The 72,089-nt window shown below is 39.6% G+C and overlaps 1 non-coding gene across 1 annotated transcript; it reads left to right on the top strand.

Moving 5' to 3' along the window:
- Window positions 1-35,017: 35,017 nt before the first annotated feature.
- On the top strand, window positions 35,018-35,123 carry LOC128862648 (U6 spliceosomal RNA). Its single transcript, XR_008454530.1, has one exon. It is a non-coding gene; the product is annotated as a U6 spliceosomal RNA (small nuclear RNA).
- The last annotated feature ends 36,966 nt before the right edge of the window (window positions 35,124-72,089 follow it).

The raw sequence follows: 72,089 nt of genomic DNA, 5'->3' as shown, positions 1-72,089 counted from the left end.
GGGATAGTCGCGCAAAAAATGAACATTGGACTAGAAAGGTGTGGCCTTTGAGAGAAAATATGGAAGTAGGAAAAGCAAATGTGGTTCATGAACCACTGATAAGCCGAGAAAATATTCTTCTTCCACCACTTCACATCAAGCTTGGGCTAATGAAACAATTTATCAAAGCCCACTTATAAGACCGCTGACTGTTTTAAATATGAGTGTCAAAAATTTCCGTCTTTAAGTACGGAAAAATTAAAAGCAGGTGTCTTTGATGGGCCGCAGATCCGTACTCTTATAAAAGACATTGAATTTATAAACCGTATGTCACAAATTGAATCTAAAGCATGGCTAAGCTTTGTCTTAGTAGTCAAAATTTTTTTGGGGAATCATAAGGCACCAGATTACCAAAAACTAGTTGATGAAATGCTTCGAAATTTCTGCAGTTTAGGAGCTAATATGAGCATTAAATTGCATTTTCTTCATAGCCTTTTGGACAAATTCCCGAAAACCTTGGGCGATTATAGTGAGGAACAGGGAGAACGGTTCCACCAGGATATAAAAATAATGGAAGAAAGGTACCAAGGTCGATGGGACTGCCACATGATGGCAGACTACTGCTGGACCTTATTAAGGGATTGTCCTAAGCAAAACCATAACAGAAAAGCCAACAGAAAAACTTTTTTGTAATGTTTTTAAATTATTTAAGTTAACTGCAAATATATATCTTTGTTTTTGTATAATTTTTAATGAAATATATTAATAAAAATATTTTTTTAGTGCATATTGGTATTTTAATACTGTTTTTTTCAATGAAATAGATAATAGTCTTTATCTCAAAAACTAGAGTCAATTTGAGAAATCTAAAATTTTTCTAGTATTCAGCACACTAGTCTCACACAGAATTGACTTAAACCAACCCTGCCGCAAAATGACTGTTCCCCAGTGTTATTTAATGAAACTTTCGTCATCTACAATAGCCTGCTCCAGCGCCTATAAACACGAGTCAACTCTTATTTGTCTTTGCTTTGCTGAAGCGCGTGTCAGCTATGCCTCATAGACAATAATTAACAAGCTTACAGAAAAAAGCACGCTATTTATGAAATGAGAGCTTTCATTACTGCCACTGCTCCAAGCTTCCCTCAATATTTTCCTGATTTATCTTGGCGGTCCTGTATACATACATACACACTCGTGTTTAATGTGCATGCATATGTATAGGTATATAAACATTTTAACTTAAGCTGTCGGCAAAATGGATTAGCTAAAGGCGTAATGTATGGAAAACATACGCAAATGCTTGTGTAAACATGCGTACGCTTCTTACATACCCTGCAGGGAAAAGCAGCCAAAATAGTGTGCAAATATTGTAGTTAATGAACTGGCATATCATAGCAGAAATCATGCGAGCTCATCATTGACTAGAGTAATACCAGTCGTTAAATGATAAGTTTTTCTGCAAATTAGTTGACTTTTTTTTTTGGATAAGAAAATTTATGACTCGTCTATAGAAGCACAAATGCAATGCAATAATTATTTCTTTACTTCTTTTTTAATTCAATGGTAACAACCTTACCGACTAGATTTACAGGATTACTTAACAATAACTTTATGTTCTTAATTAAATAGATAATATAGTTTATTGGATAAATAACAAAACTCAACAATTACTTGAACAGAGACCTTGGCAACGCAAAAGCAAGATCAAGACTTCTAGAAAGCCGATTAAACTGTCAAGTTATATTCTATGAAGCGAGAAATTGAGATAATTAGATCTGAGCACTTCAACATAAAATGAATCATAAGAGTGAAGTACTCTATTAAGAGCACGGAATCTTAGTTAGTCGAGAACAGTCAATGGTACCGGATATTATATCGTATATAATCACGAAGTTTTTAGCGAGTCGTTGGATATAAGTAATAACTTTAATCGTAAGATTAAGCCATGGCAAGAGACTATCAAAGTGCAGACGTTGATGAGCAAAACGCATAAACTTGCGTTTGAACTCCTTCAATTCAAAGATTATGTGAGGAATACATTGGATGCCAGATGACGGAGACATTCCCCAACTTCGAAAGGATGAAAGCATTACATAAAGCAAATATCACAAATTTCATTTACTGAGGCAAGAGTTACATTTGAAACATAAGTTGAAGAAAGGGGATTAGGGGATTCACGTACTTATACTTGGAAAACGTCATGTGAGAACACTTAATTCTTCTTCTGCTTGATTGGCGCGGTAACCGCTTAAGCCATCTTGACCGAGTCTAACAAAGCGCGCCAGTCGTTTTTTTTGCTCTGCTTACCGGCGCCAGCTGGAAACACCAAGTGAAACCAAGTGCTGCTGCGCCTAAGCTCTCCAGCGCAGAGGAGGCCATGGAGGATAGTTACATGTGTAGAAGTCCACCCAAGTGAGGAAAGCCCCTGACTGCTATTCAGGTGGCCAGGACGAGTCTTCTACATATGGTCCAAGCAGCTCACAACTTCCGGGTTTCGCCCAAGTATACTTTGGGTAGCTCCCAAACATCCGTTTAAGATCGAGCTAATGTGAGAAGACTATCTGGTTGTGCGCTGAGTTTGGGACCCGTCACGTTAAAATCCCACTCAATGAAAACGAAGCCATGGATGAGATGTTCCTAGACTGCTGACTACTGCTATAAAGATACTAAGGTTTACGATTTGAGGGCATGAATCTGGAAAGTCCGATCCCTTTAAAAGGAAGGTGCCTCTGGCTGGGTAGTTGAAGCTCTCGTGAGAGTAAGAGCTGACATCACTGTCATTCAAGAGATGGACTAGGCAAGGCAAAAAAAAAAACATGGTACCTTGCGATGTGCTGTAGGCGCTGGCATATAAACGAGCGCAAATTCGGTGTTGGATTTGTTTTGAGCGAGAGACTTCCTCGTCAAGTACTGTCATTCACTCCGGTCGACGAGTGTCTCGCAATAATCCTTCCTATAGGCAAAGGCAACAATCTCTTATAGATGTGAGTATATCGGCTCTTGTTGGTTGGTTGACTTCAATATTCCCAGGGATAATAAGCGGTTTGTTGAAAAATGATTGCATAGCCAATTAGCAGTGAACTCAGAAATAATGGCTGGATTATTCATACGACTTAAAAAAGGTGTCCAACGGAGAGTTAATTAATGTAGCTTATTTCGGATTCCAAAAAATAAGCTTTACTAGCGCCAATAAACCAGAAATGCAATTAAGAAAGCACTTCAATTCAACAAAAAGCGGTTTTTGCCAAAACGAGCCATCACAGAAGAATCCTCGCAGCAACCGGATACATAAAATATGACTTCGAAATTCAGCTAGGATTCATTTTATTTCGGCTTCTAAAGAGCATACCATGAACTTTGTATATTTATTATTTGAAATCCCGCTCCTAACGGCATACAGGGAAACTGCTGGGCTGATGAGATGGTTAAACAGGGACTCTGGAGACGGTTTCATCGCAAAACGAGAGGATTGGGTTTCTCTTGAGAACCTGTGGTCTACTCCTGGAAAGATGGATCTTACGTTAACTCAGTGAGCACTGGCCTAATGCAGAATAGTACAGTCCTTCTGGCCACGAGTAGATCAGATATTCTCAAGACAACTCCTAGGGCTAATACAGCCGCAGCTCTCAAATTTGGTAGGTATTCTTACTGGACATTATCCATTAGGTGTTTATGTGGCGAAACTTGGGATTACTTCAAGTCCTTTCTGCAGCAGCTGTCTGCAGGATAAGGGGGAATCATTTTAGCACCTTCTACTCAGCTGCCCTGATCTCGTCGGGCAAAGATATACACATCTGAGCTCAACTGATGAATTTTATTAGTAGCTTGAAGCGATTCATTCAAATGAAGTTAGTCGCAGTTGGTCGCTATCTTCTAATTCAAAGCCTTTTCTTCCTTTTTTCGCCTGTTGGGTTCTTTCCTTTTGGTTTTCCTCGCTGGTATTAAAATGGACGAATTTTAATTCTTTGTTCAAGTGGAATTTCCTTAGTTTGAAACAATTTTGTGAATGTTTAACCAATTTTGTACTTCAGGTACTTCAGTTCATATAATTCCAATTTAAATAAAATTCTAATTCTGTATACACTTTTAATAAGAAAAAGAACCTTTCAAAGCGTTGGAATGGAACGTTTAACTGGTCCAAAGCTGGTTGTTTTAGGAACATATGGGTCCGGATTTTTTTAGCTAATATGACACATCGCCGGACAATTGACATTCATAGGTCTTCGGTACTCGCAAAAATGGAAAAAGATAGAACAGGAACTGGTTGAGCTGAAAAGTGAACTGGCAGTGGGCTGATTCGCAACTAATACTTTTCCCTGCAGGTTACGTCCATTCTTACTACTGAAGTAAATTTTTGCTTGTAAGGGAAGAATAAACAGATCCATTAGAAAATGGCGGCAGACAAGAAAACACATTTAAGCATAGGAGCCGTTTGATGAAGTTTAATTTTACCAAACTTATGTTATGAACGAAATTACTTTAATAACAGTTAAGTGCCTTGGTTTTTCTGTTAAGCTTTTTCCCATTTCCACTCTTCGCTTGTTTGACAACCAATTAGTATAGAGTGCAGCTAAATAAGTCACGAAAAAATTTAATATTCAAGTACACAAATGTATTTATGTATGTAGTTGTGTATGGTAAATACTGTGGCAATATGCAAAAAACTTGCAGTCATCAACAAAAAATTCTCAACAAATCAAAGCTCAATACGGTAAAGAATATTTTCAAAGTAGCTTCTAGACGCGTCTAAGCCGCTTTTGTAAGCAAATTTTATGTGAAGTAAAACATAAGTGGCAATTGTTGGTGATGGTGAATGGAGAACTCGCAACTGGCCGAAAGCAAAGAATAGAAGTCCAGCGACTTTGCCTGCCTTCTTGTTTTGGCTCTGCTTTTTTTTTTTTTTTTTGTTGTTTCCTTTCCGCCAGAGAGACCTCTGGGATCACTTGTATTGTAATCAATTCGGGTTCGCACAAACCCACATACTAATCGTTAACAAAAGTATGTAGGTATCTTAAATTTCATTTCTATGTATGCGTACGCATGTGTATTTAACATATAACGGTAACACACACACACACACAACAGTGTCATTGAGGCCTTCTTATGGCCAGTGTTTGAATAAATAAGGATTTCAAACAGTGTCGTAGTGATGGTTGTTTAGGAGAGGTAGCAGGACGCGTGGCAGATGCAGGCGTAAAAACACCAGTGCGCCAAATGGCAAAGGTGGTTGTATAGTAAAAAATTCAAGAGCTATATAAACGAGCAGGAGCTCTGTTCCTCTTTCGAATACCTTTCACTTACACCCGTTATTTGGTATTTGGGGCAGGAGGCCCCAATTTATGGCGTGCGCGTTGAAGTTTTTGAACAAATGGAGGGGTCCCTCCAGTTTCACGCCGATCTCGAACGCCAGATGGTTAGGTTAGGTAGTGCTGGCTGATCTGTAAAAAGATGCCACTTAGACCACTAGAGTCTATTGTGTTGCCAGTGCTGTGAATCTGGAGCCGAAGATATCATTTTATATAATTTATAATGTACGTCACTGCGAGTTTTAACAAACCATTCAGCCTTTTGTCAGCAATATCCTTCAAGCATGAGAAACATGTTGACCCTAGGCACATTTGTCAAGTCCTACAAAGAGCAGGGCTGTGGCAAAGTGTTTCAAAGATGTTCCAAAGTACCCATAGCTTCCGATTCGTTGCATGTGTTCGGTCTGGATTAATACCATTTCGGCTGCTCAATGTGGGTTGAAGCAGTGTCCCAACCAAGTGTCAGTACTCCAACCAATATTTACCAATATTTTGTAGTCTTTTGTAGATAGAGATAAAATAAGATTTGCAGATTTGGCATTTCAAGTCCTTTGCGTAATTTTGGCAGCTTTGTACGAGGTTGAGTGTTCCCATATCGAGTGCGTTTCCAGAGCTAGTTCCTTATTTAGTTCTGTTTTCAGAAAGGAGAGTGATGGGTATATGTCTGAAGTGCTCATCCTCAGCAAGCGAGTACCTGCTTTAGCGAGCTCATCGGCTCTCTCATTTCCTTCCATTCCTTTGAGTCCTGCTATCCAGTAAATTGTGACCTGTCCATTTCCGTAGAGTTCACCCATTTTGCATCTGCATTCCGAGTTAGTGCAAGGAGCCATAAATCCTTTAATAGCTGCTTGGGTATGAATGAAAAAATGATATTTTATGAAAAGCTCCTTCATAGCACCAATACACTCGGAGGTTGCCATTGCCTGCCTAAGGCCGACCGCTATTAGGTAATACTTTTTCTGTCACGTGGTCGTTCCAATAGTGGAAATATATAAAATACATGAGTGGTAAAATTTGTGTGAAAAATTGTCACATTAAGCAGCATAGAAGTCGGGATCGGTTTATTTTAAAAATATCGGTTTTAACAAAATGCAAGTAACCAAACAGATGGAAAAATGAAGAAGGGGCTTTAGATTAGAAGATGACGACCACCTTTACCTAATTATGTTTATATTAATCGGTTCGAGCTACTAGAGAAATTCCACAGGTGTGTGATATTTAAACCCGAAATATCCGCCGGTGTAGCAAAAAGGTGCGAACGCAGATGTCTAAAGCGCGACGAGAGCAGCGCAGCTGAGAGAAAGGTGCTGAGAGGATTCTCAGACAGCTCATCCGCCACACAGCTTCTGCAGAAAGAACTTAAAGCAATTCCAAGCCTCACCGCATGGGCACTTAACGTACAATGTCCGGTAAGATACCTACAAAATTCGAGAGCTGCGGCTTTGTTCGCCTTAGGAGTTCCCTCGAATCCCGCCGATCGGCTCGTGTCCAGATTAGTCTCGTGACTTTGCACTTTTGCACACTAGCCCAACGCTCGCTGAGTTGACGCGAGACCCATATTTCCAGCAGTAGACCACAAGTTCGCATGGGAAAGCCATTTCTCTCGTTTTGCGATGTAACCGTCTCCTGAGTGCTTAGCCAACTCTTCAGCCCAGCAGTTTCCCTCTATGCCGCTTTGGCCGGGAACCCAGATGAGTCTAATATCAAAGTATTTGGATGCAGTCGAGAGAGAAGTCCGGCGTTCCCCAACTAATGTCGAAGTCACAAATATGGGGATCAGGGCCCTAATTGCCGCTTGACAGTCCGAGTAAATAAATATTTAGGTATTTTACAGTAGTTGCAGAAATAAGCAACCTACACAAATCCACTAAAATTTTTCTAAGGCAAGACATTCATTTGTTGGAGGACAAATTGTGGATCTTACTTCTTCATTAGATTTTTGAAAAATTTATTTTTTGGCACCAAAAATGCCACTGTGCAACGTGACTACAGAAATTCCAAATTATAGAGTTTTATGCAGATTTTTTTATGTGGTTTTATTTTTATTTCTTTTTTTTTAGTGAAAAAGAATACACCGTTGCGGTCAATGGTTCGCGATAAATAACCAGCGTTGTTGACCGACTTTTCGTGGATACAGTGCCAGAACATCGATATATTCGAGCTGTGGTTCCAGCAAGACAGCACTGCATGCCATACAAGCGACGCATTTCACGAATTTGTGAAGAAATAATTTGACAACCGGATCATGTCACGGTGAGCGCTCATCAATTGGCCGGCGCATTTATGCGACTTCAGCCCAATCGATTATTTTCTTTGAGAATGTGTCTGGACCTTCGTCTACGCTAATAAGCCAACCGGTTTTGACGAGCTGTAGTCCAACGCTACTGCTGCAATAATGCCGCAAATATTGGAGCGCGTCTTCGAAAATTGGATGGGCCGCTTGAAAATTGGGCAGGATGGTCGGGCAGTCATTTGAATGAAATGCTATACCTTACAGTTACAGTTACAGCAGCTTAAAATAAAGTCAAAATTAATTGAATATGCCTTACCGTTGTTATTTTAATTAAACTCTCTTTCTTAACTATTTCATCTGGTCACCGATATCACCTTCAGGTGCGATTCGGTAGTGCCTGCGTTTGAAACTTCGCTCATGAAACACCAAATGATAGAAAAAGTTGTTTCTAAAACGGCGGCCACTCGGCGACCAACGTCAAACTCTCGATGAAGAAACTGCTGTCACGAAGAAACTCCTCATTTAAAAACTCATCTGCCGTTCGGAGGCGACATTAAACTGTAAGTCGCTGCATTTGTGGAAAACATCAAAACGTACACCACAAATGGTGAATTAAATTTACTTTTAAATAAACAAAAAATTGTTTTAAATAAATTTAATCACTACGTACAAACACACATACATACACACATTCTTGGAAAAACTCTTATATGCAAGCGCTTTGGGTATAAGAAATTCAATTGTGCCCGAGCTTGAAGTCTTTACGCGTTTGTTTTTGTTTTTCCTCTTATTTTATGGCAAAACTTTATAGTCTACACAATTTGCATTTTAAATTAATTCTTTACTCAATTTTATTATGTGGGCTTAAAAATAATTTAATAAAAATAATTGACTGCCGTTTTGCTGCTGCCGCGCTTACACGCACACAGGCGTTGTTTCAAAGTCATGGTCATACATGATTGCGTATGTATTATATGTGTGTGTGTGTATGTGTGTGTGTGTGTGTGTGCGTGTGTGTGCGTGTGTGTGTAGCAATACTACTAAAATGTTGACTGCATATACATTTTGAGCGTAAAAAGGCGACAGAGGTTATCAATTACAGATTATAGTGAGTGCATTTAGTTATGGCCAGCACTTTGGAGTTACTGTTAACAACAGACTATCAAAGTTTATACATCGCACTAAAAATGTAGCGCTTTATTTGAATAATAAAAAAAATATTCGCAGCAACTTCTTTGTAATTCATTATTATTTTTTTTTTCTTATGTTTCATTCCATTTATGAAACTTATTTCTTTTTTTTTTGATTGATTTTTTGTTTTTGTTTTTGTGTTTTTGTATGGTGTTTCTGCTTGCCTACACTTTCTGTAACATAATCGTATTTATTAATACAGTCTTAAATAACTTACAGTCTGTCTAATGGAAATGTCAACGGCGAAATTCAAACTTAGCGTTCCGTTATAACAAAATCATAAACGCTGTGGGCAAAAAGTAGAGTGAATTTATTTGTCAAACTTCGCGACATTAAAATTTCGCTCTAGTTATTTTTTTCATGAGTTGGCAGCACTGTTAATAACATCTGGGCCAACTTTCATGTGATGATGACTTGGAGCGCTCCGGACGACCATCGACGTCAACAGATGACCAACACGTCAATAAAGTGAAGGAGTTAGTGCTCAAAAATCGTCGGTTGACTGTTAAAGACCTTACTGATATGATCGGAATATCCGAAGGATCTGTGAAAACCAAAAACCTACAAAAAGTCAAATCCCGTTTGGTACCGAAAACTCTCAATTTCTTGGAAACAAGTCGTCGCGTTGATGTGTGTGAAACAATGCTTTCAGACTATCAGGACTAGCTCAAATGCATCATTACGGAAGATGAAACTTGGATTTGTGCTTACGACCCTGAAACAACCGATCAATCAAGCGAATATCGTGGTAAAGGCGAGGCCAGACCGAAAGGAGCACGTCAAAGTCCTTCCACCTGGCCAAACTGTTAATAAGGAGTATTATTTGAGCGTTATGCGTCGCTTACGTGAAGCAATTCGTCTAAAAAGACCAGAATTATGGGCCAACAACTCTTGGTTTTTGCATCACGACAATGCACCGTCTCACACTGCACTCGTTCTTCGTGACCATTTTGCCAAAATTTCCGCGCATATCGTTCCGTAACCACCGTATTCGCCTGATTTGGCTCCGTGTGACTTCTGACTATTCCCAAAACTCAAGAGACCACTCCGGGGAACGCGTTTCGAGTCGATTGAGGAGATAAAAGCTGAATCGAAAAAGGTGCTGATGGCTATACCGGAAATGGACTATTTGGCATGTTTCGGGGATTGGAAAAATCGTTGGCAATGGTGTATTTCATCGAGAGGGGATTATTTTGAAGGGGTGAAATTGATTTACAAGAATAAATAAAGATTTTTCATTTTACAACCAAATTCACCTAATTTTTGCCCCTTTACGCAATACGCGTTGTGCAATTTGCTCGTTTTGCGCAAAATTCAGAAAGCAGGCGTTGTTTTTACAAAATAATTTCCGCGTATGCGAAGCGATTTGAAGCAGTGTTCCTATGTACACTAGAGTGGGCCGAAAAAAAAAAATTGTTTAGGATCGAATTCTACTAGTGCGGAAAAGTTGCACTGTTAGACTAATAAAATGTGTGCCAAATTTCAGCCCAATCGAACAATATCTTCTTTCGCCAGCAGGGGCCTCAAATATTGAAATTTCAGTTGATATTCTGAAAAATTGTATTTTTTCAGGATATTTTTTTTTCTCTATGCATACATTCCGGAGCACATTTTATAGCAAAACTAAGGACTACAAACTAATTAGACATAAATTTATTCAAGATTAAGCACCTGTACACTTTAAAATAATAATAAAACATTATTGATTGCGCAGCTTTTTGCCTATTTTTTATAGCAAAAATACGAGTACATAAATATTTTTGTTCCTATTTTCATATTTTTTTTTGTTTTTTTTTCTTCTGTTTTGTTTTTTTTATTTTATTTTTATTAATTTTTTAATTTTTACTATTTTTTATTTTATTTTATTTTTTTAACTGATTTTGTTTTTTTTCGCATGTTTTGTAATATTGTATAGTTCATTCATATTTATCAAATCAGAGGGGGTATAGCGCTTTGTTGTCAAACTGAGTCATAGTTTGACGGGAAAGTACACCGAATTTATCCATCCCGAGCGTCACTTCCGCATACTTGAAGCGATGCTTCAGTAACGAGTTTCACCATTCGCTCCACCGCAAGTGTGTGGCATGGATATACGAGCACCTCTTTGGTCTGACAGAAAACGTTGCTCTTTTTGAGGAACTTTTTTTTTTCTCTTGGACATGACTTGTTTCCTCCTGATTCCAATCCCAGTTCCCGTCCTTGAAAAAAACAACATCTCATTACATCTTCATAACTTGGTAGTTGATGATCTGGCAAATCTTTAGAACTTCCGAAAAATATTAAACGTTTGTCTTAGGGAAAATTTGGTTAATGCCATTGTCGTCATATAAACTTTTAATAAAAGATTATAATTGACTAGAAGCAATATCTTTCGAATAAAGCGGAAGAAAAAATAGATAAAGGAATTGCTATAACTTCAATTCAACTCGCAGTACAAGGACGAGCTACTGGGAGCTCCATAAACGTATTGCTTGATCAAACAAGCAGAGTGGAGTGAAGTGAATTACATTGTCTCGGGGGGCCTTCTCATATAAAATTTGTATTTAACATATACCGGTATGATAACAAATAGTATTTTCAAAAAAGTTAAAACTGTTCAGAATTTGGCACACATTTTATTAGTCTACCAGTGTCACTTCTCCGCGCTATTAGAGTTCGATCCTAAAAAAAAATTTTTTCAGCCCACCCCATAAAAGTCCAAAAATGTGACGTTCGTCCGCAGCCAAATATTTGCTAAAGTCGCAGACGTTCATACAGGGTCCGGCACTCGAAGTATAACCAATTAAAAAGTCCATAAATTTGGTTTGGAAAATTACTTTTATTCAATTCAGTGACATGCAGGTATTTAGGCCCACTCGCGGGCAATGGCTTTTTTCAGCGCCTCGAGACTGGTGTATCTTTTAGTTCGGCATTTGCTCTCCAAAATGGCTCAAAGAGAATAGTCCATTGAATTCGCGTCTGGTGAATTTGAGAGCCATTGAGTGGACGTTATGAAGTTTGGAACGTTGTTTTTTGGCCATTTGTGAAACGATGCCGAGTCCTGTTGAAAAATTCATGGTTTGCCACCGAAATGTTTATCTGTCCCCAGCTTCAAAGCAACTTCCAGAATACTTACTGGAAACGGTTGGAGAGCGTCCATCTGCGTTTACAGCGGCCCAAGCCATTATCTGCGCCGGGAGCTGCCACCTGGTGGCCAATCGACGACTCAAATTCTCTTATGAACGGTCAGTCAAATAAACCCTATCGTTTTGAGAGTTTACGAGTTGCTCAATTTGAAAAATTTTCTCTTTCTCGTCAGAAAACACAATGTTCGGAAACTGACCGCTTTCGGACACTCGAAGCAACTCCTTCCTTCTCTCAAGTCTGACTTGTTGCTGCTTTGTTGTCAGACCATTCGCCTTTTGGCTCTTATAAGGCTTGACTTTGAGATCATTTTTCAGTATGTGGCGGATGCTACGGTCAGATATTTTCAATTCTTTCGCCATTTGTCTGGTACGCAATCGGTTATTTCGCTCAAATCGCTTCTTCACTTTTTGAACCATTTCACGTTACATTGCAGTCTTTTGATGACCACCTCCATGACGTTTCGCGATGCTACCAGCATCATTGTAACGAGTAATGGTGCGATAAGCAAAAGCTTTATTAACTTCAAGGTGCTCGAACTCACGAACAGTCGCTGGTTGTGATTTTCCAGCCAAATATAATGCAGTCACACTTTTACGCTTGAAATCCATCACTGATTTTCTTTTTGCGTTTTTACTCTCCGCAAAATACCAACTAACAGACAGCTGATGCCCATGAAGTTGGTTACACTTCGAGTGCCGGACCATGTAGATAAATGGGTGCAACTGGTTACCGAAGTTAAAAACCTTAACGACTTACTCGTACAACTCCCAAACGGAGTTGCATCGGAGCAACGGAGCACAGATCAGAAGATCATTCAGTTTTTTGTGACAAAGTTGAACTTATTGTTGTGTCAAGCTAAAGCAGAACTAAGGAAACAATCGTATTAATGCATTCAAAGGCAGGATTCGAGGACGTTTACAGTGCAGAAGGCCTCAAATTCCGGAACACATTGAAAAAACCGCTGCCATCATAACCACACACTGACTTGCATAGGCTAAGGCAAACGTAATGTTCACGAGTGAACCTTCTTTTTGGGCTAACAGTCGCATAAGCCATCCCAGTGTACTGCTAATAATCGACAACTTCAACGAACTGTTACGCATCCAATTAAAGTTTATGTTTCCGGCTGCTTCTCCGAAAAAGGACTGGGTCGTTTGTTTCTGTTTACCGCCAATTTGAATGCAATTTTGATGAATAAAATGAGTAAACAAAAAGCAGCTGCGTCAGCTGCAAAGTTGTTTGGAAGAACTAGTCAACCTTGGATTGTACAAGAAGACAGCGAACCCAGGCATCGAAGCCGAAGGTGTGTTCAATCCTAAATGGGATTTCATTGTTTGATTGACCGTCAGAGTCGCCTGATACCAGCTCCGTTGAAAATGGTTGGGCAATAGTTAACCAAAAACTCAAAGCAGAACAAATCTGGATAATCAAACAGTTACCAAGGCAAACTCGGCTTATCTGGAGCCGATTAACTCCACAACTAGCACAGAAATCCACACAAATTATGACTCGAAGATATGAAGCCGTTGTAGCTAATGGTGGTGACTATTGATTTTATTGATAGGATTTTATTGATGATAGCGTACGGTACATTTTAAAACCTCATATAATACAGTTTGTTGAAGTCGAATTGGTCAAATAGTTTTTAAGTTATGGCGGTCACGCTTCCATTAGACAGACTGCATCTTTTGGCAATGTTAATGCGCTTGTGAAACCTTGCACAAATTTAACCAAAACCGTTTTTTCTATACTTTAATGGCCTACTGTTGTTTGTGTATTAAAAAAAAACAAAGAAATGTTTATATTTTGATAAAATTATTAATCCAACTATCCATTAATTATACACCAAATTAACGAAAAAAAACTTAAGTGTATTGAATATTCAAATTTTGCTGTGGGCGCTTAGCAAAACAAACGAAATTAGAGACTCTGAAACATTTTTTCCGCTTCTTAATTGCTGCTTAATTCGAAGTTTCATTGATGTTATTATTAAAAATTGCTACTGAAACGTTTGCAAAGGAGAATATTTTATAAAAAATGTATTCATATTAATTTTGATTAAGCGAATGTGATTTTTGCTTCCAACCGGCAAAACAAGTTGTTTACGCACGCAACTGCCAACTTAGACTGAAACTAGAAGGTCTAAACAATCACCTATTACCGAAAATAGTTTGAACTTTTTTCTTATCTAACCAATAAAATGCAGCCCTTTAACTCTTTTCACTTTCGCTTCTGCCTAAGAAAAACAAAGATGACGTTATAGCGCCATGATAAACGATTTTTGATGCCTAAAATTTAAGCCCCTGATCTCCACAACATTTAGTGCCAGCAAGACGGCGCTACTTGCCAAGCAGCAGTGGATTTACTGCGGCATCGTTTTGGTGAACAATTTATCTCTCGTCTCGGACCAGTGGATTCGCCACCAGGATCCAAGGTCGTGTGATATCACACCTTCGAACTATTATTTGTGGTGGTATGTAAAGTCTAAAAGCTTTGTGGATACACCCGCTTCGATAGAGGTATCTGACGAGCGAAGTCCGCCAGCGAGTCGCGAGTCATTCAAAATTGGTATCTATGGATGGCCGAGTTACGGCGCAGTTGCGGTCAACATTTGAAAGGGATTATCTTCAGAAAATAAATGTCATAATTAGTTCTACACAAAAATAATAAAGATTGCCCAATCCTTTTGAATTTCCGTTGTTTTATTCCAATTCAAAATCCGATAACTTTAAATTGATCACCGCTTATTTAGTTATTGTTAAGTGGTGGACATTATCTCTGCACATTAACAGGCGATTGCCAGTTATAACTTTCACTACTCAGGTGGATTTACCTATGTAGCTTCTTCGCAGTTTATAAATGGTAAAAAAAACCACCGGAATTTTGAATGAAATGCATTGCTTTGGGGAATCGTTGTCGGATATACAAGCAATTAGTAATTAGTAACAGATTTGTTTCGGTCTGTTTAACAGCTCACTGACATTTACAGGTTTCCAGCTCTCATTTAAGGATGTTGCGTGACTACCGTTCGGAATTCAGAGAGAAGGCAGGGTCGAATCTTGGTGAGACACCAAAATGAAGAAAAAGTTTTTTCTAATAGCGGTCGCCCCTCGGCAGGCAATGGCAAACCTCCAAGTGTATTTCTACCATTAAAAAGCTCCTCATACTCGTAAAAAATGTCTGCCGTTCGGAGTCGGCTTGCAATTGAAGGTCCCTCCTCCCTCCACGAAGCAGCATCAAGACGCACACCACAAATAGGAGGAGGAGCTCGGCCAAATACCTGAAAAAGGGTGTACGCGCCAATTATACATATATACATATATATAGGAGGCCTTTCGGCTTTAACAAATTGCTCAACTCCTGGAGAAGATGGCATCTCTCCTATATTATTAAAAAACTGTGCTACATCGTTAGCCCAACCGTTAATAATCATCTTTAATAAATCACTAGCTTCTGGTAAATATTTACATAATTGGAAAAAATCTTTTATCCAACCGATGCATAAGTCTGGAAGCAAGTCAGATGCCCAAAATCTCCCTACTTGCAAAATCTCTAGTATACCTTAGTTATTTGAAAAAGCAGTTCATTATTTGATTTACTTCCAAATTTCAGATCTCATATCGCCTTGTCGGCATTGTTAAGGGTAGATCTACTGTTACGAATTTAGGTTTATTCGCAAATTTTGTCTTCAAAAAATTTGAAACTGGCCAACAAGGTGATGTCGTATTTATCGACTTTTCGAAAGTGTTCGATAGAGTCAGCCATAGTATTCTATGCTGGGTTCAATCGGTCTACGTCCTAGCTTACATGAGTGGCTTCCAACTTAGCTCACAGATAGAACTCAATTTGTTCATATAAACAATATAAAATCTGATGCCATCAAAGTTACCTCAGGTGCGCCTCAAGGCAACCATCTTGGGCTACTTCTTCTTCTTCTTCTTAATTGGCGCGATAACCGCTTACGCGATTTTGACCGAGTTTAACAAAGCGCTCCAGTCGTTTCTTTCTCGTACTAACCGGCGCCAACTGGGCACACCAACTCTAGCCAAGTCCTTCTCCACCTGATCTTTTCAACGCAGAGGTAGCCTTCCTCTTCATATGCCACCACCAGCTGATACCGCATCGAATACTTTTAGAGCTGGAGCGCTTGTTTCCACTCGGTAGACATAAGCCAGCCAACGATCTGGATCTTTATTCGCTGCGCTATGTCTACATATGTCATCGTAAAGCTCATACAGCTCATTGTTCTAGCGCCTGCGATATTCGCCGTGGCCAATCTGCAAAGGTTCAAAAACCTTACGCAGAATCTTTCTCTCAAACACTCCAAGCGTCGCTTCATCGGATGTTGAATCGTCCAAGCTTTTGCGCCACACGTTAGGACGGGCAAGATGAGAGTCTTGTAGATTGTTAGTTTTGTTCGTCGAAAGAGGACTTTATTACTCAATTGCCTACTTAGTCCAAAGTAGCACTTGTTGGCAAGAGAGATTTTCCGTTGGACTGCAAAGCTGACAGTGTTATCTATGTTAATGCTGGTTCCTAAATAAACGAAGTCTTTTACAACCTCCAATTCATACCTCTCAACAATGACGTGTCCGGCCACTATTGTTCTTAATATTTGTTAATGATATTCCAGACGTTTTTGTGGCATCGCGTTTTCTGATGTATGCAGATGACTTGAAGATTTACAGTCCAATAGAGGACGCAGCTGGCTGCATAAGACCGCAAGAAGACTTAACACGATAGAAAGCTTGATGTGATGATAACTCCTTACCTCCTGATGCTGGTAAATACCTTTTCTTAAACTTGTCCTTCAGTACTCGCAGGCTCGATTGCAAGTTGGACGCTACCACCCGCACAAAAATGTATGCAAAGAAAGACTTGGGGGTCATATTTACATCGAAAATTTCGTCTTAGAAACATATAAACTTTATAATTGCCAAGTCTACATCTCTGTTTGACTTTGTAATAAGGAATTCAAAGTAATTTCACGATATTTCTACGCTGAAGAATTTGTATTTTTCTCCTGTTAAATCAAAGTTCGAATATTGCAGCATTATCTGAGATCCATTCTATATGGGATCATCTTTAAGAATTGAGAAGGTTCAGAAGCGTTTCACTAGATTTGCCTTCATTCCCTTCGTTGGCCTTGTAGTTTGCCTGCATATAAAAAGTAGATGCCTTTAGTTAGCATTGCTAGCTCTAGAAATGCGGAGAAAAAATTCATCGGTAATGTTTATAAGGGACATAGCCACGAGTCATCTCAAATGCCATTACATACTGGGGCTAATATTATCCTACTAGTAACCAGGATAAAAGTTCTACATAAAAGTGTTGCTACTGAAAGGGCATCTAAAAAGTTTTACATGTCTGTAGTACTCAAGTATTTCTTACTCCACAGAATCTTACTCCTTATTAATCAAAATATCAAAAGCATAGATAGGCAATCGCATACTTCCTGATGTATTTCAGCCTCAAAAACTAGCCCCTATAAACCCCATTGTAGGCTGAGCTCTCTTTATGGCGTAAAGGCTTAAATAAATCACCACTCTTTTGGTAGCACTTGGAACTTTTATCAAGAAATTTGAATAGCTTAAAATTACGAAATTTTTCTATGAAGCTCGCATTAAAATATAATATTAAATTGATGTAGTAATTAAATTAAATCAATGAACTGCATTTATTTGAGAAGATGCGGAAGAAAATATTTTGTTGCTATTGAATTGATAAGAATTTCGTTCTGTGATTCTTTTTTCTTTCAAGGTAATAAGATTAAAACTAATTCAAGCTGGTTAAATATTAAAAAGCAATAAATGTAAACTAATTGAACACTCTAGCAACATATTTCTATGCTCATCGTAGGCATACACTATGTACGTGTGTGTGTGTGTGGGTGTAAATATTAATAGACAAAAATACAGTTTCTGACTATAAGTTAATTAACTGCCGGGGCCAGCACTCAAAAACCGGTTACTTGGAATTGCTAGTCAAATTTAAATGCCAACCAAAACAAACAAATGCCAGATTCATGCAATAAAAAATTTGAAATTCAAATTTCTTTGAAGTCGTATAGTTTAGGAACTAAAAATAATTTCCGTTTTTTTTTTTATGCAAATCGATAATATGTATTTATGAATTTTCTGCTTTGCATTTCTAAATTTTTTTTCCTTTTTTTGTTAGATGCCTTTATTTAATTTTTTTTTACACGCACATAGTTTTTAGTTAATATATCGCCCCATAATGCTCGTGTCCGGATTAATCGCATTTAAATTGAAGCGAACTCACAAAGGCTGACGATAAATGCAATATTTTTATACCCCTTTGTTAGTGGTGAGAAAAAAAGCCTTTTAGCACGAGTAGTTTACAGCTTAAGATACCTCAAGAAGTTGGATATTTGTAGAATGTTTGCCGTTAGCTTTCTGGTATTGAAAACAGGAAAAATTTGGATTATACAATAACTAAGACCATATTCTATAGACTTATAGTGAAATCTGTATGTTGGGTGGATAATAAAGGGTGGTTAAACTTTAAGGGCCGATGTTGAATATAAACCACACATAAACGTCAAGCTCTTTTCTGCATTTCATTTGACGTTTTTCACTTTCAGACTAACTCAATTTAAGCCATGGAAAAATACACAATCAAGCAACGCGTTAAAGTTATTCAGGCTTATTATGAAAACGGGCGTTCAAATCAAAATGCATATCTCGCAATTCATCTTCAGTGATGAGACACATTTTCATCTCAGTGGATTCGTCAATAAGCAGAATTGTCGCATTTGGGCGAATGATAATCCAAGAGTGATTACCGAAAAACCAATGCACCCACAAAGAATGACTGTTTGGTGCGGTTTATGGGCCGGCGGCATCATTGGGCCGTATTTTTTCCAAAATGAGGCCGGTCAGGCAGTTACTGTGAATAGTGTTCGCTATCGTGAGATGATAACGAACTTTTTATGGCCCGAATTGGAAGATATGGATGTGGACGATAAGTGGTTTGAACAGAATGGTGCCACTTGTCACGCAGCTAACGAAACAATGGCTCTTTTGCGCGAAAAATTTGATGGCCGAATAATCTCACGTCGCGGCGATGTCAATTGGCCGCCAAGATCATGAGATTTGACACGGTTGTACTTCTTTCTTTGGGGTAATTTGAAAGAAAAGGTGTAGGTCGATAAGCAACAATTCAAGAGCTAAAGGTATCTCATCCTTTCCATTCGGCCCACTAACGGCATAGAACCTCAATTATGCCTCAGCGTCATCGAAAGTTTGGACCATCGGATGAAGGTGTGCCGCCGAGGCCGCGCCCGCTATTTGGCCAATATTTTGGTCCATACGTAATTGAACCATACAAGTATTATCATAATAAAGAGAAATGGCACTAATTTCTTAAAAAAATCGCATTTCATTCAAAGTCAATACCGGCCCTTAAAACTTAACCGCTCTTTACATAAAGAACGGTTAACAACCACGCCTACCTTCCATATGGCGGTAACTTTCGAACATTTGAAGCATGTGACAATTTCTTACGTTTATTTTTTTATATAGAAATTATCGAAGTTGAAGAGTGAAATATTATATAAAATAATAATGATTGAGGCATTTAAACTCAGAAATTTCCATGAGTCTGTACTCTACATTTTGTGCAATTTACTTAACATTCACGTTATCAATACGCCGCGTTTTGAAAAAGACCCATGAAAGGAGAATCGATACACACCATCTTTTCCTAAACTTCACAGCTGCATTCGACAGTACGAAAAGGAGTTACCAATATGCTGCAATGTCTGAATTTGGTATACCCGCAAAACTAATACGGCTTTGCAAGATGACGTTGCTCAATACCATCAGCGCCTTCAGAATTGGTAAGGACCGCTCCGAGCCGTTTAGTACCAAACGAGGTTTCAGACAGGGTGACTCGCTGTTGAGTGACTTCTTTAACCTAATGTTGGATAGGATCGTACGAGCCGCAGAACTTAATCGCTCAGGCACAATTTTCTATAAGAGCGTACAATTGTTGGCGTATGCCGATGATATTGACATCACCGGCCTATTAGTTCTGCCTTTTCCAAACTGGATAAAGAAGCAAAGCGAATAGGTCTTGTTGTGACATGGACAAAATGTAGTACCTCTTGTCATCAAGCAAACAATCGGCGCTCTCGCGTATCGGCACTCACTGTTGACAGTTGTGCTTTCGAGGTTGTAAAAGACTTAATTTATCTAAGAACGAGAATTAACATTGACAACAATGGCAACCTTGAAATCCAACGAAGAATCTCCCTTGACACCAAGTGCTACTTTGGACTAAGTAGGCAACTGAGTAGTACATTGCTCTCTCGGTGAACCAAACTAACACTCTACAAATCTCTCAGCATGGCGCAGAAGCTTGGACGATGAAAATATGCAATGAGGCGTCGCTTGGAGTGTTTGAGAGAAAGATTCTGCGGAAGATTTTTGACTTTTGCACGTTGGTCATGGCGAATATCGGCGGCCTCGTGGACTGGGTTATGTTGTCCAAATGGATACAAACGCTCGGGCTCTGAAAGTCTTCGATGCGGTATCAGCTGGTGAAAGCAGAGGAAGAGGAAGGCCTTCTCTACGTTGGAGAGATCAGGTGGAGAAGGACTTGAAAGGCACGAGAAAGAAACGACTGGGGCGCATTCCTAAATGCGGCCAAAATCGCGTAAGCGGTTATCGCGCCAAAGAGAAGAAGAGAAGCAATCGAAAGCCTTAGTCCTAAAAACTTCTCAAGTCTTACGTTCTTTAACGAAACTAAAAACTTCCCAAGTCAGACGGTTCATCCTATTGGGATACCGATTTGGTCATTACGTCTGGAGGCCGTGTCGCGTTCGTCTAGCATAATTCCTTCGACCCCAATTAATGTGCTAACTTCGTGTTGCAAAATCTTGCTCCGTGCTCCACTTTTCATCCAACTCAACCATTTCTGGGACTAGATTATTGACCTTTAGAACCGCACCAGTTTTGTTTGCTAGGCCGTCGCGAAACTAGCGCCCTTAGCAAGCCTACTTCAATAAGGGACACATTTTCGGCAGTCTCTGCTTCGTTCAAGCAATCTGGGCAGTAAGGACTAACAGCGAAGTCTAGGCGATGCATGAATGTGTCTGTGACTTCGACTAAGACTATGATTGTGGTGACTTAGTTGACAGCTGACTAAAAACATGCCGATTTAAGTATTTAACCGTGAAACGCAATAATATTGTCACCAGATATACACTAGTAACCCTTCCATATAACTTAAATGAGGCTGCAGTAAATGAGATTTGCACATTCATCTCTCTCTTCCGGCCCTCAATACATCGTGAAACGTAACGCTTCGGTGGGGTATAAATCCTACTATCTGCCTCTTAGAAGCGCTTACACGCCTAGCGCGGGCAAACACCGAGCAATGCAGCGAATGATGAACGATATTGTATTATGCGAGAGCAGGTAGAGGTATATAGTTTTAGATTACTTGTAGCTGAAGAGAGACGTACAGAGGAGTTGTGATAATGCTGCTGAACCGAACGGCGAGGCCAGCGTTAGCTCAGAGGGTAAAACGGAAGTTGGAAGCTGGTGAGGACCAGCTTTCTTTTTTCTAATTCTGAGTTTCTTTAACATACTTCAAGTCGACGTTGGGATAGGTACTGAGGGCTACACCAGGGCATATGGAAATGGCGGCGGATGAGGCCCATGTGGGTCAACGGTGGCGTTGCAAGCCCTAGAAGAGGGTTACTGGCAAGATAAGGTTGTCTGGAATCTATAAGGGCGACGAGTTCTGCCAGTAGTAGAATAAAAGTAAAAGCTGTTTTTCTACAAGTTATTGATTGATCCACAAAACATCAACTAAGCCTCGAATAAAATCAGTATCATCGACGAATTTTGACTATCGTAGAGTATTAAGAGGTAATCTTCTAAAGATATCAGTACAATGAAATTCTCTTGTTTGCACATTTAGTATGAAGGCACACACCAAAAGTGTTCTTGTACTGCGGAGTGACGGTCAATTCAAAAGCTGACATCGGGAATCATATGAAGAAAAAATGGGCTTTGAAAAATTCAACGCAAATTTCATAAAAAACACGATTTTTCGAATGATATCATTTTGATTTTTGTAAGAAGAAATACTTTATCTGAAATAATGAAATGTATCAATTCATAAAAAATGAAGCTTAGGAAATGACAGCGATGAATAAAAATAAGTTCTTAATTTATGTAAAAATACAATAAATTTATTGAGGAAAATGCTTTTACTAACCTTTTTAATTTCAACCGCTTCAAAAGTTTAAATTTCCAATCATCACTGAAAAACTAATTAATCGTAAGCCAAAAACACTAGAAAATTTATATTTGTTTCTTACTAAACCACGCATTGGAACAAGCGATTAGTAGCCGCTCCTTTATAGCTACAAAAAAGTACAGTGCTAACTCGATAATCGGGGCAAACGGAATCGGGAGGCCGTGCGGATTACTGGCGTGTCTGGATTAGGCGTAAATGATGAGTGGTATATTGAAAATTAACAACTTAGTTTGTTCCTTCAATTTTCTTAAGAAATTAGCTTTCATAAAAAATTTAAAATAAAAAACAAAAGATAACAGTAAAAAGTAATGTATAACAAGTTATGCCAGGTAGGTAGAAATGGCAGTCGGCCTCTAAACCAACTCACTTAGACCGTGGCCGGTGTTACCACAGTGTGTGTTAAGCTAACCCAACAAAAACGTGGCGGTTTTTTCAGCGCAATTATAAAATTTACTCTTTGTCAGAAAAATGTTAAAATTTAGGTGGACTATAAAATATGACCAAAAATCAAGTTTTTTATAAGTAGAATAAGTTTTTAAAAATATTTTTTCCATAAATCATCTCAGATGGTAGCAAAGTTTTTTAAAGTTAAGAGGTCTGCAAAAAAATGCTTAAAATGTTTCTCAACGAAATCAAAATAATGAGATTTTTCGAAGTAACGAGTGATTTCTTGGCTATTTTATTCTTAAACAGTTGGTTTAAACAGCTGTTGCACGTTTCGTGTTTTGTTTCATTGTCAAGCAGCTTCTGTTTGGTCTATAATTTAACCATGAATCGTCTTACAAACGAACAACGCTTGCAAATCATTGAATTTTATTATAAAAATCCGTGTTCTGTTAAGAAAGTTTAAAGTCGAAAAATTGTATTCAGCGACGAAGCTCATTTTTGGATCAATAGGTACGTAAATATAAGCAAAATTTTCGAATTTGGAGTGAAGATCAGCCAGAAGAATTGCAAGAGCTACCAATGTATCCAGAAAAGGTCACAGTTTGGTGCGGTTTATGGGCTGGAGGTATCATTCGAATCGTAACGTAACTGTGAATGGTGAGCGCTACCGTGAAATGATATCCAACTTTTTTTTGCCCAAAATGCAAGAGCTTAACTTGCATGACAAGTGGTTTCAGCAAGACGGTGCCACATGCCACACAGCACGCGTAACAATGGACTTGTTGAGAGGCGAGTTCGGTGAACATTTTATTTTACGTTCGAGACCTGTCAATTGGCCACCCAGATCGTGCGATATAACTCCTTTAGAATATTTTTTGAGGGGCTATGTTAAAGCTCATGTCTATTCAGACAAGCCTGCTTCAATTAACGCATTGGAAGACAACATTAAAGCATTTATATGTGAGATACCGGCCGAAACATTGGAAAGAGTGTGTCAAAGTTGGACTAAGCGGATGGACTGTTTCAAGCGCATTCGCGGGCAACATTTGCATGAAATAATCTTCAAACATTAAATTGTATGGACTGTAATATCGATTTAAATAAAAATTTAATGCATTTTTCTTAACTTTACGTGTGTTTCTGTGAAAAACTATCCTATAGCTCTTAAAAAATCACCCTTTATTTTCTGCAGAAGTTTTCATAATGAGTTAGCTTTCTAAATGCTGATGAAAAAGTACCGACTTTTTTTGTTGTTGCTGTTTTTAAATTAAAAGGTTTGCATAAAAATGCTCAATTTTTTTTTCAGCGAACTGAAATTAATGAGATTTTTCGAGTTACTTTCAATTCGGTCCAGCTGGCGTAAATCTTAATATTTTTTTGGGTAAGTTTTAAAAATCAATCGATTTTTATAATTCTAATGAAAAACAAAACCGATTTTTTTTTTAGTTTTTTTTTTTTAAATTAAGATTTCTCAGCGAAATCAAAATAAAGAGATTTTTCGAGTTACTTTCAATTCGGGCCAGCTGGCGTAAATCTTAATATTTTTTTTTTATTAAATTTTTTTTTTTTAATTTACAAATTTTAATAATTCTGATGAAAACAAAAAACGCACCGATTTTTTTCTTGTTTTTTTTTTTTTTGTTTTTTTTTTTGTATGGACAGTGATGCACACTAATTTGTATGCTACAAAGCATTCAGTTTTTCATATAATTTTTACAGCGTTGAGTTTGAAACTTTAATGGTTTTTAACGTTTCCAGAACATTTCATAAGCAACTCATTTGGCCGCAACTCAGTTGGCCTTTTCGACTCCTTCTAATATTTCATGATTTTTCTAATTGCTAGTGTTTTATGAACTTCTTTTGCCACTTAAGTGCTCATATTTTGCTAAAATTATACCCAATAATCGCCAATAATAATTTCACGTCCGCTTGTTTTGTCCACTTGCACAACAATAAAATGCTACGTGAACAAAAAAAGAAACCGCAAACGTAAAATTACTGATAAGATACCGTTACTTAGCAAGAATATACAAAAAAAAAAAATTAAAAAAAAAAAAAATCAAAAATACGAATCATTCAATTTAGTGGTTGAATTATAGAGATAAAATTAGATACCTTTCGAGATAAAAAGGTTAAATTGTCCTGTTTGTAACCGTGTCCGGATTACGGAGATATCACTGCAGATTTCTGATTTTATTCCTTACTTATTTGAACATTTCAAAATTTGTTTCGTTTAACTGTCCGATTTTGTCGTAAGAAACTACCCACCTGGGCATAGATTTGATTGCATCATCCTAATTTGCTAGCTAGCAACTTAATTATAAAATTATCTGACGACTTATTTTTTTTAAATTATTATTATTATTTTTTTTTTTTTTTTTTTTGCTGTCAACTGTTTTATGTTTTAATAGAACACAAAATTTATCTATTGCTGTTACCTGTTGTTAACACTTTTTTGTATTTTTCTTAAAATTTTCCACATTACTGTGGCCGCATACTTTTGCACTGCAGTTTTCCAAATCACTCCGATATTTATTTTGCATATCACAATTAAATATAATAATAATTAAATACATTTATTTATTTTTAATACGTTTTTCACTTAAATCGTTCTTTTTTCGCAACTACTCCACTGTAATTTGTCGCACATCACTTTTATTTTCGCACTTCATAACCATTTCACATCCTGTCTCTTTGCTCGACACACATACATTAAATGTTCAGTCCATTTCGCCGGCGTTATAAGTATTGAAATCAAACACTTTCACATTCTTATTCGTTCTACTTGCACACTCACACGTCGCGTCGCGTCGCTTGCTCGTATCAGTGAATTCGTCTAACCCGTTGTGTTATCAACAACCATCGCGCGTATTTCAAATTTGTTTCCCGACTTTTCCGCATCGAACATCCGTTCTATATCAAGTCACAAATTCAACTAAAACACTTTCTTTGCGCCACTTTCGCATGTTGTACGTGCTCCAGCTGTCCTCCAATAAAAGTCTACAATCATAATTACATACACACATGTAAAAGTATGCAGCAACAAAGGAGGCACGAAGGAAAGAATTGCGAGTGCGTTTTGTTGGCAGGCTCGTGATATCGACATTTGCCCTCTGCTTGTGCTTTTACTTTTACTTTTGTTTTTGCATTTACATTTGCTTTTGCTTTTGCATTTGCGAATGGCTTTTACTTTTCGCAAACATATCTTCGCTCTTTATCATAAAAAGTTGAGTTTGCTTTTACTTCCGCTCTTTACATTTCCCATGCCACCCACAAGGTCCATTTTTACGTTCCACAAAAAGACAAATAAAAATTGCAATGAGAAATATTCAGCAACAAACAAAAACGTATTATCATAGATCAAGGCATGCATAGCATAAATGTTTCTATGTATGTATGTATGTATGTACATATGTACGAGTTTGAAGCAAATCAAAGGCAAATGAAGCAGGTAATATCGGGAGTTTTTTAAGAGCTTGAGAATTTAATATGATAAAATAAAATAGTAACATTGCTGAAATGGGTTTTTTGATTATAATCCGGTAGCTAATTCCATGGCGCTTATTTTTTGTAATTTGATATTTTTGTATATTTGATAGAGGGCATAGGTCCATCGCGGCTACGAGTTGCATAGTCCATTCAATCAGTCCATTTTTTGACTGCTTTTTCCAATAAATCTAACCTATGGCGTCAATGAAGGCTTGAAAATGGCATTAAATCGATTGTTAAGCGAGTTGTTTGGCGAGTCGCACCGTCTTGTTGGAACCACCAAATGTCGTTGATGTTTAATTAATTAATTTTAGGAAACACAAATTCAGTCAGCATGGCTCAATAGCGCTCGCCATTCTCCGTAACAGCTGCTGCTTTTAGCTTATTTCGAAAGAAAAAAAGGACCGATGATGCTGCCAGCATGGCAACAGCCCGTAGAATGGACGAAGTGTTCCATGAAACTCGCGAGCAGATTTTGTTCCCATGGGGAACGAAACGCAGCATATTTTAGCTGAAATAGCCGTTCTGGTAAATATATAAGTAAATCATCATTTCCTCAGCTTGAGTTGAAAAGAAAGGCCTTCTATGAGTTGGAAAGATCAGGTGGAGAAAGACTTGGTTTCAGTTGGTCTGTCCAACTAGCGCCGGTTAGCACGCGAAAAGAGCGACTGACGCACTTTGTTAAACTTGGCCAGAATCACGTAAGCGGTTATCGCACCAATCAAACAGAAGAAGCCAAGATCCGTACGTAAAATTTCCCACGCAGTCAAAGGATTGGTTTTTATCTTTAAATTGAGAACGACGACGAATCGACACTTCGCCAACTCTTTCAACACTTCACTATATGAACTTTTTTTCAAAGTAAATGTCCACAATTTGGAAGTGTTGTTCTGGAGTTTAACGATCCATGATGACTTGTCAATCCTTACAACACACTTTTCCATTCTCTGCTTATTGGTAGTGGTAGTTCTCTCTCTCCCTTGGAGGATGGTTCAATGTGTAGAAGTCCACGCAAGTGGGGAAAGTTACTGATCGCCATTCACTTGGGAGTGGCCAGGACGATTCTTCTACATATGGTCCAAGCAGCTCACAACGTCCGGGATTAGCCCACGTATCCTCTGGTTAGCTTCCGAACACCCGTCCGGGAGTGAGCTAAAGTGAGAAGGCGAAGCATCCCAGCATAGCTGGTTGTGCGCTGGGTTTGGGACCCGCCACTTAAAAAGCCCCCCCCAATGAAAACAGCAACAAAGCCTCGGATGAGAACTTCCAACACTGATGACGACCCCTGCAAACGAAATAAGGAATACGATTTGAGGGCATGCACCTGGAATGTCCGGTCCCTTAATGGGGAAGGTGCCTCTGCCCGGCTGGTTGATGTCCTCGTGAGAGTAAAGGCTGACATCACTGCCATCCAAGAGATGCGATGGACGGGGCAAGGTAAGAAAAACATAGGACCTTGCGACGTCTACTACAGCTGCCATGTAAAGGAGCACAAATTCGGTGTCGGATTTGTTGTGGGAGAGAGACTTCGTCGCCAAGTACTGTCGTTCACTCCGGTGGACGAGCGTCTCGCAATAATCCGCATCAAAGCGCGATTTTTTAACATATCGCTAATTTGCGCCCACGCCCCGACGGAAGAGAAGGACGATGCGACCAAGGATTCTTTCTATGAGCGCTTGGAACGTTCCTATGAGCGCTGCCCCCGCCACGACATTAAAATCGTGCTTGGCGACTTCAACGCCAGGGTGGGCAAGGAGGGAATTTTTGGTCCCACAGTCGGAAAATTCAGCCTGCACAACGAAACATCCGGTAACGGACAGAGGCTGATCGACTTCGCCGGGGCCCGAAACATGGTAGTCTGCAGCACCAGATTCCAGCATAAAAAGATACACCAAGCTACCTGGCTGTCTCCTGATCGAAAAACGCGAAACCAGATCGATCATGTTGTGATAGATGGAAGGCACGCTACTAGTGTATTAGATGTACGTACGATCCGAGGACCCAACATCGACTCGGATCATTACCTTGTTGCAGCCAAACTGCGCACACGCCTCTGTGCAGCAAAAAACGTACATCTACCTACGCAAAGAATGTTCGACATCGAAAAGCTGCAATCACAACAGACAGCCAGAAGATTCGCCACTCGACTCTCACTCCTGCTCTCGGAGAGCACTGCCCAACAAACCGGCATGCACGAACAATGGAGCAACATTTCTCGTTCTCTACGTACCGCCGCCGAAGAAGAAATCGGATTCCGGCGAGCCCGAAAAAACAATTGGTACGACGAGGAATGTCATGCTGCCGCAGAAAGAAAGGATGCCGCCTATAGAGCCACGCTGCGATCGGGCGCAACGCGAGCCATGTGGGATCGCTACAGAGAGCTGAAAAAGGAAGAGAGACGTATTATCCGACAGAAGAAACGAGAGGCCGAAATACGTGAGTGCGAGGAGCTTGAGATGCTGGCCAATAGGAACAACGCCCGAAAATTCTACCAGAAAGTTCGGCGGCTTACAGAAGGTTTTAAGACCGGGGCGTTGTCCTGTAAGAACAAAGACGGCGATCTGGTGACTGACGTACAGAGCAATCTTAAATTATGGAGGGAACACTTCTCGAACCTGTTAAACGGTGACAGCTGCGCATGTCATAGAGAATGTGAAGATCCCGATACCCCAATCGTTGACGACGGAATTGTCGTTCCGTTACCCGACCATGACGAGGTGAGAATAGCGATAACGCGGCTAAAGAACAACAAAGCCGCGGGCGCCGACGGACTGCCGGCTGAGCTATTCAAACATGGCGGCGAGGAGCTGGTAAGGTGCATGCATCAGCTCCTATGCAAAATATGGTCGGATGAAAGCATGCCTGCTGATTGGAATTTAAGTATGCTCTGCCCAATCCATAAGAAGGGCGATCCTGCAATTTGCGCCAATTACCGCGGGATTAGTCTTCTAAATATCGCCTATAAGGTTCTAGCGAGCGTATTGTGTGAAAGGCTGAAGCTCACCGTCAACCAGCTGATTGGACCTTATCAGTGTGGCTTCAGACCTGGAAAGTCTACCATCGACCAAATATTCACAATACGCCAAATCTTGGAAAAGACCCATGAAAGGAGAATCGACACACACCATCTTTTCGTCGACTTCAAAGCTGCATTCGACAGTACGGAAAGGAGTTACCTGTATGCCGCTATGTCTGAATTTGGTATCCCCGCAAAACTAATACGGCTATGTAAGATGACGTTGCTCAACACCAGCAGCGCCGTCAGAATTGGGAAGGACCTCTCCGAGCCGTTTGATACCAAACGAGGTTTCAGACAGGGTGACTCGCTGTCGTGTGACTTCTTTAACCTGATGTTGGAGAGCATCGTACGAGCTGCAGAACTTAATCGCTCAGGCACAATATTTTATAAGAGCGTACAATTGTTGGCGTATGCCGATGATATTGATATCATCGGCCTTAACAACCGCGCTGTTAGTTCTGCCTTCTCCAAACTGGATAAAGAGGCGAAGCGAATGGGTTTGGTGGTGAACGAGGACAAAACGAAGTACCTCCTGTCTTCAAACAAACAGTCGGCGCACTCGCGTATCGGCACCCACGTCACTGTAGACAGTTATAATTTCGAGGTTGTAAAAGACTTCGTTTATTTAGGAACCAGCATTAACACCGATAACAATGTCAGCCTTGAAATCCATCGTAGAATCTCTCTTGCCAACAACTGCTACTTTGGACTAAGTAGGCAACTGAGCAGTAAAGTCCTCTCTCGACGAACAAAACTAACACTCTACAAGACTCTGATCATGCCCGTCCTAACTTATGGCGCAGAAGCTTGGACGATGACAACATCCGATGAAGCGACGCTTGGAGTGTTCGTGAGAAAGATTCTGCGTAAGGTTTTTGGACCTTTGCACGTTGGCAACGGCGAATATCGCAGGCGATGGAACGATGAGCTGTATGAGCTTTACGACGACATAGACATAGCGCAGCGAATAAAGATCCAGCGGCTTCGTTGGCTGGGTCATGTCGTCCGAATGGATTCAAACGCTCCGGCTTTGAAAGTATTCGATGCGGTACCAGCTGGTGGTAGCAGAGGAAGAGGAAGGCCTCCTCTGCGTTGGAAAGATCAGGTGGAGAAGGACTTGGCTTCACTTGGTGTGTCCAATTGGCGCCGGTTAGCACGAGAGAGAAACGACTGGCGCGCTTTGTTAAGCTCGGCCAAAATCGCGTAAGTGGTTATCGCGCCAATTAAGAAGAAGAAGTTCTCATGCAGAATTAGTCCAGGGAAATGAATGTATCGACCAGATCCATGTCAAAACTAATTAGAGAAGATCTCCACATGAAAGCCTTCCCTCGTTCAACTGGTAATTTTTTGACAACGCGCTTGAACAAAAGTTGACTCGGCAGATGCTAGCAGATTATTCGGCGATCAATAGCCATGAAAATATTATTTTCACAGATCCGTAAAGGTTCGGTGGGGAGTGTCTTGTAAAGGCCTTACATCTCTTCATTTCTGCGGAAAAGGGGATAGGACCGGGGCAAAATTTTACCAGGAGGACGGCTTAGAGGGTGTGGGGAAGCAGTTGAGCAGTACTTTTTTCAATGGAGAACGTTGGATCTTCCAGGAAGATTTCGTTCCAGTCCATAAATCAAAAACCATCCAGCAGTGGCTAAAAAACAATATTCCTGGGTTCATAACCGCTGAAGATTGGCCGTCTGGAAGTCCAGATGGGAATGCATTACACTACAGTTTGTGGTCAAAATTAGTAACATGACTTCACAGACTGGAAACCGTGCGCGCTTCAAGAGCTGAATTGCCTAATCGTTTGCAGGCTGTTGTAAAAGCAAATGGTGACCATTTCGAATAAAAATTAAAGTTTTGTTTGCCTAATACTTACATGATTAAATAAAACTAACTTCATTAAAAAAGTACTATTATTTCATATCTATAACGGACTTCACTTGTAACAGAACTTATGGCAGGACTAAGTTCAAATGTTTGTATATCAAGAAATGAGAAAAATTATGGAACATAGAATCTGATGAATGATAAAATCATAAAATGTTGGATTATAGAATTTTGGATTATAGAAAAACCAGCAACTTATTATGTATCAGCCAACGCATTCACTAAGCTTGGCGTTTGCGACTTTTTCCTCTTACCAAAACTGAAAGGACAGAGATTCGTTACGATGGAAGAACGCGAGCGCTTGCTTGCAAAATGTATTTACCTTGATGGCGTATAACTTTGGAGGGGATCAATTAGATATGCATGAATAAGTTAATATTTTCGAAAATAAATTAGATGAAAAAATCCGCTTTTTATGGAGTTAGGAGTAGTCAGAGACCCGAAAAAATTATGATTTTCACTAATTTGTTTTTGCTAGTCAGTTGTTTTATTTTACAAAAATAAAAACGTAGCATTAATACATCCTGTTTTAATGTTTACTTTAGCAAAATTTCAAAAAAAATATTGTCATTGTAAAAGTTATCGCTACTTGTGTGGAGCCCGTTTCTCCAGAAGTCCCTTGCGGTGATCATCACAAGTTCTTGGAGATTCATCTAAAATCAATTGGACAAAAGAAATTAGTTTTATTAGTAAATAATTTCGTGCCTGATCGAAGCTTTTTTTTTCTTTAAAATTAACAATATGGCGGCCTCAGGAAATATTTTTCAGATTTTCAAGAACAAAACCGAAAATTAATTATTAAAAAAATAGAAATTTTTGAAAAAAAAAAAATCCTTCGATCAAGAAAATGCAAAAACAAAAAATTTTTGAAATTTTGAAAATTCTGACTACCCTAACCTCTTAACGCCAAAACAACGCTTCCGATTTGTGAAAATTTACTTTGAAAAAAAAAAACGGTATGTACGCTGAAGTGCTGAAGTAGACGCTGAAGTGACGATGCGTCGTCCTGGTCAACTTATTAGTTTTTGTACTTGGGCAACATGGGCAATTTAAACATAAAATACAGCTCGTGCAAGAATTTGAAACCAAATGGCCTTCGTTCGCGTCACATTTTTGCTAATCGGGCTCATTGACATTTATTATTCAGTTTTATTGGAAAAGTAGTCAGAAATTGGACTGATTGAATGGACTGCATGTAACTTGATATTATACCTTAAGAAAATGCAAAAATAAAAAAATCCAATTTTTTTAAAATTCTGACTAACCCCTTAACAAATCTCTTACTTATTAAGATTTATGGAAGGTGCAATTTTTCGGTATTTTTTTTTTAACTAAATTAATTTCTCAAGCTCATAAGCGACTTGCGCTCCCAATAGGCCTTCTTCGAAAACTGTGATTTTTTTCAGATACGGGTTTTTTTTTCAGTCAGCATAGATTTTAGTTGAGGTAGGGTAGTAGAACTAATTGTCCTACCAAAACAATGAGAATTAAATGCCTTCCACATGAATCGCATTTAAATCCTCTTACAAGAGTCACTGTACTCTTAGATTTACACCAGACTGCGCATATTCTCTCTTAAAACTCAGTTTTATATCTTTAAATTTATTTGCTTCACTCTCAGCTGTTATTTGGTGTGTTCCCTTTTCGCATCCACCTACGTAAATATTCTACAACTTTGCCGGCAATTTGTAGCCGAATAGGCCATATCGCCTTTCTTCTGTTTTGTACTCACACATTTACACACACACACACACACGTATATATGGTTTTTCTGTACGTATGTGTGCGCATAAGTATGCTTGAAAATATTTTTTATTTATTTGTTGTTTACTTTTTATTGTCAGTGTTGCTTTGTTCATGTTGAATGGGGCGCCCACTCGTGCAGCAAAGTGATGGCTTCACTGCATGTTGCTGAATGTTGCAAAGTAAAGTCTGCTCAACTGGTGGCATGTTGGTGGAGAACATTTTTTTTTGAAATGCGTGCCAGCTGTAATTGAGGTTATACTGCTATTGTAATTTGTTGCAGACGCTCTCGCGCATAGCTTCCACAGGCATTTTATGAATGAAACTTTTCCGCACGAACTTTATTTCTTCGCCGCAAATACCATTGGGATTGATTTAAAGTGAAGCGAAGATCAAATGGATGGATGTTTTTTGGTTTATTTTGCGGTTTATGATTTATTCTTATTTTCATGCCCGCATACTCATACGCAGGGTATTGCAATTTTAGTCACATAACGGTTGTTTGTGCACACATACTTAAGCAAATATTGCACACTAGCTTCGTATTTCCTACAATCCTCTTCGCACTTTCTTTAACTTTCTCGGGTTATTGTTGTTTAAGTTTCAAAAGAATTATTCCGCTAACCCGCAATTATTGCGGATAAAGTTTCTGTCGACGCCACGGGCAGCTCCGATGGCAGAATTAGGAAATAAAGGCTAAATAAAAAATGAATTTTTAATGCTAAAAGTTTATTTAAAAAAAATTTAACAAAGAAGAAAAGTGCGGATTATACTTTTAAAAATTATTTCCATGCAGAAGTGAAGTAACCACGCGAACGATGGTGTCTTTTAGTGCTGAGGTGGTCGCAGCGTGTGTTTAATAGACTTGAGTTCTCCACAGAAAAAATGCATAGGGGCAAAATCGGGTGACCGGGGTGGCCAGGATATATCACTGAATACGTTACAGACTTATCAGTTTGTTAGCGAAGAAATCACGCAGTATGGCCATGTTCTCTCTGGCCGTGCACGACGTGGCAATGTGTTACTGAAACCATGGCAATAACCGACTTTATTGGCAGAAAATAATCGTTTAGCGCGCGTCGATTAGACAGACCGTCCACAGAAACTTTTTGCTCTCGATGATTTTCCAAAAAAAACTTGTCCAATTATTCCACTGCTTGACAATTCACATAAAGCCGTCATGTGGAAGTGGAACTGTCAAGTGGCTGTTGATGTGTTAATGATGGGTTCTTTGCGTTAGGTGACCAATAACGGCAATATTCCTCATTTACACTTCCATTTAAATGAAAATGGACTTCAATACTGCGAAAGATAGTGCTTGTCATAAGAAATCGCTCTGCAATCGTTAGGCTGAGGGGCTTGCATGATTTAAGTTTTAAAGGGGCGAAGTCTAAGATCCATCCTCAATACCTGGTTGCCCATATTCGACGGATTTCGATGACTCCTTGGGCCCATTCCAATCGACGAGCTTTGTCCGCAGGCAACAATCTTTGCGTCAATTGAATCTTATACGGGAATAAATTCAAATCAATGCGGATAATTCGTTGTAAAGTGGTCCGAGCAATGCCCAACTGCTGAGAACGGCGATCTTGGGATGCCCTTGGCGACTCCTTGGTCGGTTTTGATTTGGCCTCTTTGGATTAGAAAGACCATCACCAGTCGAAAACCTTTCGTACAAACGTTTAATGGAGTTCTTAGAAGGCGCACTTTTCACATTATTTAATTTTTTATACGCACGTTGAGTTTTCACAATTGACTTCTTTTGTTGAATATAAATTTCAACAATTTGGGAGCGCTCACGTGGCGTGTACTGTTCCATGGTAAAAATCTGCTTGGACTGATGGTTCCAAAGCGGTATGCCATTAAGCGATCTGACGTCTCTGTCAAAAGATACAGGGTTGCCAGATGGGTCCGTCGAATATTAGCAACCCTGTATTTCCGCACAATAGTTTTCGAAAAGTCCAAGAACAGCCGCTCGCTTGCTCTCGGATTGATGTGGATTATCGTGTAAGCCTGTAGCGAAGAGTTCCATGTTTTCATTTGTTCTCGGTGTCCGGCTGCGCTCCGGCCGTCTGCTATTTGCCACTGAATTTTGGCACCAATGTATGTATCAAATCTTCACTTGTGGCATCACGTAAACGTCGAGTCGAGTATTGTAACGGGAACAAAATCTACCACAAGCAGTTGTAACTCGCACGAATAACGAAGCTAACGCGGTTCTCTCGCCACTCATACGCTGAGCGGCTACCTTACGGTTAAGACTTGATTCTGAAACCGAACATCCTGCACATATTTGCGCTGCGACAAAGCTATTCTCCTCTCTATAGTCCAGGAAACAGGAAAAAACTATGCTACCTCATTTGCCTTCTTGCTGCGGCAGAACATAGATCAAAATTGGAACGATAAAAAGTAGATTAGCATGGCCCTGCGCACCGAAGGCACGCAAAATCGTGCACAGTTCCACAATTCTTATACCCATTCCGTAAACATAATTATATACACCCAACCACTTCAGCTTGCCACGATCTACAGACGCTGCGCAACATCTTTAATATACAAAATCTCAATGCCTTATCATGCTGCAATCCGCCAAAGCATTAGAGCTTTCCCTTCCTCTCGAATAAAGGTACAGAAGCCGCCTTAGAGAGCATCAAGAGAAGGTCATTGACTCAACATCACGTATTTTTCGATACCATTAACAGAGCTCTGGTTAAAGCTTTCAACGCAGTAGAGGATGCCTAACCTTCTTGTTTCCTTGTTCACTACACTCGGGAGCATAAAGCCTCGACAAGAATCTTCCATCGTACTCAGTTCTGAGAGGTTGTTTATACGCCGTCCAATCTCATGCCAGCATCTGCTAGCTCGCGCAACATCGACCTTCTCCAAGTATTCTTTGGCCGACCATGACCTCTGCTCCCTTGCGGGTTCCATTCTAGTGCCATTCTCGTGCTCATCTTCAGCTTGAAAAAGATCTATTGCATTCGCTAAAGAAAATTTCATAACGTTTTACGAAGGGAAAAGCGTTATTGAAACTTTTCCCACTCGACACATCCGCTCCACATCTGCAGACGTCTGACTTAGTCGGTCTAAGCAAAACGCGCCACACTTGACTTTTCAATCACTATTCGTAGTGACTTTTGCGCATTACACTGGTTTCGGATAGAGTTTTACGTACACTGATGGATTTAAAACCTCCGACTCTACTTGTTTGGCTGTCACCAACAAAGGCAACGGTAACCAACAATAACACAATGGCTTCTTTATCTCATGTACGCGATCTTTTCAGCTGAAGCTTTAGCGATCATCTCGCCGTCAATTACGCATAGAAAATTAATGGAAAATATATGATTGGTACTGACAGAAAATCATGTATAACAGCAATCAGATCTCCAAAATTTAAATAGAACTATCATCCCGAACGAATGCTAGAGGTACTTTGGAACATCTACTTTGCCACTGCCCTGCTCCTTGTCAGACTCGACAAATGTGCCTAGGATCAACATATTTTTTATGGTTGAATGATTTTGCCAACAAAAGGCTGAATGGCTTGCGAAGACGTACATTAAGTACCTCTTCCCACCTCTCGACCACTTTTTTGATGCCGTTCTGCCAAAACTGGCCTGGTCTCGTGAGAAAGAAGTTGCTGAGCCAGTTTTTATGGACGTCTTTGTTATCGAACGTAACGCCCTTTGCATGATTTGACAGTTAGTGGGAGAGCGGGAAAGATGGTAATCGGTTGGTGCAAGGTCGGAAGAATACGGCAGATGCTGAAGGATCCCATTCGAGCTCTTGAAAGCGACTTTGACGACTTGTGCAACATGGGGTTCGGCGTTGTCGTGATATTATTTGAAAAACAAGACAAGACGGCATTATTTGACCATGTCAATTAGATCCTTTCAATCGAATAGCCTCATTCTCGCGGTAAATCGCTGGGCAATGTAGAGCTCCTTGTTGACCGCGGCATTCTTTCCGAGCATTTCACAGTGTACCATGCCCTCCCAGCCCCTCCAAATACATGCATGATCTTCTTTGGGTGAATTGGATGAAGATCCGGCTTGACTCTCGGCTTTGGTGTATCTATGGGAGCCACACACTCTTATCTTTGTTTCATATTGATGTATGGGCCCCATTTCTAAAATAACTCAAAAATACAATGAACATAGTTTTGTTGAGCAGAAAGAGTTCTATCGAATGAATGCTGACCCTTTGCCAAACAGCAAACAAATCGCTATAAGATAAAGGCAAATATAAAAACGCTATGCACTTATTCCCCAAGCCATTATAAAACTGTTTAAATAGTTTTCTTTCCATATGTCTTATTGTTAATTCACTGAAGTTACTCCCACAGTGAAAGAAAATTTTATTCAACGCCTTATTAACTTATGCAGTAGAGGGTTAAGTATAGTAAGCTTCATTAAAAGAGAAAGAATCCTTGTGGAATTAGTTAAACGATTTGAAAACGCAAGTTCCTCATTACTACAATTCAAATCCAAACAGATTGTCGCCATGCCATCCTGCAAGCTTCTCTCCAAATATGCCAAAGCCATTCATTCGATTAAGGTTGAGTTATACGATATTTACCCACTCTCACCAGCTCACTAAAAAAAGCCCATCTTGCTGTCGGCTGTGCGGCAGCTACAGTACTACACCTCATCGCACATGCATTTGGTGCACGCAGGTGTCGAAGAAGAACTGTGGGGTGACGCGCAATCAATCGCCTAAAAAACCACTAAAGTCTTGCGCGCCGTGCGCAGCATAAAAGAAAGCCGTGAGTAAAACATCTAAGTGCGTTTGGTTCGCCTGCTTTGTGCTAGAGAAAACGCATAGTGGAAAATTTAGTGTGAAAGGCAACGAGTATTTGCTTGTTGAGTACTCTGAAGTTGCAAAAGCTTATCTGTTGTACGACAGACAAACTAGGCGACTAACTGTGCGATGTGGTGGCAGATTTGTAGGAAATGAAAATAGTTTTGGTGTCTGTGACAGTGGCAGTACAACAGATAGAAGCAACAGCAAAACAAACAAAGTTGTACAAAAGAAAGGAAGAATTTGAAGTGGCAAGATTAAGAATTAGAGGTGGTGGTGCTCAAGAAAGCACAAATATCCATTTCTATCCGCATTAGCTTTATCATTTCTTTTTATTCTTCCAATGTCAGTAAATTCTCAATGCTGCTTTTCTACTGCAGGCAGCAGCTCAGTATTGCCGAAAAACGTCAGCATGTTGCTGATTTTACAAGAAAATCACAAATATATTGATTATGGTTGCATGCAGCTTATTTTAAAACCTAAAGTAAATTAGCTTGGTTTTTTATACATATTTTTAAATGTTGAATTCGATATTACTTACATTATATATCTACACCTGTTATAGCTAAAAAAAGTGAATTTTTATTATTTTTTGAATACGAGGTGTGCTCAAAAATAAGGTGAATTTTCAAATTTCACCGGCTACGTAGGAACTCCTTGAGGAACTCCTCCAGTTACCTTATAGCTTTTGGGGCCTACGTCTATATCATACCATAGGGTTTTGTTATCAAAGTATGAAGCAATTAGCTTTATCAGATAATTCGGCACATTCATACGCCGAAGTGCCATCAGCATTTGGTCCCATTTGGCCGTATTGAACGCATTTTTAACGTCCAGAGTTACGACTGCGCAATATTTTTTGGTTCCTCCTAGCCATATTCTACCAGAGATAGCAGTTTTTGCTATTTCGCATACTTCTATTAATGCATCTACTGCACTGCGATGCTTTCTGAAACCGTAATGGCGAGCTGACAGACCTGTATGTCCTTTTGAGTACTGCTCTAGTCGATTACAGATTATTGCTGCTAGCACTTTGCCAGCGGTGTCCAGCATACAGAGCGGCCTGCGGGATGAAGGATCTTCTGGAGGTTTTCCAGGCTTCGGCAGTAGGACTTGTCGCTGTTGTTTCCATTTCACAGGAAAGACTCCGCTTTTAATGGATGTTGTGTACATGATTCGAAAAACTTCTGGTCTCAATTGCAGTGCTTTTTTCAGCACGGTGTTAGGGATTCCATCAATGCCCGGTGCTTTTTGCAATTTGATTATTTTACAGGTCAGCTCTAGCTCGTTGAGGTCTACTTCGGGCACTACGTCCTAGTTATCAGTGGAATTCCTTCTTAGATAGAGGTTGGTTGGTTTAAGGGTGACCCCGCATTCGAGTGCCACATAGGCCGCAAGTTGGGTCCGTTGTGTTACGCTAGAGCTCATTATATTGTATGATTTCCCCACCTAACCGAAATTTTTATTATAGATTTTGGTCAAAGATATTAATTCGTTTCGAGAATTTGATGAGAGATTCGATTTTCAGGTCCGAGAGTACTGAAAGATTGTCAATTGTTGGAGAGCCTAGAAGAGCGAGTCGACATCTGGCTAGACCGGGACAACTGCACAGCAAATGCCTGCTCGATACTTCCTCATCTTCGTCCTCGCAATATCTGCATAGGTCGTTTTGAGGAACCCCGAGCCGACGTGCGTGAGTGCCCAAAAGGCAGTGACCAGTGATAAGAGATATTATATGCCTTAGTTCGTGTTCCGAAAGAATTATAAGGGTTTTTGTCTGTCTCAGATTGTAGGATGGCCAGATTTGTCTGGTCGTTACGCAAGAAGTTTCCACTCGCCACCTCCGATCAGCAATGCTGTGAAATTCTCGATTAATGAGCATTTTACATGTTGAGAGCGGAATGTGGATTGTGGGTAAGTTACTAACATTTGATTGCGCAGCTCCAGCTCTTGCAAGCTCATCAGCTTTGCAGTTACCTTCGAATTCACTGTGACCCGGTATCCAGATGACTTGGACAGAATTCTGAGATAAGAGACGGGATCGAGCCACATCTGAGTGGGTACAAGAGGAGCTGAGTGCTCGAACGGCCGCTTGACTGTCAGTGAAAAAGCAGATATCCTCTAGTGATATTCTCTTTTCTAAGATAGTTTTCGCAGCATACCAGATAGCGCATACTTCCGCTTGGAATACACTACAGTAGTCGGGTAATCTGAATGATAGATTGATGTGAGGGGAATTGGAAAAGATTCCAAATCCCACTTTACCGTCTTGTTTTGGACCATCTGTATATATAATCAGAGGGCCATCGATGTCGGTAAGATTTGCCTTCCATTCTTCCCTAGTTGGGAGTGAACAGGAGAATAGCAAGGGTGGTGATGGAAGACCTGCATGATAGTCTATGTCGGAAGAGATAACAGTGTTCCTGTTCAGTATGGCCGAATGGACAAGATACTTTTTCCATTTCGATATAGCATTCATGCGTGTCGCTGCTTTCGCTGCAATCGCTTTGCCAGCCAGACCGATAGGGAACAAATGAAACAACGTATTTAGAGCCTAAGTAGGTGCTGTACTTAGGCATCCTGTTATCAGGAGGCAGGCTGTTCTTTGGACTCGATCAATTGTGGCTACTCTACACCGGTTTTCGAGTGCTGTCCACCATACAACCACACCGTAGAACAGTATCGGTTTGATGATCGAGGTATATATCCAATAAATGATCCGAGGTGAAAAACCCTTGGTTTCTTACAAGTATAAAGAGCTATGAAAGCTTTTTTACATCTGTTTTCAATGTTCAATTTCCAACTCAACTTCCTATCTAGAAGAACTCCTAGATATTTAGCTAAATCTGATAGAAGTAATGATTCCACTTTTAAAGTTATTGTTTGCAGTGGAGGAGATTGTTGTTTCCTATTGAAGAGAGCAAGATCTGTCTTTGCTGGATTCGCATTTAGTCCGCATTCGGTGCACCATTTTGACAGAATATTGATTGAGCGTTGCATGAGCTCAGTGAGGGTATTCAGGTGTTTGCCTGACACGCAGAGAGCAATATCATCTGCATAGGCTACAACCTTGCAGCCTGCTTTTTCGAGATTTCGAAGCAAACTGTTTACAGCGAGATTCCAGAGGAGGGGTAAAAGTACTCCGCCTTGAGGAGTGCCTTTGACGGCGTACATTCTCATGCGGCTTAACCCAAGCTCTGAAGTGACGATTCTCTTTTTTTAAGCATTTGTTCGATCATCTTCCGGATGGTGTAATTAATACCCAATTTTGCAATTTCAGACAAAATAGCTTTGGGTTCAATATTATTAAAAGGACCTTCTATGTCCATAAATGCGACAAGAGAGTACTTCTTATTGTGAAGGGAAGTTTCCACTGTTTGCACCAGTGAATGAAGTGTCATTTCAGTCGATTTCCCTTTAGTGTAGGCGGGTTGTGCCTCAGAGATCAACTTAGTATCAAGTTGGGTTTTGATTTGCTCATCTAAGACTTTTTCAAAAGCCTTTAAGCAAAAAGAGGTTAGGCTAATGGGCCTGAAATCGTTTGGTTTGCAGTGTGAAGGTTTCCCCGTTTTCGGAATGAATACGACCTTCGATTTCTTCCAAATTGTCGGAAGGTAAGAGAGATTGTTAAAGATCCTTGTTAGCCAAGGCAGCAGAATTTCTAGTCCTTCTCGAAGTTCTGCTGGAATGATGTTGTCAGGAGCTGGTGATTTAAATTTTTTAAAACTTAGTATTGCTGTAGAGATGCTATTAGAGCTGATTAGATCTGATCTATTCCCATAATTACTCTGAAGAGTGCTGGGAAGTGCAGCTAAGTTGGCAATACAGCCTGGAAAGTGAGATTCTAGAAGTATCCTAAGAGTGTGGTCAGTTGAAGTAGTCCAAGTTCCATCTTGAGTCATGATAAAACTGGGAGAGACTGGGTTTGATGCAAGAACCTTGCGTAGTCTGTTTACTTCTGAAGTGTTCTCTAATTCTTGAGTGTATGATCGCCAGGATGTGCGTTTTGCACTTCTGACAACTTTCTTAAAGTCTTTGAGACATTGTCGATATTCTTCCCATTCGTCTGTTATTTTAGATTGGTTAAAGAGCTTCCGAGTTCGATTGCGAAGTTCTGAGATTTCTGGAGTCCACCAAAAAGGTTTATGCTTACCTCCTGTTTTTGTCAAGGGACAAGATTGTCGTGCTGCGCTTTGACACGTCTTCGTTATTATGTTGACAGCGTTTTCGATATCGTTTTTATTTGCCATTTCAAACTGCCTGATGTCAGGAAGTCTGTTGAGCTAAGGTTGAGTGTGGGGTACTTTTGACGAATGTCAATGGTAATGGTACGAAACTATAAGAAAAAGTCATCTGGAAAAGAAATAAATGAAGAAAATATTAAAAAAGCCATGAATGATGTAAAAAATGGAGGTAAGACACAAACTTCGGCAGCAAAAAAATACAGCATCAAAAGAACCACATTTATAATGCGGATGAAACGTCAAGGTCCACTTAAACTTACGGTGGACTCTAGTAATAGTCATTCGGACGATGAATTATTGTACAACACTAAATATTCATCGCGTCAACTCTTCACAAAGAAAGTCGAAAAGCAGCTTACTAACTATATAAACAAATGATGCGTAAAACGCTTGGCTTGTCATACCAGATACTCAGAAAGTTTGTTTATGATTATGCTAAAATAAATCAGATCACCGTTCCAGTTGGATGGAATGTTACTCAGGAAGCAAGTAAGGACAGGCTTTATGCTTTTCTCAAAATAAACCCAACTATTTCATTGCGGCCGCCGTAGCCGAATGGGTTGGTGCGTGACTATCATTCGGAATTCACAGAGCGAACCAAGGTTCGAATCTCGGTGAAACACCAAAATTAAGAAGAAAAAAACATTTTTCTAATAGTGGTCGCCCCTCGGCAGGACATGGCAAACCTCCGAGTGTTTTTCTGCCATGAAAAAGCTCCTCATAAAATCATTTGGCATTCGGAGTCGGCTTGAAACTGTAGGTCCCTCCATTTGTGGAACAACATCAAGACGCACACCACAAATAGGAGGAGGCGCTCGGCCAAACACCCAAAAAGGGTGTACGCGCCCAAAATTATTATTATTATTACTATTGCATTGCGAAAGCTAGAGAAAGTAAGCCTGCTCAGTCTTTCGAGCTTTACAAAATCAGCTCTAAAAGAATTTTACTCAAACCTCAGAGCAATTTATAAAAAATACTCCTTCCAGCTAAAGGATATATATAACTTAGATGAAACTGGAGTAGTCTCACTGTAGTCTCGAAGGCATTAACTTTTGCAGAGATAATGGAACTGTGATGCTATCTTTTCCACCTCATACCTCGCACCGTTTGCAGCCCTTAGGTGTGTCCATATTCGGACCATTTAAAAAAATTTGCAGAAAGAGCTTCAACGATTTTACTGTTTCAAACATCGGAAAACAAATAACTATTTATGATGTGGCAAAACTAACGAATCATCCTTTCCAAAGATCATTCTCGTCAGAAAATATATTGAAAGGGTTTAAAAGTACAGGTATTGATCTCTTTAACTCACAAATTTTTACTGACGAAATGTTTACGTTGGAAGACTTGCCGGAAGAAGAATCTCGCCCAGTTATTAATGTCAACGAAAACGTAGAAAACAGACAAAATATAATAAACGTGCAAGAAAGCCCACAAAGCAATTCGGCCCAAAACCGAACTCCTGAAATGGTTCGCCCAACCAAACGTTTGTGTGCCTCTAAAAAAACGGCCAAAGGTTCCACATTCCGTGTTATAACGATTTGAGCTGAGAAACAGAAGATGGTGGAACCCAACAAAAAAAAAAAATACAATATATATATTCCTAATGTAAAGCGAACTATTGTGTCAAAAAAAGCGAACGCTTTAAAAAAAAATCCATAAAATAAGACGTAATTGAGTCTGATACGACTGAAGAAAATGAAGATAACGTTTCCTACGGTGAATCCATTAATTCCATTGGTCCATTTCCGACGACGAAGGAAATTATGACATCGAAGAAAACGACTTATCTAAATGGAAATTAACCGACGAAGATATATTAGATATAGGAGGTTTTGTTCTGGTTAAATTTGCTCCTTAAAATCAAAAGCCATTCCTCTATATTGGTGAAATAACGGAAAAGTTCAGTAATAACGCGTTTAACATAAATTATTTACGAAGATTTGCAACAAATAACTGGGTGTTTGTTAAACCAGACGTAGAAGACATCGCACTAGCTGCAAGAAGTGGAATTGAACTTAAATTACCACAGCCAACTAATCCAGCTGGCACATCTCGATACCGGACGAACTATTCATTTTATGTCAACTTTGGAGTCTGGTATATTAAATAATGAAATACCTTTTAATTACCTTTGATCTCTCTTATAAATTTTTACTATGATGATACTTCGATGGAAAAAAAGAAGCCTGTGTTTTTGCTTTGTTGAAATAAATCTACCTTCTGCTCAAATATGAACATATGGCAAAAATAAATTTTTTGTTTTTTGGTAGGACTGTTATAAGCTTACATGGCAAATTTCAGCGTGATATGCCACCTAATTTGTTTTCTGTGCTACTGTAAACAAGTCAAGCTCGAGTGTGTTCTTCGAATTTAACGATGGAAATTCAATTTGAACAAAGAATTTGTTTGAAATTTTGTTATTCCAACAAAATTTCGGCTTCAGACGCCTTAAAAATGTTGCAGACAACCTATGGGGACTCTGCTCTATCACGTGCACGTGTTTTCCAGTGGTACAAATCGTTCAAAGAGGGCCGTACATCAACCCAAAAAACCACGCCAAAGTCGCTCAAAAATTAAGGTTATGCTGACTGTTTTTTTTCGATTACGAAGGTGTGGTGCACTCGGAGTTCCTTCCCCAAGGCCGATCGGTTCACGCTGAATATTATTTAGAGGAAGGAATTGTGGGACAACAAGTCATGGTTCTTGCATCAGGATAATGCACCAGCTCACACATCACGTCTTGTTCGCGATTATTTGAACAAAAATAATGTTAATATCGTACCGCAAGCACCGTATTCGCCTGATATGGCTCCATGTGACTTTTTCCTGTTTCCCAAGCTCAAGTTGCCGCTCCGTGGAAAACATTTTGAGACAATTGAAGTCATAAAAGAGAATTCGAAGAAGGAACTGAAATCCATACCGAAATCGGCCTTCCAGAAATGCTATGATGATTGGAAAAAACGTTGGCATATGTGTATCGCCTCCAATGGTGATTACTTTGAAGGAGATAAAATAAAAATTGAACAATAATTAACCGTTTGTGTTTTATTAAATCAGTCTCGTTCACATTTGAGAAGAAGGTATTTATTTTGTTTTTTGAAATAACGACTTGTTTTTACGTTATTGTAAGTATAAAATAAAGTAAACAACACGATGGTCAAATGTGCCCCTTTAAAAGTCAAAGGCACCCCTCCGGCGGGACACATTTGACAAATTGGCTATTTTTTAAAAAGAGGCCGAATAAGGTGTTTATACTGTTTTTTGTAACTGCTTGGTCAGTTAAGTATTAAGATTAATTTCTAATAGTTAGGATCAATTTCTAAAATCTACGTTTTTCTCGAAAAATATGCGAGAAATATGGCTTCGCAAAAACGGTGTCACAGGTGCCCCACTTTCTCCTACACCTTGATCCGGAAAGAGGTTTGTTACTATGTGTAGCATTTTAGCTTGTGGTGGCAGCCTGCTAGTACTCCCATTCTGGAATTTTTCTGTAACAATTTTATAGACGTTACCCCATGGATTCGCATCTACCTCACTTAGGAGGCTATCAAATGTCTCCGTCTTGCTTTTTGCTATGGCCTTTTTCAGTGCTAGGCGTTTGACTTTGTAATCTGCCCACAGCTGTTCCCCCTCTGACCAATTTCTTTTGCGCTGATGCCTTCTCCGCAGTTTGTGGCATTCGCTTCGCAAATTCTACTTACTTAGGTATGCATCTTTCTCAGCACATTTTTCATAATCTCGTCACCGCATTATTACTCAAATTCTATTAGGGCGCATGGGGGCAGCTCTTTATAAAAAACACCAAACCCCAAGCAAAAACTGCGGATAAAACGCGGCAAGTAACAGTCACAGGAGAATACTAGCGGATAAATAAATAAATGTATAAAGGCAATCACATCAAATATGCAGACATTTGTACGCGCATAAGTACAATACGTGAATACCCGCTTCCGAGCACGCAAACGTTGGGCTTTTGCGCCACAGACGTCTTCCTTCAAAATGTAATAAAACAATTGAAAGCCTAGAAAAAAGGCGCGACGCATGTACAATTACCAACACATACGAAGGCGCACATGAGTGCATGCGGGCATGTAAGTATACACGTGGGTATCTGCAAGTATTGGCTACAGTGCGTATTTATGTGTGTGTGCATATGTTGTCAGGTTTCATTTGCCAGCTGAGCCAAGTCGCTACAAATAAAACCACGCTGGGCTTACTCTAATTCAGCCATATCGACCAGGTTCGGTGTACGAATAGCTTGGAGATTTCTATTATACTTATTACATTTTTTATATTTTCCTCCAAAAGGCACGCCATTTCAAATCATGTCTGATGTTGCGAACATTTGAAAACACATTTGTAGTTGTGTGCGTGGGCGTTGATCTGATGAGAATAACAGATATTCTGCTCAGTATTGTTGAGATTTCATGCCACCAAAGATAAACAATTTTCCACGCCTTGCACCGCCAACATCTACATCTACATCTATTATGCGCGTAAGTATGTGTGCATGTGTTTATGTGCATCTGCATGTGTAAAGTGCAGAAAAACCTAAACTAATATCATCACTGCGAATTTGTAAGATATGAGATGTTGTAGAAAAACATGGCTTACTTACCACAAAAATGTTGAAAAGTGACAGTCGAAAAAATTACATCTCGCAATAAATGTAGATGTAGGGCATTTATGTGCATACACACAAACACACACATAAGCCGCATGAGTGCTTACATACATACATGCATACATGCATACATACATACATACATACATGCATACATACATTCATATACATATGAATGCTTACATATGTTGCCCATTTTTTCAGCAAACAACCTTGGCGTGCTGCTCTTTGATTTATTCCGTCGGAATTTTTTCCCCCCGATTGGACGACTTCAGCATTAAAGCTTTTGGTAATTTATGTTAAACAATTTCATTTTATTGATGCTGCTTAAATACACAATTTTTCATATTGTCCAAATATTTTCTGTGGCATTGCTTACCCATCTATTAACGTTTTAAATGGTGCCAAAGTATGGGTTACGAAAAACATTTACCTTTATGGGCCTCTTTCATATGAGAACGGCATTTGTCACGTCGGTATGATGAGTGCTTTAGAGAAAGAACTGGCTCGATAAAGCTCACCTTGGCATGAGAAAGGATACGTAATGTTGTAAAGGGTGCTTAAGCTTTAAGCGCCGGTGTTGATTTTAAATAAAATACAATTTTTTTAAGAAATTATTGTCATTTCTCTTTATTATGATAATATTGGTGTGGCTCAATTACGTGTGGAATAAAATATCGACCAAATAGCCGCCGCGGCCTCGGCTGCACACCTCCATCCGATGGTCCAAATGACGATGACGCTGAGGCATAATTGAGGTTCTACTACTACAAAGAAAAACACAATTTTTTTGATGTTGATGATAATAATCATTTTATTTGGTTCAAGTAGATTTGTTGACATCACTTTTTGAATATGATATCTCTCAAATCGCCGCCTTGAGCCTGTACGGCGTATTGTGCCCGTTTTGCAGCATTTTCCATAGTTTTAGCTAACATTTCGGCTGGTATAGCAGCTATTTCCTCACGGATGTGGTTCTTGAGCTCTTCTATGGTCTTTGGCTTATTAATATAAACCTTTGATTTTAAATACCCCCACAAGAAGAAGTCAGGTGGCGTTAAATCGGGCCAGTAAAAATCGCCATTTTTCGACATCAAACGACGAGGAAATAATTTCTTCAAAAAATCAATTGTGGTGCGAGCTGTGTGTGGTGGAGCGCCGTCTTGTTGAAACCAGAACTGCCTCATACACTTTCGACGAATAATTGGCATCACAAAAGTGGTTATCATATCGCGATAACGCTCCTGATTGACGGTAACAGCTTGATCATCTTTATTTTCGAAGAAAACGCATTTTATTGATCGTTTTCGCAATAATCGTTTTCGCACTAACGCCGCACCAAACAGTGACTTTTTCGTCGTAAAGAGGTACCTCTTGAATTTCGTGAGGATTTTAAGTGGCGTAAATACGGCAATTTTGCTTGTTTACCGTCCCATTCAATAAGAAATGAGCCTCATCGGACATGATGATTTTGTTCCAAAATTGCTCGTCATCTTCAGCCATTTCGATGACTCTTTGGGCCCATTCCAATCGACGAGGCTTGTCCGCAGGCAACAATCTTTGCGTCAATTGAATTTTATACGGGAATAAATGCAAATCAATGCGGATAGTTCGTTGTAAAGTGGTCCGAGCAATTCCCAACTGCTGAGATTGGGGACGTCTCAACACTGGCCCGGAGCAATATTCTCATCCGATCGCCTTGATCGGTTTTGATTTGGCCTCTTTGGATTAGAAAGAGCATCACCAGTCGAAAACCTGATTTTCTTCGAAAATTGGTCATTCACTGTTGTCATTTCCTGCCTCCATTCTGACCATTGACGACGCTTGAAATGGTCTAGAGGCTTTAGTTCTTGAGTCAATTGCACCTTGTAAGGGTGTAAATGCGAGTCTTTATGCATAATGTTCATCAACGACGAGCATGAGAGGTGCAATTGTTGGGCACGACGACGAGTTGAGGTGGACGGCTCTTCAACCACACTATCGCGAACAGCAGCAATATTTTCAGCAGTGCGAGCTATACGAGTATGCACTGGTGTTTTCACATCTTCTACAGACCCGGTTTGCTCAGACTTTTGCACAATTTTTCCGATTGTACACACATTTGGACGATTAAATTGACCGAAAAAATCACGAGGTGCGCGATATGCATTTTGATTTGAACGCTCGTTTTCATAATAAGCCTGAATAACTTTAACGCGTTGCTCGATTGTGTATCTTTCCATGATTCGAATTGAATAAATTTGAAATTGAAAAATGTGAAATGAAATGCAGAAAAAAACTTCACGTTTAGGTGTGGTTCTCATTCAATATCGGCCCTTGAAATTTAACCACTCTTTCGAAGCACGAATAAAGCGTTAAGAAAAAAGTTTATATACAAACACACATGCATGTACATACACAATTGTAAATATATCTTATTGACGCTTACACCCTTTATTGCATGCCTGACCCTATTAATTATTAATCCCCATTTAGCTGCAATAATCACAGCTTCGGATACGCCTGAAATTACTCTGTAATTATTTTTTTTTTTACCTGTATAATACGGCTATCACGGCTACCAAAAATTATTGTGTTTTGTTTAAATGAAAATCTAAAACCTAATACAAACGGAGCTTTGCTATTCTTCCAAGGGTCGACCGTTACAGTGAGTTTCGCACCTGAACACTAGTGAATGGTAGTTACCATTAACGCGTACGGCTACTCTTTTTGTATGGATGTTTACAACAACAACATGGCGTATGATGAACATTAGTATGAGAACACATCACCACTAGGAAACGAAGATCAGCAGGACGAAAGGCACCAATTTAGTAAAATCAACTAACTGTTCGACAGAAAACAGCACTAAAAATATGGCAGATCATCGACAAGAGGAAAACAAACCATATAATTTGCTTGCCTTGACTCGCCTCTGACTTCTACCTATTCGAAAAATTGCATTTGGTCCTGAAAGGAGAACGTTTTGCGTCCGTAAAGGCCATCCAAAAGGCTTGTACCGACACCCTGAAGTACATTCCGGTCAATGGCCTGAAAGTTTTTAGATCGCGCAAAACAGTGTATCGAGGCCAGAGGGCACTATTTTGAATAAATGAACTCGAAGTTATAAGAACAAAGCTCCTGTCGCTTCTATTTCAGCTCAATCTTGTTTATACTCGACTTCAACTTGTAAAATTACTCTTATTCAATTCCACGCAATCTTTAAATCGGCTTAGATTAAAGTCACCTATCATGGATTTTGATTTCGATAAGCCCAGTAGATTGTCTCAGTATGACCAATACGAGCTTCCTCGCCTTTCCTCTACTTCCTGTATACAAGATTTTTTTTCGACTTCAGCAGTTAATTTTATTTATTTTCTCATTTAGATGAAATACACACGAATGAGAAAGCGTAATAAACCAAAAACCAATCGTCAGAAAAATAATGGCATTACTTACTTCAAGTTGATTACTAAAAACTTTATTGCAACCGTATAAATATTCCAGTCAGAAGAACTAAAACAAATATGTTGTCGCATTGTTTACTTTTGCACAACACAGAACTTAAAAAGCGAAACAATGTTCAATTTCCTTTACTAACTAAACTATTGGAAAAAGAAACCCAAGAATTGTCGCTTCCTCAGAATCAGCCAGTAAAATTCATCTGTTACTCGAATGGAAACAAAAACACTTTGGCCAAGTTTCAAACTCACAAACAGCCTAACTCACTCTTGGGAATTTTTTCGCATGAAACCCATAAACGGATGCACGAGTATGTATGTATGGGTAGAAAGCATGACCAAAAGTTAAAGCAGTTAAAGAACCGTTTCGTTTGTGCGCCGCCGCTTCCGTCAAAGACCAAAGCAAAAACCAATACGGAAGGCTGCACTGAAAGGCCCAAACCGCAAAGTATGCCACATTGTTTGTGTTTGTGTTCGTGCTAATGCTTGTATCATCTTTCTTCTCGTATTTTTTTTTTTTTTTTCTTTTTTTGCCTTGCGTTCACTTGCACGAGCAGATAGCCTGTTTTAGGTTTAGGATTCGGTTTGGTGGGCTCTTTGTACGTCCGTTTACTACTTTGCTTGCTACGCTGGCTAACAAATGTGCGTATTTTACCAACATTGATTTTAGCAGTCTGCTCTTGTTGGTAATGTAATTTTTCATAGAGCAAATGTGTTTATATTAAATATCAGGTCAGTTCATTAGTTCGTGCGTTTTTAAAGGTGGTTTTACAATTATAAAAAGAGTTTTAAAGTATTTGTTAATCAATAATATATTTTCCTTCATTATTTACAATGTCTTCTCAATTTTTAGGCAAATTTTTAATTCCCACTCAAAAAATACGCTTCGATATCCCTTTTTATAGCTTCTTTTGAGGAGTAGTTCTTGTTACTCATATGGGATTGAAGTCCACGGAAAAGGTGATAATCACAAGGTGCAATATCCGGAGAGTATGGTGTATGCGGCGTTAGCTCCCATCCGTGCTCGTTCAGCTAGCCTAATGTTTGCCTTGCGGTATGAGGTCTTGCGTTGTCGTGGTGAAACAAAACTTTGCGTCTGCATTCACTAAAGACGGTCGATTTTTGTTAAGTGCTTCATTCAGGTTTGATAGATGATGGGAAAAATAATCAGCAGTTATCGTGTAGTTTGGTTCCAGAAGTTCATAATAAACAATACCGACCATATTCCACCAAATAGACAGGAGAATCTTCTTGGGATGAAGGCCATCTCTAGGGGTCGGTTCTGGTGTTTCACCTTTATCTAACCATTGGCGTTTGCGAACAGGATTATTGTAAAGGACCCATTTTTCATCACCAGTTACGATACGGTTCGAAATACTTTCATTTTCAAGCCGTTACAGCAGCTGCGAAAACACATTCACTCTCTGCTGTCTATGCGGAACCCATTTTCCCAGCTTTGAAACCTTTCGCAACTGAACCAGGTGCCTGTGAACTGTTCCATGCGATGAATTTAACCTCTGAGCTTTCATATCGACTGTCAAATTTGGATCAGATTCCACGAGTTCGAGCGAGGCGTCGGAGTTAAAGACTTCAGGACGACCAGCGCGCGGGGCATCCTCCACGTCGCAGTTACCACATCGGAACTTCGAAAACCACTTTTGCGCAGTCCTTACACCCACGGTATCCCCTCCGTGAACAGTGTTCATTTCTGCAGCAGCAGTTGTTGAATTTTTAACACTTTTATAAAAAAAATACAAAATATGCCTCTTATATGCTTTCGAAGATTCAGTTTTATTTTTTAACTATTCGCGATTAAACTCCCTTGTTGAATGCACAATAAATCAAAGAAAATATAAATAGTTCCGTTTTATTCCGCGAATAATTTTTTGTGTGCAAAAATCGTACAAAAGTGAAATTATGGGAAAAATACGCACGAGCTTATGGACTGACCTGATATATGGCAGTAAGTTGGCTTCAGTATTTGGTTCGACAGACAATGAACCCTAAACATATGGAATGTAACCTTTCATGTAGGCCCCTCGTGAACTCACATGGTCTTCTCGGTGCACAGCTTGATGCTGCGGTGTGGCTTACTCCACTTGTTTTAAATACCAAAAACAAAAATAATTATCTTGTGCATATTTATTTTTTTTTAAGCCTATATTGTTTCAAGATCAATAAAAAATAACGCCAACCCCAAAAACAATTGACGCGTCGCTTTTGTGTGCATAAATTTTTACTACCTAAATAGTCTCGCTGCGAACTCTAATCTCACTTTCCAGTTGAACGCCTGAGATGGTATCAAAAAACTGCGCTCTTATTCCCGTATTATGCCACATTTCTTTGGCGCGTTCAGCTAAAGGAGGATTAAAGGAAGTATATATATATATATTTTTTTTGTCAAATATTGCCAACACTGATGCCTGTCGGTTTCTTGACATCTTATGACCTATGACCTATGCCTTTTATATTAGATTTTTCGCTGTTTGCATCAAAGATTTTCAAGCAGACAAGATATGGTCGGAAGCACTGTAGTGAAGGTAAAAATAAAGCGCTTTTAACATTTAAAAATAAATTAGAAGTATATTTAATAATACTGAATATTCTTATAAAGATAGAGTAGGTAAATAAAATTATAGGCATTTAATATTTGTTAGTGAATGCCTGCAAAACACTTTAATTTTAAACGAAGCGAATACATCAAAATCATGAAATTAGTTTTCTATACTTTATACAAAACAAAGTAATTATTTCTTTTTAAGATATTAAACACCTGCGGTAGATCCAAAACTTTCTCACGAAAACACTTTACATGATTATTTGAACACATAAATTGGACACACACCGATAAAATGGAGCGTATCTTCAACCACATTTAAATTGCAAACAGTACAACTTAACGATGTAACATTAGTAAAGGCTCTCGCATTAAGCTTTAGTAACCCGCCTCTAGCAATCTGTGCCAATTACCGCGGGATTAGTCTTCTAAATATCGCCTATAAGGTTCTAGCGAGCGTATTGTGCGAAAGGCTGAAGCCCACCGTCAACCAACTGATTGGACCTTATCAGTGTGGCTTTAGACCTGGAAAGTCTATCATCGACCAAATATTTATAATACGGCAAATCTTGGAAAAGACCCACGAAAGGAGAATCGACACACACCATCTTTTCGTCGATTTCAAAGCTGCATTCGACAGTACGAAGAGGAGTTATCTGTATGCCGCGATGTCTGAATTTGGTATCCCCAAAAAACTAATACGGCTTTGCAAGATGACGTTGCTCAACACCAGCAGCGCCGTCAGAATTGGGAAGGACCTCTCCGAGCCGTTTGATACCAATCGAGGTTTCAGACAAGGTGACTCGCTGTCGTCTGACTTCTTTAACCTGATGTTGGAGAGCATCGTATGAGCCGCAGAACTTAATCGCTCAGGCACAATTTTTTGTAAGAGCGTACAATTGCTGGCGTATGCCGATGATATTGACATCATCGGCCTTAACAACCGCGCTGTTAGTTCTGCCTTCTCCAAACTGGATAAAGAGGGAAAGCGAATGGGTCTGGTAGTGAACGAGGACAAAACGAAGTACCTCCTGTCTTCAAACAAACAGTCGGCGCAACTAAGTAGGTAACTGAGCAGTAAAGTCCTCTCTCGACGAACAAAACTAACACTCTACAAGTCTCTCACCATGCCCATCCTAACGTATGGCGCAGAAGCTTGGACGATGACAACATCCGATGAAGCGACGCTTGGAGTGTTCGAGAGAAAGATTCTGCGTAAGATTTTTGGACCTTTGCACGTTGGCAACGGCGAATATCGCAGACGATGGAACGATGAGCTGTATGAGATTTACGACAACATAGACATAGCGCAGCGAATAAAGATCCAGCGGCTTCGTTGGCTGGGTCATGTCGTCCGCATGGATACAAACGCTCCGGCTTTGAAAGTACTCAATGCGGTACCAGCTGGTGGTAGTAGAGGAAGAGCAAGGTCTCCTCTGCGTTGGAAAGATCAGGTGGAGAAGGACTTGGCTTCACTTGGTGTGTCCAATTGGCGCCGGTTAGCTCGAGAAAGAAACGACTAGCGCGCTTTGTTAAACTCGGCCAAAATCGCGTAAGCGGTTATCGCGCAAATTAAGAAGAGAAGAAGAACCCGCCTCTAGCTCTAAAAATCGAGCTTATAACACACGCCGAGAGCACATCATTACAATAAATTGATTCTAGTAGTGCCAAATGTGAATAAAGATCAGCAAAAGCTAGCAATTCCTTCTGAACCAATTTATCTATTAATAAAGGCAAGCTTATCCTAATAGACGAGGGGTAAAAATGTAAGGGGAAATCCATATCTACACCTTTGTATATTTTATACCACTGCTTAACCCAATGCGATCCCTGCTATATTGTTGCCTTAGCCAAGATGCGAGGGAGTCTGTTTGCCGGTAGACTAAGGCACCGCACAATGAAAGTCATATGGGTATAGAGAGCATACAAAAATTGCGGAACCAATCCTGTTTCTATGTAAAGCTTATACTTTGGCGTGTTTGAATGTTGAAAAATTGACGTTTTTAGAAAGAATCACAGAAGTTTCCCTACTGGCTCGTATCTATCAACACCCCATATCTGAGCACCATAAAACATTATCGACCTGGACGCAGGGGAATTTTTTGGAAATATTTATCAGCAATAATTTTTGAAGATCGGCAAGAAAAAACTTATGTACTCATAATACAAGGTGGCGCAAATTTAATCACCCTATCGGAAGACTAAAATGGCATCATACGTCAATCATTTATGAAACCTGAGAACTAACAACGAAGCCACGTTTTTGCTTTGTTCAAAATTAGTTTTATTCATCAACGTTATTTCCATCAAGAACAATGCAAACATTCCAGCGCCGCTCTAACATTTCAATACCACTTTTGTGGAACGATTTTTCTTATACCTCAAAATAGGCCTAAGTTTCAGCGATAAGCTCTTCATTCGAATGGAATTTCTTAACGCCGAGCAATTTTATAGCCGGAAGCCAAAACTGGCAAATACGGTGGATCTCAAAGCAATTTGAAGTTCAATTTAAGTTTTGATTCACTAACTTGCTCAATAATGAACAAACGTGGCAACGACTTTGAACAGAGCTTCCTCATAGTCAAACGCTCATGCAGTACAAAGCCAACATCTTCCTTTGGCATCTTTAAGATGTCAGCTAACTCACGCAACTTCACTTTTCGATCATTCAAAACTGTATTGTGTGGCGGCTATCCTAACCGGCTATCCTGAGTTGTTCGCCTTCTCACCTTAGCTCGCTCTCGATCGGGTGCTCGGAAGCTACTCAGAGGATGCTTGGGCTCAAACGGGAAACGCTGGGTCATATCCTCCGAATGGATACAAACGCTCCGGCTCCAAAAGTATTCGTTGCAGTACCAGCTGGTGGTAGCAGACGAAGAGAAAAATCTCCTCTGCGTTGGAAAGATCGGATAGAGAAGGACCTAGCTTCACTTGGTGCGTCCAACTGGCGCCAGTTAGCTTGAGAAAAAAACGACCGAAGCGCTTTGTTAAACTCAGTTAAAATCCCGTATGCGATTATCGCGCCAATTAGAAGATATCCGCTACATCTGTTAAGAATGCAGTGCCAAGAGTGTGAAACCTCCTTCTGGCTCAACCTTCACACTCTCATAGGAGCTGCCTGACTGTATCCTCTTCTTCTGTGTTACGACAGCTTCTACGGAAATCGTAGTACGGGAGTCCCAACTTTCTAGCGTGGCTGCCTATTAAACAATGACCAGTTAATACCCCTATAATTGTTTCTTGTGCCTCCTTTGTTAACGCTTAACAAGCTTTTTGATCCACCGCTGCTCCATTTTGGCCTTGTCCGTTTGCTTAGTTCGTATATAGTTAGGTTTTTCCAAATTTTATTTACCTTGTTTACCTAGTTTACCTATCTACTCGTATAAGTAGTTTGCAAGTAGCTATAGGCATAGGCATCAGCACCTTATCCACTTGGATATCAAGAGTTGTAACGATTCGAGCAAATTCATATGTGGCCTGGCACCCAAATAAGGTGTACTTTGTAGTATTTAGATAGATTTGTAAAAAGTCAGCTCTCTGTCAAATTTAGTCTTCAATTGAGTAGTTATTCGAATTGAGTGCTGTTTACGTCTCTCGTTTTGAGGAAATTTTTCTATGTTTGCATGAAAAAGGACCCAAATGAACGCAAACTGCTGCTGCGAAATATATGGGAAAGTCGAAGCAGTTCGCTAGCAAGTGGATAAATCGCTACAAAAAGGACGGTAACGTTGAGGATTTCCTCCCTGATCGCGGAAGTGCAAACAAAGTCTCAGAAAAAGACGAAAAAAAAAATTCTCGCATTGTTCTCGAAAGATCCAACTTTGACTTTACGTGGAGCTGCTGTGAAATTGCAAACAAAAGGTATTGACATATCTTACGGAACGATTCGCAGGCACTTGCTTGCCAATTAACTGAAATATCGCAGTACTTTGGAAAAACCAATGTTGAGTGCAAAACACGTTGAAAAATGAGTGGAATGCGCGAAGGAAAACATGGACCGCGATTGAAGCAACGTAATTTTTTCTGATGAATCCTTCTTCTGGGCATTTCCGCGCATCAAACACGGCTGGACAACCTCCTCAATGCAGGAGCTTGGGCTTGCTACTGAGGTATTTGCATTGAGTATTGACGACCAAATTATCAATAAATTTGCGAATTTTCGAAATCTCAATTGTTGTTATTATTTAACAGTGACCACGCTCTTATGTAACAGACTGTAAAGATGCCAAATTGCACGACAGAGGCGGTCATTTGTCGAATCCTTCACATGATGATTCCCTCGCAGATAATTCATTCATCAATGAAATTCATCTCAATCAAGTGATGGCTTCGCGGTTAGGGTGGCCTTGAAGCACTAAACAGTCACGAAGTTTTGAAAACTTATAGCCCGGTGATGCACAATGGCCCTCGCTTGCAAACTGTAACCTAATACTAACTTTCAAATGTAGCGCTTTTTCTTATACTCTCACTCACGAAACCACAAGTGCATCTCGTCACTGAGTATAATTTTCAGGCGAAAAACTAAGTAAACGTTTTGGTTAGTGAATACTGATTTCAAAAATCGATTTCAAACTTTCGTATTCGTTCGCCAGAATTTGTTCTAAATTTGTAAGCAGCTACCCGTCCCACTGGATGCAAGCATACATTTCAAAATTACTTTAGTAGTCATGGGTATTTGCGGAAAAAGAGTTTTCCTTTTTTCTCTTTTTGCTTTTAACTCCTAAAACTCAGTCCTTCCTCATTGTTTCCGGTGGTTTTGTACTTTCATGCGAGCAATGGAGAATAGACGAATATTAATGATACGTGCATGCATATTCATATGTGCGTATCCTATTATCCCATCACTACTTTATTTGACGCTCAAAGTTACACCCAGCCTGGTTATGAGAGAGCAAAATATTGACGCTGCGGTATCAATTTCGTTTGAGGGGGGGATGATTATGTGCACGTGCGTCTGATTAAAATTTACCTTGTTGAACTTTCTTCAAGTTGCACATACTCGTACATGCTAAGCTTTTCATTTCGTTACCTTATATTTATTTACTAGGGGTATTCACATTGATTTCGTTACTTATAAGTTAATATTAGGCGGCTGACAAGTAATTTTGTGAAACACCTGAGTGTTTTCTTTTTTCCCCCACTGAATAAAAAATATACAGTCTGTGTCGGAAGAAAATAACCGGTTTTATTCTTGTAACTTCAAGATATATTTCGTTCTGATTTTTGCTGCTTAATAGTCCCACTCAAGGGATCCGATGCCAGTGCTAACTCAGGTTAGTGTCGTTCGAAACTTTCCCGTAAATTCAACCAAACAAAAATGAATGAGAAGGAGTGACGACAAAAAAGGAGGATAAAGTGATCGTCCAACTTTTTAAGCGAGACCCTTCTTTGTGACTATGCCAAGCCAGATCAGTTCTTGCTAAAAAGGGAATAGATGTGAGTATCAACAGCATCGAACGTCGACTGAAAGAGGCGAACATATCCTACCGTCCCACATCATCAAAACCACTACTCTCGGAAAAACACATCGTCGCTAGATCGTCTTCTATTTTTTTTTTTCTATGTTAGCAACAGGTATTTTTAACATGACGATTTCCTACGAAATGCTGATTGCCAGTCTATGCATAGGCATCGTACCAGTTAGCGAACTACTAGGTTGTTTAATAAGTTTGACGGTTCGATAAAACAACTCAATGGTATGGTTTGGAAAAACACTTTATTATTCAGTAAAGTCTCCCTGAACATCAATATACTTCTTGCAACGAGATTCCAATTTATGAATTCCATCCTTGAAGTGAAAATCTGGAAGGGCTGCAAAGTACGCTTCCACAGCTGTTAGGACCTCATCATTGAAGAAACACGAATTCCAACCATGAATTCTTTTAAGGTCTAGAAACAGGTGGAAGTTGCTAGGGACCAAATCTGGTGAATACGGTGGATGCTTCAATAATTCGAACTTTATATCATGGATTTGAGCCATTTTCAAAATGTTCTTGTGCCACAGTGCATTGCCCTGATGAGAAAGAATTATTTCTTTCTGCAAACTGCGCATCTTTTCACGAATTTTCTTCTTTGGGTTCTGGTCTGTAACCTTTTAGTATAGAATTTAGTATTTAGTATAGTATTTAGAATTTTTTTACCAGTTTGCAAGTAATACACAAACAAACTTCCTTTCGCATCCCAAAAAACTGATGCCAACGACTTCTTGGCCGATTTCTGGACACGAACTCGTTTCGAAGCCAGAGAATCAGGTTCACACCACTCTTTAGCCCCTGGTATTGATTTAGGATCATGGTGATAGACCGAGGATGAATGCGGCACCCATTGAGCACACAGCTTTCTGAAACCCAATGTATATATATATAAATAATTGACGCGTACACACTTTTTGCGTGTTTGGCTGAGCTCCTCCTCCTATTTGTGGTGTGCGTCTTGATGTTGTTCCTCAAATGGAGGGACCTACAGTTTCACACTGACTCCGAACGGCAGATATTTCTTATGAGGAGCTTTTTTATGGCAGAAATGCACTCGGAGGCTTGTCATTGCCTGCCGAGGGGCGACCTCTATTACAAAATGTTTTTCTTCATTTTGGTCTTTCACCGAGATCACTATGCAGCAAATTCGTGTGAATATCCCTATCAACTGCGTTTTGCTGAAAGTTCCCTAATTTTAGGTATTAAGTGAACAGTTCTCTTAGAAGCTGACGAACTTTACTGGAAAAGTGTTGGCATTCGAGCAGTTAGAATTATTTTAAATTTCCTTCTTCTTGCCTTACAATTTTCGCTACATTGCGTGTGCAACAAGTCTTCAAGCTAGTAACGATTTTTTCACTCTCCGCCACACTAAATTACTTTTAAAATTCAATTTGTTGTTTAAATTTCCATTCTCATTGTAATCGTGCAAAAAACCATTTATGCAAATGAACATTTCACTATATTTGACTCGAGGGACACGCGGGCATGTCGATTCTTTCCATGCTTACCGCCCCTTCGCCGTAACTTGATGACCGCGACATGCACGCCCACCCCTCCTAGGCCACTCAATGTACGATGCGCATGGAATTTGTGCGAAAATTTCTCATTTCATATTGCGCTTGAAAATTTCCATGCTCAGTGCCAGAAATTGTTGGCGGGACAGCTAAAAATAGAATAATCATCGGTACGTGCTGCCGCAAACTATGTGTGGCCATAAAGGGGTAAAATGTCAATGTGATGCGTGGCGAGGCATGCGAGAAATTCACGTAGGACAATAATGTGGATGGGAGCAAGCAAGAAAGGGGCGACTAAAAATTTAACGGGCACTGCACTTTGCAGAAAATTCGAAAAACTCATATTTGTGAAGTCTGCCAATTGAAAGGGAAATTTCTCGCATGCCCTCCCGAGCAAGTATGATACTTGGGCAGATCTTAACTTTGGGTAAGCGTAAAGCGTTAAACATTTAAGTACTTTTAACGCTTTGAAATCAAGCTCACTGATAGCAACCCCCAGCTTGTGAGAGTGAAAGAGCTTTAAGGATTATTTTGCACTAATTTGCAGCGATCATTGAGCAACAATCGTTTTTCAACTACTTTCCATTGTGGCATTTATGTATGGACGAGTACATATTTGTAAGTGCATTTGAGTGCAGCAGATTTTTGATGCCAAAATTAGTGATTGGAGTTCAAACGAAATAAGGATTTCTAGCAGAATCTGAAGCATTAAAGTTGTAAAATTGGGGTGGGGAGTTTTCTCAAATTCACTTGATTACTTTCGTTGCTTTGTAGAAGCACTTCAAAGCATTCCCATTCGAAAGTAATGCGGCAAATGGGTGCTCATCTTTGTGAAAGCTGCTCTGCGAACGCATTTACTATGCACAAACGACTTTTCACAGCGGTGTTACATATTCGTGTACAGGGTGTCCGGTGCCTGAATTAGGTTTTAAATTTCACAAAACCACAAGTGGGGGCGCCATAGCCGAATGGGTTGGTTCGTGAGTACCATTCGCAATTCACAGAAAGAACGTCGGTTCGAATCTCGGTGAAACACCAAAATTAAGAAAAATATTTTTCTAATAGCGGTCGCCCCTCGGCAGACAATGGCAAACCTCCGAGTGTATTTCTGCCATGAAAAAGCTCCTCATAAAAAATATCTGCCGTTCGGAGTCGGCTTGAAACTGTAGGTCCCTCCATTTGTCGAACAACATCAAGACGCACGCCTCAAATAGGAGGAGGAGCTCGGCCAAACACCCAAAAAGGTGTACGCGCCAATTGCACAAGTGAAGATTTGATTCGTTTATGTGTGTGAAGGCTCCGGGCAATAAGTTGAGTGGCAAACAACAGATGGCCGGGACCCAGCCGGACATCGAAAACGAATGAAGTTCAATATTTTAATTTCGCTACCAGTTTTCACGATAATCTGCGTCAGTTCATGTGTTGTAGAGAGGGGTTGTCTTGTGACCTGTGGATCTTAGATTGCACCCCTTCAAAATTTGAAGCCCAAAGCAATGTTGGAGTGATTTCGTATGGTAAGCATTACATTTTTTCATTTAAATGGAAAAAAATTCTGTTATTGCTCACCTAAAGAGCAGAATCCACTAGTAAAATCTCAACAGTCACTTCACAGTCCCAAAGTAATCGTTTGATTTGCATCTCTTATTGGCGCACGCTGTACAATTCTTTTTTTTTTTGCCAACAATGAGGGAACATCCTTCTCTCAGTACATACACATGGAATGAGCAAGTTGCAGCTACGGCGCACACGGCCAGAGGGACTACCTCGATACTGCGTGATTTCTTCCATAATAAACTGATAAGTCTGTGACATATTCTGGCCACTGAAAGAAAATATCGTTCGCGAGGTAAATAGCATCCCGATATCACTTCACCAGCGAATGGCACGGAGTAAGGAGGCCTCTGAAATAACGGTAGGTACGTAGAGGAAATAGTTAAAAAAAAAAGATCTGCACATGCCTACTTTGTATAAATTACAAAATATTTAACAAAACAAAGAGAATTTACAATAAGATAGCATACTTAGTAAAGCTTAGAAAAGCTAGCAACTGTAATGATCTCCAAATTGGTCCATTTGCAATAGAACTCCCATTAACTAATTCTAATCGGATGAAGGTGAACTTCACACTTAATTGCACTTTGCTGTTAACAGCTCTGGTCGCTCTGACAGCAGCCGACTCACACTCGTATGGCAACTGCACGCGATGCGTATGATGTTCGGCCATGATGGAAAGAATAATGAGATGGCGCCTATCGTGGTCCCGTTACTTTGCGCTCAGCGAATTTGACAACTAGTTACGTGATTTTAGCTCCAGTATGGCCAGATTACCATTTTCGTAACTTGATTTAGCATTTTTTTTTTTGTTATTTTCATTATTTTTTGTCTCGGAGTTTTAGTTCTTTCTTCATGACATTTTTCTAGCTGTTCTAATTAAAATGTCATGTTTATAATTTTGTAAAATATACATTTTTTAATAATTATTTAAATAATTCACTCAGATTTATTTAGCTTTACTTTTTTTTAACATCTGGTGGCATTGCCCGCGAGTGCAGGTGTTGTTGGTGTTCTTCTGCTTTCGGCAGTCAAATCTCTCTCTCGCTACTGCAGTGTTGCCTAGCTTTGGATATAAAAACGCACTAAAATGCCCATTCAAAGAAAATAACCCAACAAATTTTTATTGAATCACTTAAAGAACTTTGTATGCGTGACAAATTGTCTTTAAAATGTGCGTTTTTTTAAATAAATGTGTTATGCTTATGTACAATTTAACTGATGAGTTTTTTTTGCTAAGTGAGACTATTTTGTTAAGGGAACGACTTTTTTGCTATATTTGAAGTTATGTAACTAGATAAGGTACTCTTTTTGTAAAAATGTCAGTATGGTTTCTTTAGTATTTTCTGGTATTTTCTTGTTTATTTTTACAACGAATATAACTCTTAATGTTCTATGTCTCACTAAGGATTGATGACCGGGAGTAACGATTACACCTCTATGGTTTTAATTCGCATTCAATAAATTCAAAGACTTTTTAAAATGTGTAAAAAGGTTTTCAATCTTAAGAAGAGTTGGGAGAGGGGCATTTAATATTTGGGCATATTCTTAAATGGAGCCAAAAATTAAATTTGCACTTTCAAATTATCAAATTTTATAAGAGTAAAAAAATTTTCATTAGCACTAAAATCTTCTCAGAGATGTGGTCACATTGCCCATGATTGCAGTTATTGTTGATGTTTATGAATATTCGTTTCTTCTTTGAAATGTGCGTTAATAAGAACAAACGGTAACAAACGTGAAAGTGTACTCGTATAAGTGAAAAATAAGAAAACATGAAATGTGCAGTGAAAAATTGTGCTAGTAAGAACCTCAATAAGGCGTGTAATATAAGCTTTTTATATTTCCAAAGGATGAGGCGCTCTGCAAACAGTGGATGCATTTCTGCCGGCGAGGAAATGCCTTCAATCCAAAAACGAGCTTTATATGTATGAAGCATTTTACTAGTGATAGCATTGAAAACCAACTAATGTTCGAAATGGGTAATGTATATAATGTGTAGTTTTTAAAACTTACAGTTTCGGTAGCTTTAAATTAAACGCAAAAAGAAACAAACACGAAACTTCAAAATTTTCGCATTTTCGGTATAAAAAAGCACTAAATTTATTGCGAAGAGCAAATGGTTGGCAATACTGCACAACTCAGCAAACGTGACGTCACGTACGCTCTGATGGGCGCAATCTTGTTTCTATCATTCTTGGGTCGTATGTGTATGATGTTCGCTAGTTGGACAGCAGAGAGCATGTTCGTTTACGTAGGTGACCAGTTATTTCTGCTTAACTTATAGTTATGCATAACGGGTGATTTTTTAGGTATTATCTTTTTAAACAGTTGGTTTAGACAGCTGACGCACGTTTCGTGTTTTGTTACACTGACAAACATCTTCAGTTTGATTTATAATTTAACCATGAATCGTCTTACAAACGAACAACGCTTGCAAATCATTGAATTTTATTATAAAAATGCGTGTTCTGTTAAGAAAGTTTATCGCGCGCTTCTTCCATTTTATGGTCAGTTTATGACCCGCTGAAGCGGCTATTCGAGCTATTGTGACTAAATTCAGAACCAAATTTACATTATTGGCCATCAAACCACCATCACGCTTACGTAGAGTGCGAACTGAAGAAAATATCGCAGCTGTATCGGCCAGTGTTAATGATGACCATCAATTATTGATTCGTCGGCGTTCGCAGCAATTGGGTCCCTGTTACCCAACAACGGATTTAAGTGTGAAGCCTTTCAAAATACAGCTGGTGCAAGAATTGAAGCCGAACGACCTACCACAACGCAGAATGGGCTCTTCGAAAGTTGGCCGAAGATCCACTTTTTTATCGAAAAATTGTGTTCAGCGACGTAGCTCATTTTTGGATCAATGGGTACGTAAATAAGCAGAATTGTCGATTTTGGAGTGAAGACCAGCCAGAAGAATTGCAAGAGCTACCAATGTATCCTGAAAAGGTCACAGTTTGGTGCGATTTATGGGCTGGAGGTATCATTGGACCGATGCTGCGAATCGCAACGTAACTGTGAATGGTGAGCGCCACCGTGAAATGATATCCAACTTTTTTTTGCCCAAAATGCAAGAGCTTGACTTGCATGACATGTGGTTTCAGCAAGACGGTGCCACATGCCACACAGCACGCGTAATAATGGACTTGTTGAGAGGCGAGTTCGGTGAACATTTTATTTTACGTTCGAGACCTGTCAATTGGCCACCCAGATCGTGCGATATAACTCCTTTAGAATATTTTTTGAGGGGCTACATATGTTAAAGCTCATGTCTATTCAGACAAGCCTGCTTCAATTAACGCATTGGAAGACAACATTAAAGCATTTATATGTGAGATACCGGCCGAAACATTGGAAAGAGTATGCCAAAATTAGACTAAGCGGCCGGTGGATGGACCATTTGAAGCGCAGTCGCGGTCCACATTTGCATGAAATAATCTTCAAACATTAAATTATATGCATTGATTGATTGACTTAAATAAAAATGTCATACATTTTTTTGAGTTTTACGTGTGTTTTTTTGAAAAACTTTCCTATAGCTCTTAAAAAATTGTAATTAATCCGCCTTGGTTTCATTTCATGAATTCGAGTTAAATTATATAGTAGTGATGACTAAATTAACAAGATGAACACGACACTGAATAGAAACTCCCAGGGAATCTTCTCCCATTTCCTATTTCTCTGAACAAGAAGAAAAATTCCAAAAGGGCTTTTTCTCCTTCCCCCTTTCTTGGACTTTGAGTAAAGTATCCAGTTTCTTATGCTACAAGTAAACACACACACATACAACACATTTGGTAATTATATATGTATGTTTGTATTACGAGTATCTTCATTGTTGCTCACATTGACAGCAAGCGACTGACGTTGGCTGTCAAACGCCAAATTTTGTATAGTCTGAAATGAATTGTATAAACTATTTGTAGAATAGGAAGCCATCGAAAGGAAATGTAACCAATAGATTCTAAAACTGTGCGTTTTATGACAGAAAGATTGAAAGTACTCGTACAACATCCGTTCAGTAAATAGAACGGAAGTGGTGAACCTTTCACGAAGCACAAAGCATAAAAGTTGGCACTTTTGCGATTATGGCTGTGGGTTTGCAGTTACCCAGTAAAGAAATCGCTTTATATAAACTGTAGCAAATCAAATTTAAAAAAATGTTAAAATTAGGATTTCTCTCACATCTACGATATAATTTTTGGCATCTCCTACATTTTCTAGCCAAATAGTTTAATAATTTTGTCAGGCGATTTCCGTCATTTCGACGCTGAAAAGCATTTCCGCAGAGAAGCAAAAGTTGAACCATTACTGGTGACTGTTTATTTTATGGTATGGAAATCATTTAGGGATGGATGAAAGGATCTACAATAATGATGTACACAAAGAGTCATTATAATTTGTTTTAACTATAAAATTTTAACAAAAAAATAACAAATGAAATTATAGCTTTGCTGTTGGTAGTTCGTCCTCAATTAAAAGTCATCTTCAGAACTGAAAAATATAAGTAAAAAACAATATTAGGGCAATTTTTTGGCTAAGACTTTCAAATCTAATGCGTACCCGACTTGAAGGTCTGAGACATGGCGAAGTGGACTCTTACTTACTCAATTTACCCAATTTTTGGCCGCCAGTAGATGTTTTAAATCCGAACTGAAACATTCTGCGACTACGGCGGGGGTGCAAAGAACAAAGTGCCTGCGTTTTATGGCGAGCAAGAGCAGGCTTAAAGAAATTGGAGGAGTAAATTTGTGCGGCCATAGTAGCCTGGCTGTTACGGATGTATCTTCTAATGTTGTTTTTTATTATTAATTTACTCGTGCCCAAAGGTATTCCAATGGTACTTTTATCAAGGAACAGGTGAAGAGCAGTACCTTTTTCTGGCTAGTTCATCAGCTTTACAATTTCCCTCAATATCTCTGTGTCCCGGAACCCAATTAAGGCTGTCCTTGAATAAGACGTTAATATCATTTAGGGCTGCTCGGCATTCCTGTACAACCTTTGATGTTAGTATAGTCGCATTCATTGACATAATGGCCGCTTGGCTCTAAAGGGTTTCCCAATAACAGATGTTATTGGAGGTCTTTTCCCGTAAAATATCAATGGTTTCGTTGCTTGTGTGGCACGTAGCGCCGCCTTGTTGAAAATAAATGTTGTCCAGATCAATACCATCCAATTCCGGCCATAAAAACTCGTTAATCATCTCTTGATAGCGAAATCCATTCACCGTAACTGTTGCTCCAGCTTCATTTTCGAAAAAGTAAGGTCCAATGACTCCGCCGGGCCATAAACCGCTCCAAACAGCCACACGTTGAGGATAGAGAAGCTTTTTAACAACAACTCTTGGATTTTCTGAGCCCCAGATCCGACAATTTTGCTTGTTGACGAAGCCACCGAGGTGGAAATGGGCCTCATCACTCAAGATGATTTTTCGATGGAATTTCGGATCATTTTCATGCATTTCAACGACCCAATCAGCAAAGACACGACGTTGTATTTTCGACCGGCTTGAGTTCTTCTGTTAACTGTACTGCATAAGCCTTAAGACCCGAGTCTTTATGCAAAATACGGTGTAATGACGTTCGTGGAATGTCTAATCCCAAAGAACGACGAGGAATGGGCAAACCTTGGTTTTCTTCAACACTTTCTTCTACAACAGCAATATTTTCGGCTGTTCTGACCCGTGCGCATGTTTTATTCTTCACATCGCTAACTTCTCTCAACAGCTCGGATTTATTCACCAATTTCCGTATTGCGGTCCGACAAGGTATATTATTTCACGATGACCCAAAAATGTTCGAGTTTTACGAACCGCCTCTGCCAAATTTTCCCCCTTTTTAATAGTGAATTTTAATAATTTCTGTGCATTGTTTTAGCGTGCGGGGTTCCATTTTTATTAATGACATAGTTTCTACTTGTCAAATATCAAAAAATGACAGCTTCAGAAGTGGCATCTACCGAAATAGCGGGCTATTCAAAATAACACCTGTTATTGAAAAACCCTGGTCTGGGGTCAAAGAAGTTTCAGTTTTTAGGGACTACTTTGTTATCCAAGATAACGCCCTTCATATGGTTTAACAGGGAGCGGAAAAGATGGTAATTGGTCGTTGCAAGGTCCGGACAATACGGTAGATGCTGAAGAACCTCTTTTTCGAGCACTTGGAGTGCGGCTTTGACGACTTGTATCACATGGGGCTTGGCACTGTCGTGAAGGAGGTCGGTTTAACCATGTCGATCAGGTATTTTTAGTCCAATAACCACATTCACGCGATGTAGTTGGGCAATGTAGAGCTCATTGTTGACCGTGGCATTCTTTTCGTGCATTTCCCAGTGCATCTGCATTCCCATTCCCACCAAACACATATCACGACCTTCTTTGGATGAAGATCCGGCTTGACTCTCGACTTTGGCGTATCTCCTGAAGCCACCCACTTCTTTCTTTGCTTCATATTGATCATTTCTCATCTCCCGTGACGAAGCGACCGCGTGTTTTGTCGATCGGGAGCGAGATGCTGAGAAGCAATTTGAAGGTGAATTTCTTTGTTTGTTTCATAGAGCTCGTGAGCCACCCAAGCTTCCAATTTTTCTGTAAATACCATTGATTGAGAATCGTTTTATAATCGCAGTTCATTTTTTAAGCCAAATCACGATTGGTTTGGCGACCGTTCTCCTTCTCTCTTGATCGAATTCAGAAGCCCTTCCGTTGCGGGTCGTGTCATCAACGTCAATGTCGCCATTTTTGAACTTTGCAAACCATTTCCGTGATGTAGACTCGCCTATGACACCTTCTCCATACACGTCGCAAATGTCCCGGGCTGCTTCGTTAGCTCTTTCACCTCGATGAAAAGCAAAGAGGCGTAGATGTCGAAAATGTTGATTTTGGCCTCCTGGTTATTACATTTCTAAGCCTCACACTAATAAAAAGTTAAATAACTCAGAAATGTAATTAACAAAGTTTTGTAGAGCAGTAAGAGTTCTATCGAATGAATGCTATCCCCTTGCCAAATAGCAAGCAAATCGTTGTAAAATAAAAAATATTTATAAAAACGCTATGAACTTATTCCCCAACTCAATATAAATCTTATAAAAAGTTGGAATTTGGGGTTACTAAGATCTGTGTTTTAGAATGTGTGCCGTTATAATAATTTTGCGGGGTGTAAAGAGATTGCCAATTTCTGTCTACCTGGTGTCTGCCTGATTAGCTCGGTAATTTAATTAATAATTTTTTACTTCATATTTTTTCACTCTATATTTTGTTTGTCATTTATTTTTGTTAAGCTCCAAATTAGATGCGACAGCTAAAAATGCGCTCGTACTCATGTAAAAAAAAAAATATTATATGCGACTATAGCAGAATCTATAAATTACAACTGAAAACTTGTGCTTTATTATGTCCGCTTAATTTATTGTAAACCCTTTAATGCATGCTCGTATATTGTACAAAAACAAAATCAAGCACAAAAAAAACGTTTTAGTGACAATAAATACTAAACGCGCCAATAAAAAATATCGATATCCAATACCTACGGCAAAATACCGTAAAGCCGGATTATTAAAAAGAGCCCATAATAACGGCTCAGACAATGAACTGAATAATGCGAAAATCGCAATGCATACAAACCGAAATATCTTCGGAAAGCAATCAAAAACATAACATTTTTTGCCACTTTTGCTAAGAGAAAGTAATATAGGTACATTTCCACACACACACACACACTAACACTTATTGATGCATACTTTTGGTTACATTATATAACGGATTATAGGATGTGTTCATCAATATATCCAAAAGTAATGCGTTCGCATCATAAATATGTCAGCAACAAGTTTATTTGCGTCCACGGCAACAAATTTCATATGCCCACATGTTTGTGCTTGCAATGTACGAGTATGTAAGCCCTACGGTCCTATGTATGTAGTTATAAAAGTAACAAGTGCAATTTTGGGTTATAACACAATTTTATGCCAAAACGGCTGGATTTAAAAAAGACATTTCACCACATCAATGCATAATCTTAGGCTTGAAATGCACGCAGAGCCTAGGCAAACGGCAATGATCTGTAAAAAATCTATTTATTCTATCTATTCTGTTGCTAAAAGCACTCGTGAGTTCGGGAATGTGTCTACATAGCAAATGGGCTGACAAGTCCCACGCCTAACACATCGATGGCACTCGTTTTATTGCATTCACCTCCTTTTGAGTTATTCTTCTTCTTAATTGGCGCGATAACCGCTTACGCGATTTTGGCCGAGTTTAACAAAGCGCGTCAGTCGTTTCTTTCTCATGCCTTTCAAGTCTTTCTCCACCTGATCTTTCCAACGTAGAGGAGGCCTTCCTCTTCCTCTGCTATCACCAGCTGGTACCGCATCGAATACTTTCAAAGCCGGAGCGTTTGTATCCATTCGGACGACATGACCTTGCCAACGTAGCCGCTGGATCTTTATTCGCTGCGTTATGTCTATGTCATTGTAAACCTCATACAGCTCAACATTCCATCGCCTGCGATATTCGCCGTTGTCAACGTGCAAAGGTCTAAAATTCTCACACGTTAGGACGGGCATGATGAGAGCCTTGCAGAGTATTAATATAGTTTTGTTCATTGAGAGAGAATTTTACTGCTCAGTGGCCGACTTAGTCCAAAGTAGCACTTGTTGGCAAGAGAGATTCTGCGTTGGAGTTCCAGGCTGGCATTGTTATAGCGATTATGGACTAACTCGGAGTGTGTCCAATAATGCAAATCCAAAATAGGTGAACTCTGCGGAAATGAGCAGGTCACTATTTACTGGTTACCAGAACACAAAGGAATAGAAGGCAATGAGAGAGCCAATGATCTCGCTAAGGCAGGTATTTTCTTGCACGTCAGAAATATCGAACCCATCACTCTCCTTTCTGAAAACGGCGCTAAATGAGGTACTAACTCTGGAAACGCATTCAATATGGGAACACTCAACCTCCCACAAAGGACTTGAAATACCAAATATGCAAATTGTATTTTATCTCTCTGTAGAAAAGACTGCAAAATATTGGTTGGAATACTGACTGGACACTATCTCACCTCACATCGCGCAGCCGAAATGGAATTAGTCCAGAGTGATGCGTGTAACACATGAAATGCAGAAAATGCTAGGGGTAGGGTACTTTGGAACAATTACCAGTGCCCTGCTCTTTGTAGGGCCCGATAAATATGCCTAGCAAACATATTTTTCATCCTTGAAGGATATTGCCGCCAAAAGAATAAACGATTTGTGAATTGTATAAAATGATATATTCGGCTCCAGAACACATAGCACTGGCAACACAATAGGTTAAGCTAGGTTAGGTTAAATGGCTGCCCTAGTTTAGGGCACACTAGGACAAATATTGAAAATTCGTCCGTTGTGATGCCATACAGGGGAGAGGAGAAAGGAGAAGGGAAGGAAGAAGAATTTGGGATTGGAGACGATGATGACCATGCATTTTACGACGACACCAGCGGTGGCTGATTTGCGTTCGTATTAGCCGCAACAAGCTACAGATGAACTTCACCAAATTTGTGATATTTATACCCGCTATATCCGCAAGCGTAGCAAAAAAATGGGAGCTAAGATGTCTAAAGAAGAAGGTGTTGAGATGATTCCACCTCGTCCTCAAGACAGCTTCTGCAGAACGGACTTGAGGCAATCCTAAGTCTCACCGCATGAACACCTAACGGATAGTGTCCGGTAAGGATACCCACCAAATTCGAGAGCTGGGACTTTTTTAGCCGTGGGAGTTCTCTCGAGCGTCACCTATCCACCCGTGGCCAGAAGGATCTCGCGGTCTTGCATGTTTGCGCACTAGCCCAGCGCTCGCTGAGTTGACTCGAGGCCCATCTTTCCAGGAGCAGACCACAGGTTCTTAAGGGGACCCCAATCCTCTCATTTCCCGACGCAACCGTCTCCAAAGTTCCCTGTCTAGCCAGCTCATCAGCCCAGCAGTTACCCTCTATGCCGCTGTGACCGGTAACCCAATTGAGCTTAATATCGAAGTATTCGGTTGCAATCGAGAGAGAAGCCAGACATTCCCCGACCAATCTCGAACGCACAAACAACGAGCCCAAGGCCCCAAATGCAGCTATCGGAGTAAATATTTACTTTCTTAACGGTAGTTACCGAGGTAAGCAACCAATCCACTGTTTCCTTAATTGCGGATACCTCGGCTTGGAAAGCACTGCAGTGGTCCGGAAGCCTGAATTTAAGTTTGATGGGAAGCTCCTTACAGAATACTCCCCCACCAACCCTTCCGTCCAAGTTTGAGCCATCCCTGAATATGTTTGCCATGCCTTACCGCCAAATGTTGCACCCCGCCCACTCATCCCTTGAGGGAATATGAGTAGAAAAAGGTCCGCTCGAACCTAGCGTGGGTGTACAGTGATCCAGCACCATGGGGACGGCAACACAATAGACCTTAGAGGTTTAAGTGAGTCAGCTCTGCATAACCTAACCTAACCATGGAAGCACCTAATGAGTGAAATAGTGAGTTATGCCAGTTTTACGAGGTATAGCCATAATCGCTAGTGGCGAATCTTGCTCGATAAATTTGTTGTTGCTTTTACATGGCAATTTTTCGACAAGCGAGCAGCGCCCAAGCATAGTAAAAACAGACGTAGTTCGGAACTCTACTTTATTCAGCCAGATGTTTCTTGTTGAGCGAAAGCGAGCTAAAGCAACTTTGATGAGGTCATAATTCATGCAACTTTCCCTTTTCCACTTTTCATTCTTATTAAGCAGTAATTATTTCGTTATATTGCTTTTATTTTTAACCGAAATAGTTGCTTCATTTGAGATGCTCTGTGTACTGAAATGAAAGGCTGTTTCTAACAAAATTGATCGCCATGCAAAGTCGTTTTGCTGGAGTGAAATTAGTTTCCATGCACATCTGCCAATTTTGTCATAACAAATTCGACGCAATCGACGAAGTGCCGAAATGCACAAAATAAAAAAAAATAAAAATAATGCCAAAAACGAAAGTATCACTTTTACTGCGGGCGATAAAAGTTTAACAGGTTAATTTACACTTGTCGCAGATAAAGTTGTTTATCTGCTGTACTCGCACACACCCCCACATACATACATATGTACATATACATATACAAAAGCAAAAGGCAGTGCTGCTATTCCAAGCGAATCATTGAATTTGGCGTATTTTATGACTTCTTTAGCTCCACACAGGGCTATTCGTCGTAGGCTGGAGTGTTT

This window comes from Anastrepha ludens, chromosome 4 (assembly GCF_028408465.1).
Source record: "Anastrepha ludens isolate Willacy chromosome 4, idAnaLude1.1, whole genome shotgun sequence".
In the NCBI taxonomy this organism is placed as follows: domain Eukaryota; kingdom Metazoa; phylum Arthropoda; class Insecta; order Diptera; family Tephritidae; genus Anastrepha; species Anastrepha ludens.
The sequence above is the reverse complement of the archived record's forward strand: the minus strand, read 5'-3'. Positions and strand labels throughout refer to the sequence as shown.